We start from the raw sequence: 72,089 nt of genomic DNA, 5'->3' as shown, positions 1-72,089 counted from the left end.
AGGCAAAGGATTATCAACAGCAGTTTTTCTGCCTCCCCCCCACTTCTCTCCCCTCTCCTGTGGGACCTTTGAGATGCTGGAGGGAAACTGGAGGTAAGTCACACATCCAACACTAAGGGCAAAAATGCTTCCACAGAGGCTAGAACCAAAGCATGGGTTATCTAAATTAGTTGATTTTATTTTATTTATTGTTTTCAAAATGGACCCTGTTGTTACCGGAATGGATCAAAGTGGGCCTGCAGAGATGGCTTGTTGGTGAAGTATTGCCACACAACATGAGGACCTGACGTTGGATGCCCATGTGAAAGCCAGGAGAGTTAGCAGCTTAGTACTGGGGGCACAGAGGTGGGTTAGATCATAGGAGCTCACTGGCTTAGCCAGCTAATGAGGTGCAGGCTCAGTGAGACCTCATCTCAAAAAATAAGGTCGAAAGAGCCATATAGGAAGACAATATCAACCTCTGGCTGCCACATACATATGCACATACACACACACACCCATAAATGCGTACTCACACATAAACCATACTCTCTCCCCCACACATTTATATGCACACACATGCACACACCCGCAACCATGTACTCGCACATAAACTATACCCTCTCCCACACTCCTATATATGCACACACATGCACACACCCGTAACCATGTGCTCGCACATAAACTATACCCTCCCACACACAACATTTTTACATTTATCTCTCACATACATCACTTCTCATTATGCAACATGTTCTAGAAGGAAAAAGGAAGAAAGAGCTAACCATTTGTTAAATGGAGATGAAGCCTTTTGTCTGTGGTTTTATCCTGTACAAATTGCTGTAGGGTGAGAATTCATTATCTGAAATGCTTGTGATGAGATGTAGTTGGAATTTAAGATATTTTTCTGATGTGGCAATATTTTCATGAATATAATGAGATGTCTTTGGAATGGGCTCCAAGTGTAGATGTGAAGTTCATTTATGGTTCATTTGTAGTTTCTACACTTGGGCTGAAGGTAATTTTAGATAATATTTTAATAATTTTGTGCCTTTTACTAGTATGAAGTATTAATTGTGGAAGATAGTGGGTCTCCCCCTGACATCAAACATGCCTCTATGGTGCTTTGATCACTTCTGCTCCCCCGCTACCCTCACTTTATTCCACACTTCTCCTGGTCTTGCTCTACAAGAACCGTTCTTCTCTACAATTTTGTTTTTGGTCTATGTACAAGAAGTATGTCTATGTACACAAAGTATTTCTCTTTCTGAGTCAATATGACAGCCTCCAGCTCTGCTCATTTGTCTTGTCTCATGAGGGCAAGCGTGGATCTTTCCATTTGGGGCGTCATGTTCGTATTCAGAAAGTTCTGGAGTTTGAAACCTATCCAATCCAGATTTTCAATCAGGATATAGTCTTCAGCTCAGCCTGCAGTTTTCTGGAGCCGCCACAAGTACATACCTCAAAGCATGCGGCTAAAACAGCAGAAATGGATTTTCTCACGGCACTAGAGTCTTGACTTCTACGATCACTTCAGGTTTCCTTCCTAGGCTTGCAGGTGGCCATCTTCTGCTTCTTCCTGTGATCTTTTTTAAATTTTTTTAAACTATGGCATAGTCTCTTTATATAAGGACATCGTCAGTCCTGGACCAGGGATTACCCACATGCCCTTCCAAGGTTCTATCTACAAATGCAGAACATTCTGAAATATTAGGAGTTAAGGTGAACACACAAATGGGAGGTGTATGCAGTGGGTTTCAGTTCATGTCAGTGAGGCATGTATCATTATAATGTGGGAAGTTATTTTGCACATATTTACACACAGGTAAGCACACACACTCCACATCTGAAGAGATGTATATTTTATCTACTGCCCAGAAGACACATGTATCCTCATGAAGCTTGACACTGTTTTGCCGTGGATAGAGGCTGGGTGGCTATGACATGCTGTAAACTCTACTAAACACAGCATCAAGGGCCTTCCATGGATATTTTATCACGTATAGTCCTCTTAACAGTCACACAGGGGCTTCTCTCTCCACATCCATAAACTCTAAGTGGTATAATTTTAAGTAACACTCGCCATTCCTGTGAGACACAGACCTTAACTTTGTCTCCTACAGGGTTAAAGCCTTCTATGTTTGTCTCAGCTCTGACCCCACCTTTCCCTGGTGCATCTGTAAGTGGTGAGAAGCACTTATCCTAGGACCTACCAATGAAATGATCAAGTCCTTCGCATCTCCAGCCTAATCACTTGCTTTCTGAGAACTTATCAGCCTTGATCTTGCCTAAGAATATTCCACTGATGGTCATGGAATGAGTCTGATAGAGTTTGCTGAATTCTCTACTGGCACTTAGATTTCGATCACAGGCATGTTCTTGGGGACTGTGTATAAGCAATAGTGATAATTTCTATTTCACTCTAGTGGTTAATTTGAACACAAAATCTTAGAGACTTCCTGCTCAGAGGCTTCTGGGAAGGAAAAGTGCAAAGGATGTCATAGGTTATTTCATAGCTGGTTGTAGTTTGGTTGGCGTTTGATAGTTGGCATTGTTATACTTCTGACAAAGAGATATCTCACTGTACATCAAATGTCTGTGCCACATGGATGCTGAGAGGACAGACTAAGTGAATGCTCTGAAAATTTAGAATCGTTTGGAACATAGACATTTAATACGCTACTGCTATTAAATAAAGGGCAGGGTAATCTTGCATTGAATTGTGACTGCGAAGAATTGAAATGGAAGGCATCTGCCATGATGGTATAACCAAGATGCTGAACAGTAGCGACCTTCATATTGATGCTCTTAGCCCTGAGTGAGTTTTATGAAATAACACACACTCTTCTTATTGCTGCTGAAGCTTAAAGCTGGAACTTGTGTTTCTTGCGACAGCAGTCATCCCCGCTGATACGCAGCTGTAGACTCCTCTGACACTCAGCCCTCAGCAGCTTCTGCAGTCTCTGGTGAGAGTAACTGCCTCAAAGCTGTTTGTTTACTGGAGAATGGCAACCAGCAAGACAACAAACAACAAATGCGAACAAAAGGTAATAAGCCCGTACACTGCTGGTGGGAATGTAAACTGTTTCAGCCACTGCAGAAGTCAGTATGGGAGTTTCTAAAAGAACTGAAGTAGAGCTGCCACATACCATTTCAAAGAATTTACATGCATTACACAGTTTCAGGCAGCTTACCATAATACTTGCTTATCAGTGTTTGTTGAGCATCATCCACAACAGCTATGTTATGGAACCCACCTAGATGAACAACAAAGGAACAGATAAAGAAAAAGCCATGTGCATATAAAAGCAATTGTTTTCAGTCATTAAAAAGAACAACTTGGTCATTTACCAAAAAAGAAAAAAACCGGAAATACTCATATTAAGGAAATTAAGCCGGTCATTCTGAGACCTATTTCCAGTTCCTAGATTTTATATAGATCTCTGAAACCACGTAGACATATATGATAGGAAATTGGAAGTGGAATTTTCTCAGGGAAGCAAGGGATCTAATGGGAGGGGAGAGGGACAGCAAACAGGAAGGGAGGGCACAATGGGCGGAATATGCTCAGCATACAACAGACATATGTATGAAACTTAAAAAATAATGAAAAAGTAAGTTGTATAAAAAGAAGTCATTCATTTGTCAGAGAGATGCCAGTGCCCACAGCCTAGAGAAGCGTGGTCAGTCTTCCAAGTTATTCATGGCAGGGCCTCTGGGGTTTGGAAAGCAACTGACTTTGTATTTCTGGGAGGCTATAATATTGTAGCAAAAGGCAATGGAGTCTGCATTCTAAAATAGTTTGACTTAAGAATAGTCATAAAAAGAGTATGGTGGTAGCACACCGCTTTAATCCCAGCACTTAGGGGAAGAAGTAGGTCAATTCCTGAGTTGGAAGCCAACCTGGCCTACAGAGTGAGTTCCAGAACTGCCAGGGCTTCACAGAGAAGCCCTGTCTCAAAACAAAAACAAACAAAAAGCATCAATCATATGTGTCTGTGAAATTTTCTTTATATTCTGATTCTTTATCTGTGAAGCAGAAATAAACTTCATGCCCCAAAATTTCTTTGAGAATTAAGTAAAATTATGCATATAGTGCTAAGATGAAAAGTTTAGGAAGTAAAATATAAAAATCTCAAAGAAGAGCCTCAGCAATGAATTAGGCCTAGTGGAATAGAGAATATCAGGTCTGGAAGACAAAGTAGAGGAGTTGGATAAGTTAGTCAAAGAAAATGTCAAATAAAATAATAACAATAGTTACTACTACTAATAACAATAAAAGAAAAGCCATAAAGGGAATGTACAGAAACTGGTACACTATAAAGAGGCTAACTTGGGACTGGAAAGATATCTCAGTTAAATGAACAGGCTATCCTTCCAGAGGACCCAGACTTGATTCCCTGCACCCCTATAACTGCTCACAAACATCTGTAACTCCAGTTCCAGGAAATCCAACACTCTTTCTCTGGCCTCTGTGAGCACCAGGCACACATGTGATACAAACATACAGGCAAACATACACATAAGATGAAGTAAAATATTTTAATAAAAAAGAACAAACCTATAGTGTATTGTGGTGTAGAACAAAGGAAAGAGATTCAGGCCAATGACACCAAAAATATTTTTAACAAAAGCACAGAAGAAAATGTCCATAATCTTAGGAAGAAGATGCCTATCAAAGTGCAAGAGAGAGACACACAGGACACCAAGTAGACTGGACCAGAAAAAAAACTGCCCTACTTTGTGTAATGATTAAAATTCTAAATGTACAGAGAAAAAAGAAGGCCATTGAAAGCTGTAAGAGAGAAAGAGCAAATCACATATAAAGGCAGAATCATCAGAATAACAGTTTGTTTTTTAGTAGAGACTATGGAAACCAGAAGGGCTTGTATGAATGTTCTACAGGTTATGAGAGACCCGGACTACTATACCCAGCAAAACTATCAGTTCTATCAAAGGATAAAGGAAGGCTTTCTATAATTAAAAAAATTTAAGAAATTTATGACCACTAAATGTCTACAGAGGACATTAGAAGGAATACTTGCGTATAAAGAGAAGGTTAAATACACCCAAGAGGGGACAGAGAATAAATAAACATTCTCATAGCATTTAATCAAAAGGGTTCAAGAAAGCAGTAATGTGACATGAATTACTATATGCTCTTCAGTAGTAGCTCTTACTGTTAATTGTCTCAATTCTGAAGAAACAGAGACTAACAGATTTTGAGAAAACAGGATTCATCTTTATGCTGCCTCCAAGAAACCTAAATCACAGTTTATGATGGAGGGCACCTGAGAATACCAGGGCAGATAAAAGGTATGCCAAGCAAATGAACCAAGAAACTAGCAGGTGTAACTATTCTATTATCCAACAAAAGAGACTTGAAACTAAAACTAGTCAGAAATTATAAAGAGGGATATTTCCTACTGATGAAAGAAAAAAATCTCCTAAACATGTATGCATCAAACACAAGCCCCCAACTTCATGAACGAAATACCATCAGATCTAAAACCACAACACAGTGGTAATGGGTGGCTTCAACACCTCACTCTCACCCCTGGTCATCTGGAAAAAAACAAAACTAAACGGAGAAGCTCTGGTGTTAAGTAAAATCATAAATTCAATGCACCTGATTGATATCTATGGATCATTCCACGGAAACTCTGAAGACTCAGCATCCCAAAGAACTTCTTCTAAAATACATCACATATTAGGATATAATGAAAACCTCAGCAAATACAGGAAAATTGAAATAGCATCCTAGATTCTATCTGACCACAATAGAATAAAAATGGCTATTAACAATAGGAACTACGAAAATATACAAACTCATAGAAACTAAACAACACATTATTGAATAAATCTAGGTCAAGAAAGACATCACACAGGAAATCAAAGAATTCCTGGAACTGAATGAAAATGAAAACCCAACATACCTGAGTTTAATTGTGTTCAATGGTAGCGAGCAGCTTCGGGCAAGAGATTCTAGTCCAGAATATTATTCCTCACATGACATGGCTCTTGAGCAAAGGTACTTATTAAAATGATTAACACACATTATAATTATTCTTCTGAAAGTGGTTACCTCTGTTCACTGATGCTTCGACTCAACCACTCGACAAGCCTTAGATATTCACTAGAAATTGTGTTATTTGTACAGAAATTGAATGTAAATAAAATTCTCTTCCTCCGATTCTTTTGATTCTTTTCATTTCTAGTCATGTTACTTATTAAACAATTCTTTACTGAAATTACTAATAAATCTTTACTAATTTTTAATTAGTTAAAAGGAGAAGCAGATGTGAGATAGGAATTTGAAATTTTAAAAGAAAATCTACTTAGGGATCTAAAGAGACAGCTCAGTGGTTAAGAGCATGTACTTACTGCTCTTGCTGAGGACCCGAGTTCAGTTCTGAGCGCCCACGTCAGGCAGCTCACAACTTCCCATAACTCCAGATCAAGGGGATCCAACACCCTCTTCTGACCTCTGTGGCCATCTGGATTCGTGTGCACATGCCCCCAGAGACACAGCACACATAGACATAATTTAAACTCTTTTGGAAACCTACTTAGTTTCACTTATGCTTTTTTTTTTTTTTGTAAAACTTCTACCACTCAGGGATCTGAGTTACAGATAACAGCAAGCTCATGGATTGATACATCTAGACACAGATTCAAGCAGCTGCTTCGCACATAGAAAATTAAGTCTTCGCTATCATGTGCTTCTAAAAATTCATCCATATTTAATTTATGCCCATCATCAATAAATATCATCTTCAAAACCCCAAACCTATAATACACATGCTTAAAATTTTTACTTGGCGTACATCTTCTAACATCTGGGTTCTGTTACTGTTATCACATTTTTTCCTTTATCTGATGATAGAAGGTAATAAATGCTAAGTTCCCAGAGGAGACCTGCACGTCTCACTCCATCTCTTTGCAGCACACGGTGCACCTGGCTCGTGTTCCTGTTTCAGGTGGACACGTTGAGCATTTTATGCTGAGATAATTTTTTCTTGACGTATGGAGTTCTTCGAATAGCTAGCTAGAAGGGAGAATTCAAAGTCGGTAGTGGATGTTGACAGAGGCATGTGGGCCGTTGTCCAAGAATTTGAAAACGTAAAATCCCTAAGATGAAAGGGCTAACCAGAGCCTCATCCACAGCTGGGGAAACTGACTGGCTAGATACCGCCAGGAACCCACGCTCTCGGAGTACCGCTTACGTTACATAGCCCACTCCTGCAGTCTCCGGACTTGCCAACCCTTGCAGTCATTTTTAACTCAGCTGCTGACCTGACTAAAGAGAAGCCGTGGGTGGTGAAATGGGCTGGAGGGCAAGGTATTCAAGTACTATTGGGCCAAGATGAAAGTTGCATTTGCTCGCAATATTAAGTTCTTTGCTGGGGCAGTTCCTCGCTCCTTTTCTGTAACGGTATGCAATAGAGGGAGCGCAAGCAATGGGAATTGAAGGTGTGTAATAGGAAATGCATTTCTGGGGAGAGTTCAAGGAATCACTTTATTCATGTTTTGGTTTCATCTGGATACACACGGCTAGCGCACAATTTATGTGGAGAGAATAAAATCTGACATTGTTAGTTCTGAGGATGGATGTGCCCTCTAAATCCAAGACAGTGAACTGATTATTACTTTTCAAACAAAACCTATTTAGTCTGGCTGAGAAACCTGCTGTTTTCTCCCTACCCTTTGCAAAATTGCTGCTTAAATGGAACCTAATGGAAAATTTCATTGTTTTGCATCAAGAATTTCTGTGGCCTTTTGTGTAGCAGGGAATCAAGGTCACAAAATGCTTGCATCTTCCGACGCTTGCCCTGAAATAATTTAAGGTTCAGGGGTGCAATTGCTTCCCATAATGTCCTTCTAAGTAAGTGGCTTTGCTATTTCTTTCCGTTAAAAGGAGGAAAATGGGGCATTGTGAAATGAAATTTGCACCCGGAGGTTCGTTCTCAGAGACACTGAAAAACCATGGTTCCCGCTGCAGGCTGAACGCCCACGTACTCTAAGGGGCCCTGCAAAGGATACACATTCCCAGACATTCTGATTTAATTGGTCAGGAATGAGGTGGGGCCAGACTCATCATAATGAGCGCAGCTCTGTGAATCTTCTTGGCCTCCCTTGACCTCCTTTACCCTGCCGCATGCTCTGCATGGCTGCCTGACCATGACCTGGCCTTTGCTAGATCCTTGCTGACCCTCCCCATCTCCATTCCCTTCAACCTCACGCTTCCATGAGCTAGCTAGAGCTGGAGGCAAAACTGGAAGGGGCATAGTTGTCGTGGCCCACATTCTGATGAAGTGCCACGTCTCCAAGCATTAGATCTCTCTTCTGAGAGCCACATTGGTGTGGGTGGGGCAGGGAGGCAACTCGCCCTGAGAACAAGCTTGAGCGAGAAATAGAAAACAAGAAGAAACTGGCTGGATAGATATCTGCCCCCTGCCCCCCAACACACACCTTTTTTTCTTTTCTGTGGACTACTCCAGGATGTGGCTCCTACTTAGACTACAAATACCCTGTCAATCAATTACATTGTCTCTTCCATTTTGGTGTGATATTTTGGTCAGTGTCCATGTTACGGTTACTATTACTGCAATGAAACACCATGACCAAAAGCAAATTATGGAGGAAGGGTTTATTTGGCTTATAATTTCATAGCATAGTCTATCATTGAAGGAGGTCAGTTCAGGAACCTGGAGGCAGGAGATGATGCAGAGGTCATGGAAGGATGCTGTTTACTGATTTGCTCCTCATACTTGCTTTTTTGTTTGTTTGTTTTGAGAACCACAGACCACCAGCCCAGGGGTGGCCTCAGGCACAGTGGGTTAGGCCTTCTCCCATCAATCACTAATTAAGAAAATACCCTATAACTGTGGTTCTCCATCTTCCTAATGTGGCAACCCTTTAATACAGTTCCTCATGTTTTGGTGACCCCTCCCCAATCATAAAATCATTTTGTTGCTACTTCATAAGTATAATTTTGCTACTGCTGTGAATAAGAACCTAACTGTCTGATATGCAGGGTATCTGATATATGACCCCTATGAAGTGGTCCTTCGACCCCCAAAGGAGTCGCCACCCACAGGTTGAAAACCACCGTCCTACAGACTTCTCTGCAGCCTGATCTAGCAGGGGTGGGAGTTTTCTCATCTGTGGTTCCCATCTCTCAAATGACTCTAGCCCACATCAAGCTGACATGAAACTGGGGAGCAGAGTCATCAGAGTAGAGTACATCTTTCTTTATGTCCTTATCTTTGTTATCCTGGGCTTGTACCACCCCCGCCCCCAAATTGAGTCCCAGCTTTTTAATTCTTGCCTCGGGCTCCGCTTCTTATAGAAGCTGAGTTAAGTGTATTTTTTTTTTTAATCTCACAAGTGATTTTGTGATCAAGGTAGAATTGAAAGCATCGCTTCTCCAAAGACCCAAACTCCCATCCCTTCTCAAATATCAGAGAGGAGGGGAATTTTCCTGTTGTCATTTCCTTTCATTTATTTTTCAAAACAAATACAGAGAGAAATCCGAAATTCTCTTCCTAGTCGCTGTGTATTCACGTCTCGGCATTAAGCACCAAGCAGTGTGGTGTGCTGCCCGGCAGAAATACATTCCACACAGGCATGGGGCCTTGCGGTTTATTTTTTTTAATTAATTTATTTTTTATGACTTTGTAACAATGTCTTCCAAATATTGTCACAATACAAAGGACTTCTCCATTCTTTTGTATTTTCACTTAATATTTCATAAGGTTAGGGGTTTATTTTCTGTCACCCTAATAGGGATTTAGATTGCTTGTAACATTTTGACATCACAAACACTGCTGAACTGAGCGCCTTTGAGTGTGTGGCTTGGAGTATGGAAGTCTTGCGACAGACAGCTAGAACTGGGACTGTTAAGAGCACATTAGGTTTTGACAGACACTCTTTTTTGAAATTGTTTAAAACAATCTTTTCTCATTTTACAAAGCTATCCCCATTCCCACTCCCTCCCCTCCTCCCACTCCACCCTTCCCTCATTCCCTCCCCACACCAGCCATCCATCCATTCCTCAGAAAGGGTAAGGCTTCCCACAAGGAGTCAACCAAGTCTGACACATGACTTTCAGGCAAGACCACGACCCTCCCCTCTATATCTCGGCTGAGCAAGGTATCCCTCCAAAGAGAATGTGCTCCTAGAGACCGGTTCAAGCATTAGGGATAAATCCTGGCCTGACTGACAGTGCCCCCACAGAGTGTCCAAACCTCATAACTGTCCCCCACAATCAGTGAGCCTAGTTTGGTCCTATGCAGGTTCTCTGCTATCAGTCCAGAGTCAGTGAGCTCTCACTAGTTAAGGTCAGCTGTGTCTGTGGGCATCACCATCATGGTCTTGACCCCTTTGCTCGTATTATTGCTCCTCCCTCTCTTGGACTGGTCCCAGAGCTCAGCCCAGTGCTTTGCTGTAGATCTCTGTATCTGCTGCCATCAGTTGCTGGTTGAAGGTTCTCTGATGGCAATTAAGGCAGTCATCAATCTGATTACAGAGGAAGGCCAGTTTAGGTGTCCTCTCCACTGTTGCTTAGAGTCTTAGCTGGGATCATCCTTGTGGATTCCTGGGACTTTCCCTAGTGCCATGTTTCTCGCTAGCCCCTTAATGGCTCCCTCAATCCCGATATCGTTTTCCTTTCTCTCCCTCTCCATCCCTTCCCCTTCTTAAGCATCCCATTTTTTCATGTTCTCCTCCTCCCTTCCCTTCTTTCCTCCTCCTCTCCTTTTCACCTTCCCTTCTTCTGCCCCCCTCCCAGTTTTTTCTGGAGATCTTGTCTGTTTCCCCTTCCCAGGGGGAACCATGTATGTCTCTCTTAGGGTCCTCCTTGTTATCTAACTTCTCTGGGATCATGGACTATAGGCTGGTTATCCTTTGCTTTATGCTTAATACCCACCTATGAGTGAGTCCATACCATGTTTGTTTATCTGGGTCTGGGTTACCTCAATCAGGATGTTTTTTTTCCAGTTCCATCCATTTGCATGCAAATTTCAAGATGCATTGATTTTTTTCTGCTGAGTAGTACTACATTGTGTAAATGTACTGCATTTTCTTTACCCATTCTTTGGTTGAGGGGCTCCTAGGTTGTTTCTAGGTCCTGCCTATTATGAATAACGTTGCTATGAACATAATTAGGCTGATGTCCTTGTGGTGTGAGTCTGCATCCTTTGGGTATATGTCCAAGAGTGGTATTGTTGAGTCTTGAGGTAGATTGATTCCCAATTTCCCGAGAAACCACCAAACTGATTTCCAGAGTGGTTGTACAAGTTTCATTCCCACCAGCAATGGATGAGTGTTCTCCAGAATAAGCTATCATTGGTATCTTTGATCATAGCCATTCTGACAGGTGTAAGGAGCTATCTCAGAGTCATTTTGATTTGCAATTCCCTGATGCCTAAGGATGTTGAACAATTCTTTAAGTGTCTTTTGGCCATTTGCAGTTCTTCTGTTGAGAATTCTCTGTGTAGATCTGTACCCCACCTTTTGATAGGATTGTTTGATAATTTGATATATAGTTTCTTGAGTTCTTTATGTGTTTTGGAGATGGTGCTCTGTGCGATGTGGTTCGTGAAGATCTTTTTCCATTCTGTAGGCTCCCATTTTGTCTTAGTGACTGTGATGAGTGTGGTCCCACTCTGCATTCCTAGCAAGAGTCCATGAGAAGCACTGCTTCTCCACAGATTTTTGCCATTTCAGTTGTCAGTTTTAAACAATTGTCAGGGTGGGCAAATAAAATTATTCCATAGTTGTTTTAACTTATTAAACAGCATTGTTTTCAATTTTTATGTTTAGCCTCCTTTGGTCTTGTAACTCTAATTTAAAAAGCAATTTCAATAAACTATTAAAATAGAGTCTGAGGAAAGTGTAGTTGCTAGGAAATTGGCCTATAATTTATGTCTGATAATATTTTAAGCAAGTTCAGATGGGAAAAAAATGGACTTTCCACCCTTGTATCCCTCTCCCCTTTTCCTCCACTTGATCTTTCTGTTCTAACCCCATCCCATCCATCCATGACTATCTTTTCTATTTCCCTGTCCTAGGGAGCTCTATCCTTCCCCCCCTCACCCTCAGTCCCTTATGCTATACCTAACCTCTGTGGATCTACAGTTTGTAGCTTGGTTATCATTGACTTAATGGCCAACATCTATATATATGCAAACACATACCTTATTTGTCTTTCTGGATATGGGATACTTCACTTGGCATGATTTTTTTTCTAGTTCCATCCATTTACCTGAAAATTTGATTTTAACACAATTTTTTTAATTGATTCTTTGGGAATTTCACATCTTGTACCCCAATCCTACTTATTTCCCAGTCCTTCCATGTCTGCCCTCTCCCCTTGCAGCCTCCCCACCAAAAGTAAATAAAAAACTAACATTAAAGAAAGCTATCTCATCTTCAGTTCTGCCCTGTGCATACTACTTCGATCCTCCTTCTTTCCCACCTCTCTATCACATATTCGTTCACCATAGTGGCATTGGGAGCAACATTGTGTTATGCAGTATATCCTTTTGTCCAAACAGCTTTGCTTGCAATGAGTCATTGGTCTGGGTCAAGGCCTCTGGTTTCTGCTACAACACCCATCCTAAACCCTCACCAAGACCCCTCGAGAATATCCTGCTGTTGCTGGAGTCATGGAGACCCTGCAGTTATAGTTCTACCAGCTCTCCTACCACGGAAGGTACTGCCTTAATGGCCAGGGAGGGGCAGAACCAGCTTCCCTTCTCCCACACAACCCAGACCAGCTCTCCTGTGCCCATGCCATGGATGGTCATTGAGGTGGGGCCAACTCAGCACCACCCTTGGACAGCAACATGACTTTAGGTGGCAGCCCAGACCACAGACATCCTCATTGGTTTTGGTAGTAATGTGGGCCATTGATAATAATAATGTGGACCCCAGCTACTGTAGGTCTATGGACCAAGACATGGTCCTCAATGGCAGCACTGGTCCAGACGACACTATGGCCCCAGGTGGCAGCTCAGATCACTCAGATCAGTATGGCTCTAGTGACAGCATGGCCCTTGGACATCAGCATGGCCTCTGGCAGTGACCCATACCACAGAAATCTACATGATCCTTGGTCGTAACATGGACCATAGACATCCACACAGATCTCAGCTGCAAAAGGGCCCCAAACCCACTCATGGTCCTTTGTGGCTGCCCAGGCAGTAGGTGGGTGGGCTCTATCCATGGCCTTAGGTGGCTGATTAGGTCACTCAATCAGCCCCTGTTCCTCACCATGTTGTATCTCCAGTTATACCCCTCTGCATAGCACCTGAAACACCCCACTTTTCTCACTCTTCCATCCCCCCACCGCACACTTGCTCACATAGTGGAACTCACCCATCCCTTCCCAGTGGCAGGCTGGGGTCCTGACTGTCTTTTCTCCAGGCCCACTTGTGTGGTGGAGGGCCAGGGCTCTAAAAATTTCATTTTTTTTAAATATCCGAGTAATACTCCATTGTGTAAATATACCAAGGGACATCTAGGCTGTTTCCAATTTCTGGCTATTATGAATAGAGCAGCAATGAACAAGGGTGAGCAAAATCTCTATGGCAGGATGAAGTGTCCTTTGGGCATACGCCTGTGATGGTTAGTCTTATGTCAACTTGACACAAGCTAAACTCATTTGTCAGGACCGAATTTTAATTAAGAAGATGCATCCATGAAATCAGGCAAGCATGTACAGCTTTTTCTTAATTAGTGACTGGTGGGAGAGGGCCCAGTCCATTATGGGTGGTGACATCCCTAGGCTAGTTATCCTGGCAGCTATAAGAAAGCAGACCAAACAAACCATAGGGAGCAAACCAGTAAGCAGCATCCCTCCGTGGTCTCTGCATCATCTCCTGCCTCCGGGTTCCCGACCTGTTTGAGTTGCTGTCCTGACTTACTTCGATGATGAACAGTGCTGTGGACATGCAAGCCAGTTAAACTCTTTATTCCCTGAGTTGCTTTGACCATGGTGCTTCATCACAGCAATAGAAACACTGACCAAGATAATACCAACTGTGGTATAGCTGGATCTTGAAATAGACCCATCCCCATCTTCCGCAGGAGCCCCCACACTGATCTCCATAGAGGCTTTTCAAGGTGCACTCCCTCCATCAATGGATAAGTGTTCCCCTTACTCCACATCCTCACCAACATGAGCTGTCACTTGAACATATGGACTCTTCAGGCCAATAGAAAGTCTCTATAGCTGGCCACCACCTGCATGGGAAACTCACCCAAATCATGCAGCCCAACCCTCACTGTTCTTGACTTTTTAAGCACAAAAAGACATAACCTTGACAAACAGACTTGACACACGTCAGTTAACAAGAACAGTTGACAAGAAACAGAACTACTGGAGAAAAAAAATGAAGTTAGTGCATTTATAGACTTTCCCAACCACATCCTGGGACTGCTGACTTACCCTTTGTCCCTGTTTTAGCAGGTAGACTAGGTCTTTGTTCCTATTTTGACAGACATTGCTGCCTACATGCTGGGTTCCATGACCCAAATGGACTTCTAACATGACTAAGATCTGGAGCCTGTTACAAAATGACTTCACACTATCTAACACACAAGGAAGTCTAGGACATCCCAGCCTTTCTTTGAGAGGAGTCAGACCTGGGCATCAAACAAGATGGTTTACTAGTGCTTAGGTAGCTGGCAAAATCCTGCACACCTGCCTAGCATGCTCTCCAATTCCTCTGAGGACACTAATTCCACCTCGTTCCTTTGAACAGAAGCAGAGCATGCTGAGAACTCTTCCCAAAAACAGACACACATGGTTTGCCAGGGAGCTTACATCCAGAGGAGCTGGGCCAAGATTTCCACGGGAAACAGCTTTAGGCAAGCTGAAGTCGGCCTGGCAACATGAACCAGCACAGTTCCCCTGCCTAATGGAAGCAGAGTGTCTGTGTGGGTAGGAAAGTGTGGCACACATGTGTCTCATAATCAGATGAGACAGATCCCAAAGCCTGTCCCATGTTCTGATTCTTCTTCCAGGTACATTACCTTTGCACACCGCCTTTAGGGAAGTCTCACAATTACTGTCTTGGGGACACACTTGCACACAAAAGAGTTCTCGCTCCTGATCTCCCAAACCATGGTTAAAATAGGCATGGTAAGCCTGACTAGAATTCCTAACGTGATTGACAAGAAGGCCAGCTTTGCTTAAGATGACTTGGAGACACTTCAGATAGCTGTGCATTTGGTATGAACGCACATTTGACACAGAAGGGAGTCACAGAAGTGCTTAGCTGAGACACCATACTAAGAGGCAAGTGTTCGGTACTAGGAGCCTAGAAAACCACTCCCTTCTATTATGTCCACTTCATTTTCTCTCCTTGTCTATCCTCAGGTATGTCCTTCACAGTCACCAGAGAGAAAACCAGCTCTCCTCATCCATGTACATCCCATTGACCTTTGCAGGAACACAGCAAGTCCGGTGCAGTGAGAATGACTTTGAGCATAGCCTGCTCCTCTCCCTCTCTCAGATTCTTGTCTTAAATCTGGCACCAATGTAATCTGCTGTATTAATTGAAACCCTCTTTGTGTCCCAGCCTGTGCTAGGTGGTGGTGAAAAAGAACAAAACCACAGTCTCTGCAAGCATCCTGAAGAGGAAAGGAAGCCCAAACAGCTAGCTGTGATTTATTGATGAATTGAGACTGCAGTTGGACCAGGAAAGTGTAGGTGGCCTGTTCATTTTCTACATGTCGAGTTCAAGAACATTATGGGTCATCTAGAAAAATGAGATAGTAAGTCATTGGGTAAATAGTCTGGGAATTAGAACAATAGACTGGAATAATGAGAGGAATTTGAGATTCAGCATATGGGTTCGCTTGACATTTTTGAATGAGATCTTGTAGAGGGAGAGGGGGAAGTGAGGAATGGCTGTATGGCAAACTGTCTAAAAGTGAATTGAAAGAACACCAGGGATCTGGGCGTGTCGGTCAATGGCACCGCACTTGGTTAGCATGCATGAGAACTTGGATTCAATCCCCAGGATCAGAAAACAGGAAAAGCAGAAGATAATGGAGGAAGGAGAAGAAAGAAGAAGAGGAGAAGCAGGAATTGAAAAGAGGAAGGCAGGAGAAAAGTAAGGGGAGGGAGAGAGGCAAGGGAAGGAGCAGAGCCTTATTAACGTTTTATCATCAGGGCCTTTAATACTCAGAGTGGAAGGTACCAGCCTGTGTCCTCCATTTGAGATGACAGCATTAACAACAACACAACTACAACAGAAAACAAAAGGAAAAGAACCGCTTTCAGGATACTGGCTATCCAGCGACAAAAGACAGTGATCCATGCATGATAAACAAATGTGGAAGGCAGCTATGTTCAGTACTATACCGTCAACACTGGGGGCAGGTAGGGATGGAAACAGGAGGGATCAGGTAAGGGGTGTGGAGGAAGAGAGTAATGGGAGAGACGACTGGAATTGGAAGGCATTTCTGGGGTCGAGGTAGAAACCAAGAGCAATGGAAACTTCCTGGAATCTATGAGACACTATCCTCAAAGCAAAGCAAAGCAAAGACTACTAGTGGGGGGTGGGAGGGGGTGATCCAGAGCCTAAACCGGCCATCTTCTGTAACTCGGCAAGTCTTTCAATGGAGGGACTGAGACCCCAACCCAGTCACTAAACCTTCAACATACAAGATGTGCCTGGATAAAGATGGTTCAGAAGTTGTGGGAGTAGCCAACCAATGAGTGGTCCAACTTGAGACCCTTGTCATGAGAGGGAGCCCAAGCTTGACACTGCCCAGAGGGCCAGAAACCAGAGACTGGATAGTCCAGAGACCTAAGATAGAGCCAAACACAACTGGAAAAAAGTCACTGAAATGATTCCTAATGATATTTTGCTATACTCAGGGCCTAGACCAGGGCCTAGCACAATCATTTTCAGAGAGATTTCATCCAGCAACAGAGAGGAGCAAATGCAGAGACCCACAGCCAAATTTTAGGCAGAACTTAGGAAATCCAGCAGAAGACTGGGAAGGAAGGATTGTATGAGCCAGATTGGTTAAGGACACCACAAGAAAAAGGCCCCCAGAGTCAACTAAATAGGGATCATAGCTCACAAAGACTGTACTGACAATCAGGGAGACTGTATAGGTCTGACCTAGGTCCTCTGCATATAGGTGATGGCTGTGTAGCTTGGTGTTCTTGTGGGACTCCTAAGAGTGGGAGCAGGGACTGTCTCTGACTCTTAGGCTGCTTTTGGGACATTTATCCTCCTACAGGATTGCCTGATCCAGCCTTGATTTGAGGATTTGTACTTAGTCCTATTGTAACTTGATATGCCATGTTTTCTTGATTTACCTAGGATGCCTCTTTTCTGAAGGGAAATAAAAATGGATCTGGGAGAGAGGGGAGGTGAGGATAGGGACTGGGAGGTGTGGAGGGAGGGGAAACTGTGGTCAGGATGTAATATATGGAAGAAGAATAAGTTAAAAAGGCAAAAAAGAGAAACAAATATGGTAAGTTTCTAAACTGTTTTATGCTTCTGCCTTGAGAAAATTGCTAGACTTCATCCCTGAGGAGAGAACCATAGCAGTGAGGGAGCAGGACGTCCTGAGGACAGTGGCTGGGCCTCTAAGAGAACTCGAGGAGTGGGGAGAACAGCACCAGAGACCACAGGAGCTGAAGAGGCTTCAGAGTCCTCAGATGAGGTCAGTGCACTCAGGTAAGGAAAATACCGAAACCCAGTAGTCATCTGAAATTAATGGAAAACAAGCAAACAAACAAACAAAATAAAAACACTCTCTGAGACAAAATTATTCAGCCAGGACTGTTGTCAGGATGACCAGCCAGAGTAAAACACTTCCTAACCATTCAGATATCAGGCAGAATACTCACCAGGGGTTGGCCTTCTATGGCAAATTAACCCGAGAACGAACGCTGATCTGGCTTTGCCTGAATAATGAGCATGTAAAATCGGTACCTTTTTTATAGACCAATAATGAGATTGCTGGGAAAGAAATCATGAAAGCAATCCCACTCACAACACCTCCAACTATCCTAAGAATAAATTCAGTGAGGAAAGTAAAAGACCTTTACATTAAAAGTTGCAAAACACTAATGAAAAAAATTTGAAGAGTTTCCCTAGTGGAGTTTTTGCATAAGAGGAAAGAAATCATGTAGCTAAGGACTTGAATATTCATAACAGCTTCCTCGGCTGTGTCTCCAAACCAGAAATAACAGGGTCCAGAAGCAAGTGGGTAAATTATCTGTTATATGCACGCAGTGGGAATAATCTATTGATATAGGGAATAATACCTATGGGTTTCAGAATAATTATATCGAGTGAAAAAAACCACCCTACCCCCTTCCAAGTATACTGCCTGGGACCTCGGGTTTACTCTCTGGATCTGTAAAAAAGAAAACACACAAGAAGGAATAAAGGTGAGGTGTTTCTTGGGGCAAGGAAGATTAGAACATAAATAATAGTAGAGTATGAAAAAATATTTTGGCTTTATACATAGGTTTTACTACATTAATTATGGAGATAGTTTAGTAATTGTATATAAATTTGTAAGTATAAACATCATTAATAATTTAATTTATATCAAACCCTAAGCATTCTATACTCACACTCCTGGGTTTCCATGGTTGAGCTAACACCAGACATGGGATGTTGAATGAAGAGATCTTTATGGTGCATTGCAATTCCACACGCCCAATATTCACTCAGACAAGTATGCAGAAATTATTTGTACTTCCCCATAGATCTGCCATATGGGGCAAATTTCCTTTTTGTGTGTATTGAACACAGCTTGAGGTAACACAAAATAATGAATAAGGAACTGGAAAGAGATTATTATATTTGCTATTAATAACCGATGTGACTTCAGGCAAGTCATTTCCCCTGAGGCAGGCAAGCATAGAGAATAGCCTGGGACTCTACTTGCTTTGGGTTATACAGATACATCATCCCTCTTCTCATAATATAATTGGCAGCCTACCTCTTTTACCAGCTCATGTTATGCACCTAGCAGTCTTGGAAGGCATCAGGCTATATGCACAGTCCTCTCTGAACAATGGAATAAGTCTCTCTCCTCCTTTACTATCATTAAGCTTGGAAAATGTACATATAAGCATGTTCCCCACACATCCTGGTACAGGGTAGGGGAAGCTGATGCAGCCTGAACTGGTTATGGGGAATGTACAAAAAGGCAAAACTTGTAGGGTGACTCCCTTATTTACCATCCAATGCCTATGTGTAATTGACTTGCATATGAAAATTAGATACATTATGAGAAGGGATGTGCACAGTAAAAAATACTTATATGACCTCATCTGTCACTCAAAACATAGAACCACTCTTATCACACCCAACTCTTCTCTTGAATCTCATAAAAAGAGTTTGCAAACAATAACTGGGGCCCTTGAGTACCAGTATTCATTCTGGTATCCACTGCTTTCTTGCAGTGTATTCTGTCATCCTTTATAGCTTTGCTTGGAATAAAACTTCCTCGCTATTTTTGCAACCAGGTGAGCCTTTATTTCGGTTATTTGAATAAAAGCTGAGATCCTAAAAGTACCCAGTCCAGACCATAACTCATTGATAGCACTTCCACCCCTGGATTAAAGGAGTTGAATAAGATGGTCAGGAAAACTCCTCTGGAGTTGGAAGATTTAAGCTCTTAACTTTCCCCGCATCACACAGGGGAGTCTTTAACACTCTTTCTGGCAAGCAGAACAGTCATTTCACCAGTAACCCTTTAATATTGTGGTCCCACCATTAGGCAAGTTTACTGCTTACTATAGCCACTGCCTGTAGTATTACAGTGCACATGAGCATGTCAATGGTCCTGGGTGTCCCGGGGAGAAATAATGGATTTAATTTTGTTAGCTTGGCCTTCCCAAGTTTTGACCACAGAATCCTATAGTTTCACCAAACACCTAATAAATATCTCATAGTTTGGAAGAAACTGATAATATATATTGTTTTCTAAAAGACAATAATGAATGAGAGTGGGAAAGGGATATGTCTGGGGGCCTGGTGTGACGAGGCAGGGGGACCAAGAAATGGCGGAGTTGCCAGAGTTATGGGAAGGGGCAGCAGGAGGGTGATGGTATAGGAGCAGGCTGTGGGAGGCAGCAGGGAGAAAGGTCGGTAGCTTCCTCTGGGAAGTACCATCTCAGATCCTAAGTATGGCTTTCATTCTCTACTTCCCGCAGCTCCTCGGAGCCACTGGAAGGCAGGTTGTACATCCATCAGCCTAAGTGTTCCACTTGGCTTTGAATCTCTCTAATTGGATTATTAGCAGATGGGAGTTTTTCTAGCACCTTGGCTCCAGGTCTTCCATTGTGTACAGAATGATGCTTGCTGGGAGAGAGTCCAGTTGCACTGTCTCTCTGCTCCTGTTCTCACATCTTTTATGAGCTTTAGGACATTCGGGAACTAGCTCTTTAGATACCAGAAATTGCTCTGTTCACACACCCCTAATACTAATACTTTTGATCAATGCAACTAGCTCTGTTGCTCGCTTCTGACAAGATAGACTGGTATTTGAAAAGATAACACATTATTTTAAAAACTGAGATTAAAAAAAAAAACTGCCTTCTACCGCCTAGGATGACCACTGGCATCTTGTTCATAGGCCTTGTACTTTGAGTTGCTGTTTTCTGAAACAATGTATTAGCATTTGTGCCAGTGGACTTGTAATGTATGGGGGACAGGATAACGGCTTCTCAGAAATGTCTTCTCTCTAATGTCCAGAACCTAGAATGTGCTTCCTTACATGGCAAAGGGGGCAGGTAGAATTAAAGTTGCTAATCAACTAACGTGGAAGAAGGGAGATTATGCTGGGCTATCCAGATGGACCCTGTGTACTTGCGAGTGACCTTAAATGCAGAAGAGAAAGGCAAAGGTTAGGGCAGTGCAGTATAATGTGAAATGTCAGCTGGCCATTGCTGACTTTGAAGATGGACAGGGACCATTAGCCCAGGAATTCAAGCAGTCTCTAAAAGCTCGAGAAGCCTCATAAAGCAAATATATAGAAATACTGTTATTAGTAAGAATGCCCCTAGTCTTTTATTCTATTTTCCTTGGCTCCATTTCTCATCTTATGCCAACAGTTTAAGGGACCTGCTACGTATTCCTTCACAACTTTTCAGCTATACACAACGATGTGTAGGTGCACACACCACCCCAACCCACCTCTATACACACACACACACACACACACACACACACACAGAGAAAGAGAGAGAGATGATTTTGAAAATATTAAATGGAAATGGAAGCACGGATCTCATTTTGGTCACAGTTAAAATTTTTAGATAGCTTTCCCAACTGAGTAAGCCTGCAGGTGGCATAATTGGAGTGGGCGTCTGCCAGTCTTATAATGAGCTGCTCGGCTGTGTAAATGGAGCACAGCATAAAGCCATCACCATTTGAGGCAGGAAGGATCACTCACTGCACATGGTCAGACTGGGTGACAGTATTTGAGAATTTGAATGTCTGTACATGAGCGGCACTCGGGGACTTCCCAGTTGCACAGGTCCAAACACCCCCTTTCATTTTGACCATTTTCAGTCGTATGTTTGGGCACCTCATGCATTGTCCCTCCTGGATGTAAATTCTAAAATGGTGTTTCTACTACTGTACCACCCCAAGGTTTGCCGCACACACCGTGGTTTAATAGTTCCCTCCTCTGCACCCCAGTTCGATCACTTTCCATTTTTTTTGTCAAAGGATGGAAACAAATTCAAGAAAGAGAAAAAGTTATTAGCTCACAGGATGAGGTTGGGGTCAGGGAGCCATAGAAGCGGCTCTTTGTATAGCTTCCCTTCTGTGCGGCCAGCTTTCTCCAGCAGGCTGCAGGTGTGGCTGGAGGCAGTGTCTGCTCCTGCTGCAATAATAAGGAACCCTGGTCAGTTCCACATTTGGCTTCATAAATCCAGTAAAGGAGTCTGACTGCCCAGCTTGGGTCATGTGGTTACTTTTAGATTAAACTCTGTGGCTCTTGAACACAGGCCCAGCCTAGGTTGTGTGTGGACTCAAATTTGTTCTTAGTGCAAGGAGCCAACACATGTATTTCCACAGAAGATTGTCATGATATGGGGAGCGGACAATTAAAAACAAAACCAAAGAATGGGCAAACTAGAGAACTCTAAGATTACTGAAGCCTATTCCTTTGATAGTCTGAAGTTTCTTGCTAACTATGAATGAAATTTAGGGCAAAATCAGGTGCAGTCCGTTCACAGGTTCATCTGTGACGTCAACACACTTGGATTGAAGACATTGAAAGCAAACTCTCCTTACTATTGGACAGGAGCACATTTTCCTTTTCATCACTGTTCCCTAACCATGGCAATATGTGACCATTTGCATAACATCTACACTGTACTAGGTATCATCAATCTTCTAAAGACGATCTTAAATGGAAGGGACTTGAGCATCTGTGAATTTTGAAGTGTGTGGGAGTGGGTTCTAAAACCCTGGGGAAATGGACCACTGTGCTTCTAAGCTGCAGACAGGTAACTTAAAATGCATGGTTTGACTCACACACTTCACTCCTGGAAAGGTAAATCAGGTCACGGGATCCTGCTGAAGACCCTTCTGTGCCATGGAACGTTCCCCAATGAGCTGGCAGTTTTCACTAACCACGCCCACCTCTCCACAGAATGGACTCACAGAGCTTGCCTGGCATGGTGGCTCTGGCTGTTGTGTTTTCTGTCCCCCCCTACTGGACAAATCGCTGTGCCCACTCTGGCAGTGGGATTGGATGGCATTTTGAGGCAAGCTGTCTCTTGGAAACCGAAACCGTTGAGAGAGGCTGGGTTGGGCTGGTGGGACAACTGGTATTCGGCTGAGTGGGAGGAGGAGGAGAAACAGCTTACCAGCTGCTGGGGAAAGTGTTTGTAGCGAGAGAGGGGCTGGGGGAATGGGGGAAGAGGGAAAGGGGAAGGGGAAAAAGTGGGAGGGGGAGCATGTGCATGTACAGATGCTCTTGTCTGTGAGTGCATGTGTGGAGGTCAGAGGTCAATGCCAGCATCTTCTTTTGATCCCCATCTTGTTTATATCTTTTTGAGATAAGGTCTTCTCTAAACCCCAAGCATATAGTTTGGTTAGACTGTGTGGCCTGAAAGGCCCAGAGTTCTGCCCATATCCCCATTCCCACCCCTACAACACAGGACTTGTGGCAGATACCTGCCACCACACCCGGCTTTTTACATGAGTGCCAGGGACCTAAATGGAGGTCCTCATATGTCAGGGACCGAAGGCCCCGACATAGAAAACTATTTTCCCTAACTGGACCTGTATGGAGGCGTGAGAAATAACCAGACACAGCTAACATCATCATCACGGAAGGGCATCTCAGACTTCTCCTCCATCCTGAAGTTCTACACGTGTCCCATGTTTATTAGTCTCTTTCCAGGGGATGCGGGGCTAGGGAAACACTTGCAATTTAGTCATCAGCTTCAGCAAACACCTCTCCCCAGGCGATCTACATTTATAACAAAAGAGAAAGGTGCAGCACATCCTGGCTATTGTTGGGGCAGTGACAGGCTGTCTGCAGGCCTGCATGACCACCTCAGGTGGGCCTATGACTTCAGAGCCTGGCTGCCGTACCATATCGAAATATGGGCCTACACTCATACACCAAGTATTTTATCCGCTGCGATAGCCCCTAGCCCCCTAGAGCCTTAAGAAGGAGTTCTACTTCCATATGCATCTGAGGACTAGTTAAGTGAGCCGCAGAAGCCAAAGTAGTAACTGATTTGGGCACAGTATAAAACCTAAGGACCAGAACCAGAACGCATCCTCACCTTGTCCCGTGAGACAGAAACACAGCACGGCAAAGAGGGCGCATGGCAGAAAGACAGACCGTTAAAGCGGACTCCTTACCAAGCTCCAGGGAAGCCGGAGGGTGCATCGCTAGCTGCGAGGCGTTGAGAGATGCATGCGACACTTTGGACCCTGTTTTCTTATTTATGCCGAGCGGCTGACACTGCTCTTAGCTAAGAGTAGGCCTGATGCATAAAGGGTATAATGGAGTTAGTGGAAGTGGTAACAATTCGTTCCTTTACAGAAGCCCCTTTCTTTGTTATTCGAAACAGAGCAGGCTATGATGGAAGAGGCTGGTGCCTTGCCGGAGAACGAATTCTCAAATGACAAATAAATCAGTGGTTTACTGGATATTGCGCATCATCAGCATCCCGCTCTCCGTATGAGTACAGAGAGTCAGCAGCTGACAGCGCAGCATTTTCTGCCCTCAAAAGCTTCTCTTCCCTCCAGAAGGACAGCCAACATATGTAGAGCCGTAGGTGATGCGGGCCAGTGATGAGTGCTGGACAGGGAAGCAGCCCACCCTAGCTCCCGCCTGTCCCTGCCATCAGCCATGGCATGTGTTACCTTGTCCACTACTGGCAGTCATTAGATCCCACTTACTCAGTGGAAAACGTAGTAACGATGTGCTGCCTTCTGTTCTCGTATGGTCACTGCGAGAGTCATTTAAATAGGAGGCTAAAAATCAAATAAAATGAGAAACGTGTTACACAAACCCGGAAATGTTGATTAGTGTCAGGCCAAGTTTCTCCCTCTTCTTGGAACTCCAGGCAACCCCAACTTTCCTCCTCGTGTCTCCCAGTCAAACTTGGCACCTAGCGGATGAGGACCTTGAAAGCCAGACCATTTGGAGGTCTACCATGGCTTAGGCCAGACACGTGGCAGCCCCTGTCTATGATTCCAGAGTTAAGTACACAGAGGGAGTCTGAGCTGTTCTGTAATATGGAAGCGGCCTCGATGGCTCCGGCTTGGGGGTGCCGTTCACAGCCACCAGCAAAATGACTCAGGTGAGTGAAAAAGACAGAACTCTGTAACAAGCACTCTTTGCCTTGCAGGCACTGTGAGGGGCTAAACTTTGCATCTGGAGTTGGTGGCTCTAAGATCTAGGTCCTAAACAAGTCACTTCCCTTATCTTAACTTACATCTCCCGCAATATCGGTAATGCTCCTTTGGTTGCAGCCGCGATGTGGAGAGCTTACTTACAGGAGAGGGACCAAGCACTTAGAGTGGTGGTGAGGTGTTATGAGCTGCCAATGACAGATAGTGACCAACGATTCTGCAAGCTTTATGGTATCCTCGGTTCACGCAGATTTCAGGCTTGCAGCGGAGCATTGGACTTGCTTGTTCCCTAAGCCTAGCAAACATGACCCTCATCTTCAAAGAGGCAGGCCTTGGACCTGGAGCTGTCCACTCCTCCTATTCACTTAGCTCCTCCTTCATTACCCCCTTCCCCTCCTCTTCATCTTACCTACTGAAAGCATTTTTTAAAAAATCAGAAGGTTGGGGATATGACTCAGGGGATACAATGTTCATCTTAGAAGCATGAGGACTATCGTCTGGATCCCTGGAATCCACAGAAAAGCCTGGTAGGTGTAGTGGTCATCCCTAGACCCAGCATTCAGGTGGCAGAGATGAGGGGTTCCCACGGCAAGCCGGCTAGCTAGACTGGTGGGAATTGGTGAGTTCCAGGTTCAGGGAGAGATGCTACCTCAATAGACAAAGTGATCAGGTATCATGAAAGAAGTCCATCAGCCCCAGACCTCCACGTGAACATGCCTGAACATACGGTATACACCTATAAACACAAGGCAGCTAAGCAACAGAGAAGTGGGGGTTTTCATGTACACCAAGAGCCATAATAGACTTGACCCTCTCCCTTCTAAACCACTGTGCAGAACTAACGTAATTCTCTTCTATGCCTTAAAAACAAAACAAAGAAAGCCTGATTATCATGCAGCCACCGGGTTAAATAAACAATGGGCTCCAGCGGGAATAGGCCCCTCCTTTTCTCCCCCAGTCTTCCTCGTAGGGCAAGGCTGGAAGGGTTTCTTTCTGGGAAAGGATTCGCTGCTGCCACAGAGAATAATAAGGGACCCAAAGAGATGATTAATTAGGTCCTGTGCCCAGGCCAGGATTCAATAACAAACATTCATGGAAAAGACTCAAATCCATTTGCATGAAAAAAGATGAACGCAAGAGTTTTTGTAACATAAGTGATGCTGTGTGTATGTGTGTTTGTGTGTGTGTGTGTGTGTGTGTGTGTGTGTGTGTGTTTCCAGCAAGATAAAGAAAGCTGATCTGAAGTCTAAGTGGCTGTGTGTGCAGAAATTCCAGGGCACGGGATACTGGAGCCAGCTCATCGGAATCCTTTGCTTGAGTTCTGACAGGTTGTGTGAACTTGGGCGAATAAACGAATATCCCTATTGCTTGGTTTTCCCATCTATAAAGTAGAGGAGGAACACTGGAGCAAAAACTAAAGGCACCCTCAGGACGGAGTTATCAGAACACACTTGATGTGCAGAGACTGCTTGAGGCCGCTTCTGTACTTGTGTGATCTGATCCCTCACTGTAGTGGGAGGCAATACTGCAAAATGCTTTTTGACCATGTTTTTTTTTCATCTGGGACACACTGCCAGACTTGGACATCAAGCCCTCCTGACAGTTTAACCCAGACATATATGACTGAGTTCAGCCAATAAAATATGATCAGAAGTGCCGTGTTGCCTATAGGTCAAGGTTAGTGACCGGTGCTATTTGTCCATGCCTCTTGCAGTGTCCTGAACCTTAATGAACTGTGAGGAAGAGAGACTGGGTCCCTGAAAAGCTGCTCCCACTAATCTTTGGGTCCTTTGTTATGCTCAGTGGCAGCAGAATACCAAATCTTTACCAGAAAGAAACCTTTAAAGCCTTGCCTTTCACTGTCTTCTGCTTCTGAATGGAGGTTGTTGTAGAAACTGATGATGTACCCTCATGGGTGCGACAAGGGTCTCCACTCACCTGTATGCATGAAGTGATTGGGACTTTGCTCTTCCTTCTTGCTTCCTAAGAGGTGGTCACATCAATAAGAGAATATATGGACTCATCTAATAAGCACTGGCTGTGATTCAGCCCTGGCTCTTCCTAGGCGACATGACATATTAGCAAACACATGGGACTTGGAATCAGATGACTTGAATTTGAATCTTGGCTCCACCGGTCTCCAGTTGTGTAACCTTGGACTAATTCTGTAGTCCTCAATACGGTTTGTCATCTTCAAAGTTAGTATAATAAAAGTTGAAATTCACAGGCCGTGGTGGCTTGAACAAGAATGGACCCCACAGAATACTTGAATACATGGGTACCAGTTAGTGGGCCTGTTTGAAAGGATTGGGAGGTGTGGCCTTGTTAGATGAGCTTTGTCACTGAAGATGGGCTTTGGGGTTTTAAAAGACTTACATCATTCCCTGTGTTCCTCTGCCTACAACTTAAGAATCAAGATGAAAGTTCTCAGCTGCTCCTGCCACCATGCTTTTGCTCCACCCTCATGGACTCTAGCCTTCTAAAACCATAAACCCCAAACAAATTTTTTATAAGTTGTCTTGGTCATAGAAATTCATCCCAGGAGTAGAAAAGTAACAGACACATACATACTCTTACCCAGAAATCATAATTTTAGATTTTTTTTCCTGTTTAAAAAAAATACCTCCACAAACATCCTACCTATATATGTGGGCAGACACCTATTAAAGAATTGTGTGTAATTGTCTAAAGATGAATCCAATAGTAATGAGAAAACTAAGCCATTCATGATGTATCCATACTTTAGAATATGTTAAACTGCTATTAATGGGATTAAAAGTATTATGCATGCTGATACAACTGTCCACATTATTTTGTTAAACACAGAGGCAAAATGCAAGACAAAAATAGAGTAACTGAGCTTAGGTTACTTAAGCAGTTGTGTACCTGTACACACACCAGGCACACACAGAGGTCCACCAATGGTACATTGCTAAACTTGGTTTCAGATGCTAAAGTAAGGACTTTTAAGGTGGGGAGAACAATCGGGAGTAGGAAAGGTAAACGAGGATCATTTCTGCTCTAACACTTTCATTTCACACAATGTCATTCTTCTGTAACAAAAGAGAGAAAATGGTGATAAATAATGCCACTCACTTCACAGAGCTATTGCAAAGCTAATTTGAGAGAAGAAAAACTTTGATACATTTTGCAGTCCTTCTAAAAAGCAAGTCTTTTTTTCCTAATTGTATTCTTGGGCATGTATTTACCGTGGCTAGACTTTTAAAAAATCTATCCAGGGACTGCAGAGCCTTTTGGGAGGCTGTCTAATTCTCTCTTGTTCATTTCTTGTTCCATTGGTATATGTTTTTCTCAGGTTTTTCCCTGAACGTGACAAGTGATCCCACCACTGAAGTCTGACTGTCTCACACTATCCTTCTTAGTACTTCCTTTGTATACAGAATCTTATCCACTAAAACATCTTAAATAGTATTCTTCTTAGTATCTGGGTTAACACCTCTTGGTGACTATCCAGATGTTGCTGAGGTGGACATGATTCTGAAAGGAAGTCAATTCAATGGTACCAAAGTCCTAGAGCCCAGGTTCTTGATGCTCGTGAGATTTGGAGGTTCAGTTTTTATGCAAATTTTGCTGTCTTAAATAATCTTAAATTTGGTCAATATACAAAAATCCATTATCACTGTAAAATACTTAAAGCTAGTAGTTTCTTTTTTAGTTCAAGAGTAGATTCAATAATTTATCATTTATCCTAGTTTTATATTACCCTTTCTTTCCAGAGTAGACTCAGTAATCTACCTGTATATCTCATCATATCTATATCCTCATTTTTCTTTTCAAACATTTTTCTTTTCAAAACAAGAACCCCAGATCTAAACTCCTTTGTTCAACTTTTTCCTTTGGTGTGGGAGAATTGTCTGTATTCTGTCAATCATGTTTTAAATAAACACTGATTGGCCAGGCAGGAGGTATAGGCGGGGAAACCAGACAGGAAGTGGAAATGATACAAGGAGAGCAGGAGAATTCTGGGGAGGAAGAAGTTGATTCCTCCCACTCCTGCCCAGATCACTGAAGCAGCAGGATGTGAGCTGCACCACTGAAAAAGGTACTGAGCCACATGGCTAACATAGATCAGAAAAATGGGTTAATCAAGATGTGAGAGTTGGCAAGTAAGAAGTCTGACCTAACGGGCCAATCAGCATTATAACTTATAGAGATCTCTTGTGTGATTTTACTTTGGGACTAAACAGCTGGGGGAACAGGGCAGGACAGAAAAACACAAACAAGCTGGCCCCCATCATGTTACATTCCTTGACTATTATCAATAAGAACTCATAACCAATCGCCCTAATCAATGATAAATATCCATAACCCATTGAACTACCAAAACCCATTCACCACATGTCTTGGGAATGTGGGCATTGTGTTCTTAAATTTACTTCCTACTGTCTGGGGGCGATAGCATCTTTAGGGGACCCTGAAAAGAAATATTTGGATTAATTGTCAAGTCCTGGGAGGGATAACTATACCATTTGTTATCCGGTCTTCATGTAATGGGAAAGTGCAGAGCTTGTCTCAGGTCCTGCTTAGGGTAATCTGTGAGCCCGGATCATCTCAGCTAGCCACCTCAAAATGATCTTGAGCAGTTTGTAGCTAGCTGATCTTTAGATGCTGTGTTTTAGCTTAGTGGTGCTATCATATTCCTGGTGAAATAGACATTGTGGGGCCCCATCCTCCTTTCAGAGACTACAAAGGTGTGGTCATGGTTTGCTACAGAAAATTTAAACACTTTAAATATCATATACAACAGATCTCAAAGAGATTAAAGGACCATATTTTGTTATATATATATATATATATATATATATATATATATATATATATATCCAGAGTACAAAAACTTAATTCCTAGTTGCCTCATAGAGACTCAAACCTGAAATCATGTAGAGGAAGCTAGATGAAGTCTTTTTCCAGAATTAGTTAGTACTCTATATGACCATTAATATCATGACAGAAAGTTTAAAGCATATATATATATGTTAATCTTTAAAATTTTGAAATAATATTTATACCTTAAGAAAAGCTGTTAAAGAGTCAAATTAAAGCCAAAGGATTATGAGATTAGTGGCAATAGAATAGTTTCTAAATTTTTGTTTGTCGTCTGTCCTATATTGTGTGGGTCTTCTGAAATAAGATAGAGATTTTGAGTTTTACTTTGATAAGCGTGATTGGATTTAGAGAAGCAGATGGCCACACTCCGACTCCAAAACCAACTTTAATTTATAATTGGACAGGAACTACATAAAGACCATTTGCATTATGTGTCTATAGAGAATAGCAAAAACAAACATTTTATCCTGCTGCAAGTATGATATACCAATAGACCAATTTACTCTTTTTCTTGGAACATTATTTTGTGGGTGATTTGTCCCTTTTTGCACATGTTTTATTTGTCCAGTATTTCTCCAATTCCTTAGCTGGATGCCTTTATTCTCCCAAAAAGACGGAAACAAAACCTTACCCAACCCTCATTGGGAGGTTCTCTTATGCCAAGTTAATCCTAATCAAATGAAAAGCATTTGTTAGTTTTATAGGTTAGTCTCTATTGAACAGCCTTGCTGTTTGATGAACTACCATTTCTTCTAATTAAGAGGTCTTTCTTGTTCAAATCAAACCTTTTGTCAATTTTTATGGTATCCATATCTTTTCTTCTCCTGTGGAAACAAAAGCAAAACCTCTTCTCCAATGTAATACATATCCTGGTTTCCATTCAGAAGTCAACACATTTTTAAAGTATACAAGCTGATCTAAGTCTTTAGTTTTTTTTCTATCATCCAATGTCTCTCCACAACTATTCCTTTCTCATTAGCATTTAGAAAATTCAAAGTTAATAAAACATTATACAATCTATTTCTGGAAGTTTTTATTACTTCTTTCTGTTTATTTAGCATATCCTTTAGAGTTCAACTTGACCTTTCTCTAACTACTTGCCCTATAGGATTATATGGTATACCTACAATAAGCTTTATATTTTAATAAGCAAAAAATATTTATTTTACTAGAGATGTATGCTTGAACACTTTCAGTTTTAATTTGTACAGATATACCCATGATGGTCATAATGTATAACAAATGTGTGATTATCAAATCAGCCTTTTCAGAATTCAAAGCAGTTTCCCATTTAAGTACTGAATAGGTAGCAATAGGTGTGGTGTACATATTTTAATTTTCTAAATTCTATAAAATAGAAAACATCCACCTCCCAGATTTTATTCCTTTAAATATCCTTTGGGTTAGTTGCTGCAGGTAGTGAAGTCTGGCTACATAAAGAACAAGTTGGACATTTCCCTATAATTTCCATTGCTTTTTGCCAAGTAATGGAAAAAATTTTTCTTTAAAACTTCGCTATTGACATGATGCTTTTTAATGAAATTCCTATCAATAGTTGATCAATTTCTTTATTACTTTTTGTTAGAGGGCCTGGCAGATCCGTATGGGATTAGACATGTGTTATATATACGGTATTGTTCCTTTCCTGATAATTTCTTATAACTGAATAAATAATGAAGTCAATTCTGTATCATCTGGTATAAACCCAGCAGTTTCAATATGCAAAACAACTCTTTCTGCATACTGAGAATCAGTAACTATGTTGAGGGATTCCATAAAATCAATTAATACCATGAGAATAATATATAATTCTGACTTTTGGAGAGAGTCATAAGGGCTTTGAGCCACTTACTTCAGTTTTCTTATTTGTAACCTTTCTTTTCTGATTTATTTGCATCAGTAATAGAATGGAGGGCTCCAAATACTGGTGTGTCCCATACAACGAGAGGAAGGATCCAGTTAGCTCTCTTTATAAATTGGATTCTGTTGCTTTGGGGATATTTGTTGTTAATCTCTCCCAAAAAAATTAATGCAAGCTCTTTACCAAGGTTTGTTTTCTGCCTAATGCTTGTCAATTTCATCATTAGTACTGCTGGGTCTAGTACTTCTAATTCATGAAACCTCAAAACTTTAGAATCAACTCAGAGAGCTTTTCCACATAAGTTTATTTTTTGCTCTGTTTATGTGATAAAAGATCCATTTTAAGCAATACCTTCCCTCTGCATTAATATTCCTGTAGGAGAATGCTTAGAGCATAAAATAACCAGAATGCAATCAAGCTCTGGATCCAAGCAATCCATTTGTGCATCCTGTAATTTCTTTCCATCAAAGTCAATTCTCTCAGCTTCGGTTGATAATTCTCTTGTCTATTTAAGTCCTTGTCATCATTTAATGTTTTGAATGAGTTACTCAGTTCATCATTTTTTATCCCAATAGTGAGGTGAAGATTGGAAATGTCTGGTAGCAATCTTTGCAAATCATTAAAAGCTGACCATTGAATTCTTCTAATTTGCGCTTTTGGGGTCTAATTTTTGTAGAACTATTTTATATCCTAAATAATTAATAGAATCTTCTTTTTGTATTTTTTTTCAGAAGCAATTTTTAATCCCCAACTAGGAAAAATTTTCCTTACCTCTTCAAACATTCTTTTTAAAGTATCTACATTTGAAATAGTTAATATGTCACCCATATAATGGTAAACTATAGATTGAGGAAATTGCATTTATAACTATTTTAATGGCTGAGTTACAAAATATGGTCACATGGTGGGACTATTTAACGTTCCCTGTGGGAAAACCTTCCATTGATATCTCTTAGCAGACTGAGAGTTATTACATGTAGACACTGTCCTTTTCTTGTAAAGGTATAGTGAAGAAACAACATTTTACATCAATTACTATAAGAGGCTATTTTTAGGTAATAGAAAAGACAAAGGAATTCCAGACTGTAGAGAGTCCATTGGCTAAATCACCTTATTCTCAGCTCTTAGATCTGTTATCATTCTTCATTTACTAGGTTTCATTTTAATAACAAATACAGAAGAATTCCAAGGACTGGCTGATTCTTCAAGAAGCTGAGCATTTAGCTGCTACTGTACCAGCTGGTCTAAGGCCTGTAGTTTCTCTGTTGTTAAAGGTCATTGATCAAACCATACAGGATTGTCTGTCAACCATTTTAAAGGTAGAGCTGTTGGTGCCTTTGAAAGAACAGCAGCTGTTGTGCCCTGTTCTTGTACAATGTGAATGGCCAGTGACTGTTCTTTATAAAACCTTCTAGTATTTTTCCCAGAAACACACATTAATTTATGGTTTGTTTCTAAGATTGAGGGAATGTTAGTTAATCTGAGTATTCCACTGCTGTAATAAATCATGTCCCCATAAATTTGTTGCTGTGTTACCTACATATGTTTTTAAATTTCTTCTCTGTCCTTCTGGCCCTATATTTTCGACCCATCTTGCACTCTGTTTTACTTGAGATAACATTCTAATCCCTAAAAGCTGAGCATTTGCCTCCTGAAGAAGCCAATTTGTATTCCAAGATTCTGGTGCAATTATTGTTACATCCACACCTGTGCCTATCAGACCTCCATCGACAATATAATTATTCATATTTTTAATTTTAGCCTTTGTTCATTTATAGAAATTAGCCAATATATTTGATTTATGGTTTCACCTGAATTTTTTTGTTCCCTCATTTATAGGTTTCCTTTATCCAGAGCAGTATGGTTTCTTACAATAAGCACTAGGTTCTTTAATTATTCTGGGAAGAAGTTTCTTCATTGATGAAAATTACTAAACCGAATTTCATATGGGGGCCTTTGAGAGGTCCCTCAAGGTGATTCCTGATGGCAAAGCATTATCTTGACTGTCTCTTGTTGATCGGCATTCATTTGTCTAATGTCTTCCCTTGTCACACCTTCTGCATAATCCAAAGGACAGGGGCATTCTGTTTGAATTATGCTTAGAAAAAACATTGTTATTAGAAATGCTGTGTTTACAATCCCTTTTTAGGTAACCTTGTTTACAAAAATTCAAACATTTGACATTTTGATTTTTCTTCAAACCACTGGAAATCACCTCTCCTATCTAAATATCATCATGGTTTTAAGATTCAATATTGATTGTATCTTGGATACATTTCTCCAAGGGAACTGATATTGCTTTTAAAGGCCTAATTACCCTTTTGTATTGTGAACTGACATTTTCAAAAGCCAGAGATTCAATTATTATTTGTCTAGCTTTTGAATTTGGTATCTTTCTATTTACTACTGAAGTCAATTTTTGTAAGAAATCAGTAAAGTTTTATTTGGGGCCCTGTATGACTTTAGTAAATGAATCAATTTTATTTCCTACTTCTTCAATTCTGTCCCAAGCATTCAAAGCTGCTGCATGGCACAAAGCCAGGGTGAGGTCATCAGATAGAGATTGCCTAATTAGCATAATCTCCCTCTGCAAGAAGTTAGTCTTGGAATACTTCCATACCTCTAGCCCTACTTCATTGTTCAATGGTCTTAGCTTCACCTTTCCACCAGGTCTTTCATTGTAATTGAGGACCAGGCTTCAAGACTTCTGTAACCAAGTCTCTCCAGTCTTGAGGGATAACTCTATTACAAGATGACCACGAGTTTAACATCTGCTTCACAAAAGGTGAATACATGCCATATGAGACTATTGCTTCCTTGAATCTCCTTAAATCTAACATTTCCACAGGATTCCAGTGAGCACTTAAACAGTGTTGGGGATATCTGTCATTTGGCAGTTCCTGTAAGGTGACTGAATAAATTAAGGTTGTACCTCTTAGGTTGTTCCTCTCTAACCTTATACTATAATGCTGAAATTGGTTCTCCTTTAAATTCCTCTGATTGGATTTGAATATCTCTATGATCTGTTTGAATAAACTTTTCTAAGGCATGTATCTTGGCATTCATATTAACCAACTTTTTTAGAGATAAATCAAGAATTATCAAACCAACAATAAAGATTATCAAAATGTCAATCCCAGTTAAGTTGATTATCTCTTCATTTAGTTGATTTAATTGTTTAAATTTTAAATCATGCATCGCATAATCATACAGAGACCTACTCTCTCCATTGAATTAGTTTTCCCATTTTTTAACTTGGGAAAACACTCTCTTTAAACTAATTCCTCCATTTAAGAATTTCCAATTGTCTCAAAGTCTCCTGCTGCTGCTGATAAACATATGAAGTTGACTGCTGGTGTGTAGGACAGTAGAAGCCTGAGCGGGTTTCAAGGCAGCTACCTAGTTTGGCAGCAGCCCAAGAAGGGGGTCCAGGGAAAGCCCACCAGGAGAGATGAAAGGAAAACTTAGCCCATGGGGCAGTGACTCTGGCCACATGTTGCTCTGGCCTATGTTGGTGACTGCAAAGCCACAGGAAAGAGGCTTTCTCATGAATTCATGCCCCAAAAGTAGGACATCATTTGTTGAACAATTTCTAATTGGTCTTAATAACAAAAACCCAGAGTCAGATATCAGGGTAAATGCTGAAAGATCAGAGAAGTAAAGGAGCCAGCCACTAGAGAGACCTTTTATCTCTACCAAATCTTCAGACCAAAGTGGGCCAGATCTTGTCTCCACGAATACTCAGAATGAATGCACATGGTCTCCTGTCTCCTTTTGCCTTATATTTCTCTCTGCTCAGCCATATCCCTTCCTGTCTCCAACTTCCTAGTGTTGGGATTAAAGGCATGAGACTCCCAAGTACCGGGATCAAAGGTGTGAACCATTACTACCTGGCTCTGTTTCTCTTCTAGACTGGATAGATTTCATGTAGCCCAGGGTAGTCTTAAACTCACAGAGATCCATCTGCGTCAGTCTCCTGAGTGCTGGGATTAAAGGTGTGTGCCACCAGTGCTTGGCCTCTATGGCTAACTCAAGTGACTAGCTCTTCACTGTGATCTTCAGGCAAGCTTTATTTGTTACAGCACAAACAAAATATCACCACAAACCTCAGAAGTCATACAGTACCTCTTGGCTTATGTTCATCTCATTCATCAAGATGTTTAGCCCAGTTTCAAGGGAAGAAACAGATTCAATTTATTGATGGAAAACAACAATGTTCTGGAAGACCACAAGGAGCAGAAACATTGCTATAGTAAATTTTGGAAGGTGTAGTCACAATTTATAAGCTCTGGTGGTCCTGGATTGTTAGGTCATCACACCCTGACAATTTGGTCGCTACTTGAGGTCACTTGGTGTCTTCTTGGGCCTCAACGTTTATGAGCTGTACTGAAGGATAAAAGTAGCCCTAAGTTTTGGGAGTTCTCCTGTTTGTCTTTGTCTTGTAGGAAAGTGAAGAGCCATAGCAGAGAATCATTTTCCATTGCCATGCCTCATTCCATATTGCAAACATTTCAAAATCTGTTCTGTCCTTAACAGCTAAAAGATATGTTCAGTGGAGCCTATCTTCTGATGAGCTTGAGTTGGATCCCCTTTCTCTCATCTCAGCATGCAAATCCCTAAGTCCTATCAAGTGGATGAATTGAACCCACATGCTTCCTCCATGCTTTCTGCAAGAAATGAGCTCAGACTAGAGGTGGACTAATGCCTTCCAGTAATCAAAGGAGTCTTCTTTCCTGAAAACTTGATGTTTGTATGTAATGTCCACCTCTGCCCCCTTGCACGTCAGAATATAACAGTGCCTGGAACAAGCTGCCTAAAGGTTTCAGGCAGCTTGCAGTGAGAGTCAACACTCTTTTCTCTGCCGTGTGGATAGTGAATTCTCCATCAAGGAGCCATTTACTGTAGTTTACTCTCTTTGATTCTCAAGGCACTTAAGACTACAGACTAAAATCATTTACCGTGGTACCGAACAAGATACTTTGCTCTGTCCTTTCTGTTCTAAAATCAGCTGCCTCTAGTCTGTCTCACTTCAGGTCCAGAGAAATCAGGAGATTTTTATTTATGCTTGACTCTTGAGAGCAGCACGTGAACTGAAGATGTCAGAAACTTGGAAACATACACACATGTACACACACACCACATATACTACACACATACACACACACACACACACACACACACACACACACACACAAGTACAGGCATCACACTTCTCACACAGCCCTACACTCAAATATCTAAGTTTAGATCCCCATACTCCTGAGCCAGTGAGTGTTAAAGATGGAATCCAGAGCCTCTTGCATGGTAGACAAGTACTCCAGAGTAGTCAGTCTCTAGATTTAATGTTGACTCTTCCAAAATTTTGCTGCTAATAGTTTTCTGTTGACTACAAGCCCTATGAAGACATAAACAGTTTCTTAGAACCTATTTCACTATATTTAAAGAATGCGAGAGAACTGTGGATCCCTTTTTCACAGCAATACTCAATTTACTAAACAGTTGAACTGCTCACCTGGAGGTGATTAGCATCTCACGGGGCTTTGACAGCACATTTGCAACACTTGAGATGCCCTCAATAGCAACAGGAGTAGCCATAAAATTAGTGTTGAGGCGTAGTGTGTTCTATAGCTAGTTGTATGGAGTTATGATCTAATGCTGTATCTATACTTGTTAAAAATTCTCTCCATCACACATGACACCATGCATGCTGGGCTTAGGTGCATACGTTTTAATAAGTCTTCACTTTCAGTAATATTTTTGTGTTTATTTATGAAAGCAAGTCATGATACAACAGGCAATTGTCGACATATTTTTAAATTTGTATCTTCTTTGGCATTTCTAAGCTGTACAATGTATGCACGATTTACCTCAAATTGTCACCTATCTCCAAAGTAGAATGTATGTATTGTGGACCCAGAAAATCCAAACCTTTATTGGTCAAAGGTCAGCTGCAGTTGTTGTTGTTGCTGTTGTTGGGCAGGTCTGGGAATGTGTGTGCTAGAGCTCGCACAAGCCAGTCTACTGCTCTGTCGCTGAGCTGCATTCCCAGTCCTGAACCATGGTCTTGATTGCCGAGGAGCAAGTGGTGAGCTGCCTCTCTCCCTTTATTGAAGTTCTATATTTTCTTAGTTAGTGTAGGATGCTGAAGCAGAATAGCACATAGTGGAGGAGTGACACAAACAACATACATTTATTTCTATTTCTTTTCTCCTTACCTTTCTTTCTTCCTTTCTTTCTTTCTTTCTTTCTTTCTTTCTTTCTTTCTTTCTTTCTTCCTTTCTTCCTTTCTTCCTTTCTTTCTTCCATTCTTTCTTTCCTTATTGTTTGAAAATGAAACCTTATGTATACCTGGCTGACCTCAAATTTGCCATGTTGCTGAGGATAACATTGAACTGATTCTCATGACTCCCCCTGCCCCCACCCCAGTGCTGGGTTACCACTCCTAGCTTATGTGGTCTTGGGAATCAAACCCAAGGTTTTGTGAACTCTACCAACGGAGTTACACTACTAGTCCCAACCAACGTCTATTTTCACAGTTCTGGAGACTGGTAAATCTAAGAATAAGGTAACTTTCTTTGTAGTTTATAGACAGCAATCTTCTCATTGTATTCTCTAATGATCAAAAATAGAGGGAAGCAATAGTCCTCTCCTACCTTTCTCTAGTAATGCCATATAGAGAGGCTCTACTTTTATGAACTATGTAACTTCTGAAGGGCCCAGCTGCCTAACACTATCACACTAGGCTTGCAATTCCAGCACATGGCTGGAACAATGGCTCAGAGGTTAAAAGCACTAGCTACTCTCTACTTGGGTTCAATTCCCAGCACCCACACAGTGGTTCACAACCCCCTGGAACTCCAGTTACATGGACTCCAACACTTTTTTCTGGTCTTTGTATTGACCAGGCACGCCTGTGGTGCACAGACATCCATGCAAGCAAAGCATCCAAGCACAGAAAGCAAACAAACAAAAAAAAACTCAACAAATGTTGGGAGGTATTGTTTAGAAATTTCCTCCAAGATAAACCTCCACCTTGGAGGGAACCTCACTAAAACACAGCATCTTTTAAAGGGTAAAATATTTCATCCTGTAGGGGAGCACTATAATCTCAGGAAGTAAACAAATCATAGGCTTCAGGAAGTCCCTAAAACTGAACAGATAACCTAGGCCTCTCTCTCCACAGCTTATATAAGCAATGGGGACCGGATAGAGATACCCTAAGACCAGCAAAGCCACTTGAAAGAGACAGAGACCAGCTGAGCTACCTGAGTTGCCTGAAAAGCCACCAGACATGAGTCAAGCATCCTGGAAAAAGTTCAGACCAACTGAGATACCTGGACAGGACAGTTCTAGTTCCCGAGCTGCCTGCAAGTTGATACTCATTGTTTCCAGCTTTTGTGAGCTGTCACCTATACACATCACTTATACGTTCTGTAAGTAACCCCTTTCCCATGTTGCTGTAAGTAACCAAAACAAACAATCAAATTTCATTGATTCTCTAAGTTGGATTTTGGTGATATCCTTATTTCGGTCTATTGTCAGTTTCTCATCTGAGTAAATATTTGTTTTCATCTTTCCAGAAGAGGAATCAGACAAAATAGGAAGAGACATTCAGCTGAAAACATGTTGCCCACTTTTAGGCTGGGTCATTTTACATCAATTAAGACAATCAAGGCAACGTCCTCCATTAACATGCCTACAAGTCAGCATGATCCAGACAACACTTTACTGAGGCATCCCATTTGATTGCCAACTGTGTCAAATTAACAAAACTAACCATGACAGGAGCTAACTGGGGAAATATATTTTTCTAGAAACTGGTAAAGAAAAGAATCAAGCATTTAATCTGATTTCCTGTAGGAGCTGCCCCTCAAGTAGCAAACAGATGATGGAGGTGTGTTTTCCTTCAAAGGGAGTTTTCAGCAGTAAATGAAGAAAATAAACCATTTTGCAAATCTCTATCTCTGTGATGGACATTGGCAATTGTAGTGAGGAGCTGCGGGCAGGCCTGCTTTTCGCCTCACCGGGCTCCTGCACAGCTAGCTTAGCCCCAGAAATAATAACACATAAGCTGTATTCATTTAAATACTGCCTGGCCCATTATCTCTAGAGAGTTAGTTACTGGCTAACTCTCACATCTTGATTAACCCATTTCTAATAATCTGTATAGCACCACAAGGTGGTGGCTTACCGGAAAAGATTCAGCATGTCTGACCTGGTGGCTGGCTCCATGGCATCTGCCCCATTGCCCTCTTCCCAGCATTCTGTTTTGTTTTCTCCGCCTACCTAATTTTCTGTCCTATCAAAGGGCCAAGGCAGTTCTTTATTGACCGATGAAAATAACACAATAAACAGATAACCCTCCTCCATCAGGCAATGCCCAGTGGTGGTGCTAACAGCAGTAGAAGGGAGACAGTGGGACACTGTGTGTCACCTGATGAAAGGCATCACTGTCTCCAAATATCCTATAGAGAACCCACAGCCTGTAGCTGGAGTTACAGATTCCCAGAGAAAAGAGAATTATGAGATGATAGTAAGGTAATGTCATCTGAAGAAATCCACATTCGTAATTCTACAAACAGCTGAGTTTCATCAACAAATAAATTACAAAGAGACGAGAGAGAGAGAGAGAGAGAGAGAGAGAGAGAGAGAGAGAGAGAGAATGGGAACTGTGGTCAACTGAGTTTCGGGTCTCCATTCCTCCTCCATTTCCACATCTGTGTGACCTTTGACTTGGGGCCTAGCAATGGGTCTTGTTTGAGCGGTAGAACAGCTTAGGAGTGAGCTGAGTGCAGCCATGCATGCATCCATCTTGTCTCTGCTTTAGTCCGTGGATGGGATGGGACGAGCCGCTTTGATTTCTTATAGTAATGGACTGAAATTGAAACCGGGAATTAGACGCCAGAACTTTTCTCTCCCGAGTTGCTTTCTGTCCTGGTATCATATCACAGCAACAGAGGTGAAACTAGGGCGTCTTAGAAGATGCCAGTGAATATGGACTCTAGTGTCTTTATTAACTCATGGGTGTTCAACATACCGGGCGTGCTTTAACTCATTGGTTTTGTAAGGGTTTTGCAGAGACTGGAGGGCCAAGGAATACTGCAAAAATCACACCACACAACAGACCGCATGCAAGAGATTTCTTTTGGAAAAGGCTGCCTCTGAGCGAGGGAGGGAGGAGAGAGGGAGAGAGGAAAGGAGAAAGGGAGGGACAGGGAGGGAGAGAGGGAGGAAGAGGAAGAGTGCAGGCAGTGATGATGCAGACTTTATAGGGGTGTGGAGCAAATGCACACTCAATGGTGGAAACGCGTCACATCAGCCCTTAGGAATGGCGTGTCCCATTGGCCTCTAGTGATGGCAATGACTGAAGGCAGGGTCAGTGAGCACCTGGTCCTGGAATGTGGGCAGTTCTGACAGGTTTTATATTATTTGTACCACTATTCAGATTGCCCCATGGTAGGCAGTGGAAACTTCTTTTGAATTGTGTTTTGACTTTGAGACATTGAGAGAGTCTTTGCTAGTGTCATGACTGTCAGGTTGAGAAGATTTCCTAAGATTAATCTCATACTTTTTATTTTTTTATTATTTTATTTATTTAATTTTTTTGCCCATGTTATTAGAGTTGGTGTCCCTCAGGTTCCCAGATAACTCAAAAAAGCAACTGCAATGAAGTGTGACATTGAAGAGACTGGGAGAGAGCTTGGAACAGAACTTGTGTTGTCCTGCTGAGGAACAGGCAAGGGCTTCAGTGGGGAAATGGGCACTGGCAAAAGACAAGGCCATGTTTTTAAACCAGGCTCTAAAGAAGCAGGAGATATACACCAGGCGTGATCCTGGGGTTCTGAGGTTCTGACAATCTTATATCGCCCTTTATTGTTCTGACTCCCCAAAGCCCCTTGACCCAATGTTCTCTAGGAGTTTTTTGGCCAAGATAAGAAACTTGTGCAACAGCAATTATTGAGTGGGATGGATTCACCCCAGGGCAAGGCTGTCTCTGGACAATAAAACGCAGCCTTGAGGCCTTGGAGCCAGCTTCATTTTAGAGTCTTTCACAGATCAGCCTCTCACTCCCGGGTTTTGAACAGCTGGTAGCAATTTTCTTGTAATAAATGACTGCTAATTATCCTATACACAACACTTAATTCATCCCTTGTTGTCGGAATTGAAACTTCACCTATTCATTTTAATTATTCCGTTCCCTGATGACCCCGACCCTCTTTCCTAGGAGCCCTACTTTCTTATCCCACCTCACATCTTTAATGCCACATTCCAGAGAGCTGGAACCAAAGGAGCAGAGGCTTCTGGCGATAGTAATTCTCCCTGGATCAGAACATGACCCTCTGGTTCTTCCAAATGATCCACCTAATGAGAAAATGCAGCCTCCGGAGAGAAATTATCATCACAGCATTAGAGGGAGCTAAAACATGACCCTACACTGCGGTGTCCCTGAGACCCAGTCCTAATAATTTTATTGCCATGCTGTATGCCTTTGATCGTGCTGTTTGACTTAATTTCTCCATTGTTCTTACTTCTAACTAGGAACAGGAGCCTCCTTGAAAACTGTAGACAGATAGTGCACACTCCGTGTCACCCAAGGACAAGCAAACCTTCTGGTTAGGCAGATTTGTCACTGTGGGAGTTACCTTCTAATGGTCAAGGTTACTCGCTTGGCTTGGTCTATAGATGCAGTGAAGACATACTGTACACATAAGGTGTATGAGGATGTTGTTTGTATACTTTTAGTACTGTTTTATAATAAACCATTTAGGAGGTAAGCATCATAAAATAACAATAAAAACTATAAATGCCTAAGTCAGCTGCAGTCGTTTATCAGAATATATTATTTTTTACATGCTGTTTCGATGTGATTGCAACAAAGGAGATTTGTTTATAGTGGTATCACCCAGAGTGCACCACGCTACAACATTCAAAAGACTATGATGTAACTAGCCAATAGGAAACTTTTAGTTCATTTTAATCTTGTGGGACCGCCATCCTATAGGCAATCCATCTTGGGCCATCACATCATTATGTAGTGCATGACCATACATTAATGGAATTAATAAGCTATGAATTCCTTTAAGTATTCAAGTTGACAATTGAAGTTTTGTGAAATATTGCTATATCTTCACAGTAAATGGCAAAGAGAAGAAAGTCTTCCAAGCATGTGAATAATAATCTGTCATTTCTAAATAGTTTTTCATTTATTACTCCGCTGGGTCCCAGCCACAAAGTTAAACTAGATCAGACAACTAGAATAATCCCTTCTATGGATAGACTTATACTCCCTAGGCCCCAGAAGGATAGGCTGAAGTTCTTAGTTCTGGTGCCTCAGGATGAGACCTAATTTAGAAATAAGGCTGTTGCAGGTATAATTGCCAAACGTGAGGATGAGGTCATGCTCAAATAGGGAACACCTTTAATTTAATGACTAGTGTCCTTTAAAGAACAGAGACAGGGAGCAGAAGATGACTGGGTAGGGACTAGCAACACTCTCCTACCTCCCTGTGAATCTAAAGGAAATGATCTGTTCTGTGACTTCACAGGTGAAAAGAATGGACAGAGTATGGAGGATCCCAGGCAACAGCGAACTAGAACTCCAAACCATCACAGGAGACCATCGTTAGCTTTATAAAAGGGGCCACGGGCTTTAACGGAGAGCACTGAACAGGCCGACCGCAGAGGGAGAGAGTCTCGCCTTCCACTCTGGATCCACAAATGAATGGAAAAAAAGAAAAAGCTCCGGAGGCAAACCCCCAATATGTGTACAACAGAGACCCAAGCTGAGTGCAGCAAATGCTGGAAGCCACTCCAGGCCCTAGTTGCACATCACTTCCTGTCTGTACCGGAACAAGCAAGCAGAAAGTTCAGTGCAATCACATCTCTAAACTCCAAAGTCGTTGTCATCGTCGTCCATCCGTCCTTCCTCCTCCCTGTGCCCTCCACCACGCCTCATCACAAAGAGCGGGAAACCTAGGGAACAACAGAGCCACATGAACGACCCATAGGAAATGACCTGGACTGAAACTCAGTGACGCAAACATACTTACACTAGGACTGCGGACACTAAGAGAAAGGTATCCTGAGCCCAGGCAAACTACAATATTCAGTTGTTTTAAAGGTGAATACAGGCACGGGAGCAGTCACGTCTAAGCTGCAGACATTTGGACATTATAATACATATGGAGAAATGTAATCATTTAGCACACCTGCAGAAAGCCATAGATGACCAGGCAAGAACTAGTCTGAGGTGGTGCCTCCATGCTAAGATCTGGGAGAACGCCTCAGGGAAAGCTAATCCCAATGATACCTGGACAGAAATTGAAACTAAAATGTGACCATTTGAGCTCCACTAAAACACTACATACCAAACGATCTGAGTTGAGGAGTTTGAACTGTAGACATGAAAAGTGGTCATGCCATGTTAGACAAGTGTTAGGGGATGAAGGCAGCACCCATTCCAGAAAGGAAGAAAACTTAGATTATGCTATAATATCTTTTATTTTACATCACCTTTTGTTATTTTTAAATTTTCATTTTTGAGTAAATATTTGATTATTTTCTTTAGTTTTCCTATGCCTTGAGTTGATCATTGTCCTGTGTGCCTATGCCTGCTCTACTGCATGGTCTGTACTATTTTCCTTACCTACAGCGTTCCCTTTCCATCCTCATTTTCTCCTTTCTCTTTCCCATTCCCTTCTTTTAGTTCTTAATTACAAATGTGTATGACTTTAATAACCTTTGAGCTTTACTTGTCCCAACCATATCTCAACTCCCCCCTTACTTATCACTTCTCTATTTTCTCTTGCTCTTAGAATAATTCTTTAACTTATTCGGCTTCTTTTCTTTTTCATTTCTACCCTCAGTAACTAACATTTTGTACTGTGTTATCTACACTTTTCACTCTTCTAAAGTGATTAGAATTGAGGGGAAATATTTTGATTGACTGCTACAATACCTCCATAAGTGCCTTATCCATCAATCATGGTTGCTTCTGATTTTAGTGTTACAGAATATCACTGGAGGGTATGCCAGGGACTCTTTGAGGATACAGGTTGTGGGTTTAGCTATTAAGCTACACCCTCAGGTTAGAGGGGAGGAATGACACTCAACCCTGCTACAACTGAGTCCACTTGAATAAATATCTCAACTGAAAGAATACAGGTGATTTTTTAAGATCCAACATATGATGTAATTCTCTGTGTCCAATTAACCAAGGCAGAAACATGAAAAATCAATGCAATATGGCTTCAAAAGTTACCAATTCTACAGCTGTGGGGTTTAATAAAAGTTAATTAAGTGAAGTCTCAGGCAAAGAATTCAAAATGATAATTGTAAGAATGATTGATGAAAGCCATGAAAATGTAATAACTAAGCTCTTTAATTCAAAAAGAATATGAATAAATGCCTTAATGAAATATGGAAGTCAATACAAGTTTTGGAGTAAGAATTCACTAAAGATATATAAATACTGAGAAAAAGAAAACTGAAATTTCAGAAATGAAAATCTTCGTCAAATAAAAATCTCAGTAGAAATCTCATTCAAGAGAATTGAGTTGATGACACAATATCAGGGTTTAAAGACAAGGTAGATGAACAATAAAGATATGAAGAATGAAATTAAATATAAAGTAAAAGTATGAACAGAATATGTAAATTCTGTGGGACACTGTTGAAAGACCAAATTTATAAACCATGGTTAGAAAGAAGAGCATTACAAACTAAAAGCATGGAAAACACATTCAATAAGATCCTACCAGAATAAATGCTCAATCAAGGGAAAGAGATGACAAGACACGTAGCCTTTAGAAGACTAGGCAGGTAGATAGGCCCAGGAAAGTACTCCCTGTATTATGTCACAGTTAAGACACTGAGAGTACTGGGCAAAGAACATTGAAAGCCACAAGGAAGAAGTTTCTCATTACACATAAGACAAATCCACTACAATCCCAGTGGCTCTCTCAACAGAAACTCTAAAAGACAGGGTGGTATGGAATGATGTGTTTTAAGATCTGAAATCGGTAACTGTTAACCCAGATCACTAGATCCAGAAGAATTACCCTTCATTATTGAAAGAACATGAAAACCTTTCCAGGATAAGTATAAACTAACCCCTCATGACCACAGAAATTATAGTCCACAACCAGTATGGCTTCATTCCATACTGTACCCAATCTCAAGTTATACTATGCATTCTTTAGTATAGAGCCATAGTAATATTAATAGAAATCACATGTTTCTGGCACCCAAACAAACACATGAATAAATGGAACATAACAAAATACCTGAACTTAAATACACCAATTTTTGACAAAGATACCAAAAATACATACTGGAGACAGCATATTCAACAAATGGTGTGAGTAAAACTAGACGAGAGCTAGGCAAAGGTGGCTCATGCCTTTAATCTCAACGCTGCTGAGGCAGAAGCAGGTAGATCTCTGTGAGTTTGAGGCCATACTGGTCTACATGGTAAGATCTAGAACTAAGCCAGAACTATCCAATAAAAACCTTTCTTTAAAAATCAAAAAATGAACAAACAAAAACCTGAATGGGTACATGCAGAATAGTGAAACTCGACTCTTATCTTTCACCCTGCACAAAAATAAGAACCAAATGAACCGAAGACCTCATTGTAAACCCCGAAGCTACAAAGCTGCTAGAAGAGAAACTTCAGCCTGCAGGGGATGGGCACAGTGAAGGACTTCTTAAACAGGACCTCGGTGGTTCAGGAAATAAGGCCAACAATGACCAATGGGACGTTATGAAGCTAAAACCTCCTGGATAGCAAAGGAAGAGTGATGAGTGAAAGGTCAGCCTACAGGTTGGGAGGGAAACTTTGCCATCTGCTGACAGGGAATCTATACCTAGGATATACAAAAACTCAAAAGCAAGAAAATAATCTCATTTAAAAAATACAGGCTGAAGACCGAGCAGAAATGTCTCAGAAAAAAAAAAACTACCACAAATGTCTAATAAACACTTCAAGAAGTGTTAAACAACAAAGCCTCATATGGAGATATTTATGCAAAAATAACAATGACCTAGACTGAAGGCCTGAAGGCATATGATCTTACAAAGCCTTTCTTCTTCTATCTGGGCTTTGCCTGAATATCTCAAACAGAGCTGTTTACAGTAATGATACCCACTTTCCCATGCCCTGTGAGAGAGTCTTTTACCTTAGCCACTGTAATTCTATCAGGAACCCTCCAGTGATGAGATAGTAACTTCACACCCCACCCAAACCCCATATATGACTACTATAAAAACAGTGAGATATCTCTCCCTGAGGAGCCCTTACACACCTGGACACATTCTGATTTGTTTTGAGCACTGCACTTTTCCCTCTCCTAATTTTCATTTTTAAGCCCATTTTAAAATTTATTTAATAAAACTTCCAATTCTGCTTCATAAACTGTCTGGCCCTAAAATTAATTCCAGCACCAAAGCCTGATTTGAGCTGAATCAAGGTACCTAAGACTAGGAAAATTCCTCAGGCTCCTAGGATCAGAGTGGGCACCTTTGTTTCCTTGATTTGTGCCCACCAAACACTGATCTTTCTACTAAAGTCAGGAATGAGGCACGAGTACTCACCTTTTCCATTCTTGCCCTTTATAGTGTCTGAAGTCTTAGCTAAAGTAATTAGACGAGAAATGAAAGGGATACTGTAGAGAGCTGCGTGGAGCCGCCTTTAAGATGGCGCAGACTGCTGCCAGCCGCAAGCCCGAAAGCAAGCGCTCTCTGTGATAAACAACTCCTTTTATGGTGATGGCCTGTGACCTGCTATGATCCTGTGTCGCTTGCGTATGCTTGAGCCTATGGACAATGTCCACGTGGCACTCCGGGATAGGCGACCATAGCCTATATAAGGGCTGGGAGAGGTCTGACCCAGGACAGACAGAAACGGGAGAGAAGCGATAGAGAAACAACTGTTCAAGCTCCTGAATAAACTGCATGCAAGAAGAGCTCTGTTGTCGCGTCGTCATTGCTGGTTCGAGGCGGTCACATCAGGATACAAAGAGGAAGACGCCAAATTATCCCTACTTGCAGATGATAGGCTCCTATATATGAGACTCCCTAAAGATTCCACCAGAAAACTCTCTGAACAAGTGAACACACTCACAAAGTAGCAGGGTATAAAATCATCCAGAAATCAGCAGCCTTCCTACATACCAATAATGAGCATGCAGAGAGAGAAATCAGGAAAGCAACACTGTCACCATAGCTTAAAAGTAGGCCTAACACTGACCTCAACATTGAGAATTTTTGAGCATTGAAGAAAGAATACTGAAGACAGAACAATATGAAAAGAATGCCAGTGCCCGTGGATTGGCAGAATCGATTTTTTTTAATGCTGTGTTTCCAAAAAGTGGTTTACAGATTCAATACAATCTCCATCAATTCCTCAATGATAATCCTCACAGAAAAGGAAAAAAACAACCGCAAAATGTGTATGGAAACTCAGAATCCTTGCAGAAAGAACAATGCAGGATGTGTCGTACTTCCTCATCTCAAATGATCTTACAGAGCAATAGTAACAATAACAGTGTGGTTCTGACACAAAAACAGGCGTGTAAACCAAAAGACAACCCAGAAATAAAGCCAGGCAACCACAGCAGCTACCTGATGTTCTGTAAAGACAGTGATGAACATGTGTAAAGGTCAGAGGACAGCCTGTGCAAGTAGATCCTCTCTTCTATCAAGAGGGTATGTGGATCCCAAGGGAATCCAACTCAGGCCACCAGGCTTTGCAGAAGGAACTTTTACCTGCTGAGCCATCTTGCCAGCCATAGGACAGCCTCTTCAGCAAGGCTACGGAGAAAACAGGATGTCCACATTTAAAGGAATAAAAGTTCATCCAAATAGCTTACTCTGCACATAAAAACAAATCAGTTCAAAATGGATCAAGACCTTAATATAAGATCTTAAAATTTGAAAGTGCTAGAAGAGAACATAAATAAAACATTTCAAGGCTCAGGCACAGGTAAGGGTTTCTCTGAAAACGCATTAGCTGAGTAATTCCAAGAGCTGACAATGGGACCGCAAGCAATGAACAACATTGTGCTCAGCAAAGTAAACAGTAACATGAAGATAGAGCCTCCAAAATGAGAGAAAGCCAACACTCAGTATCTAGAATGCACAAAGAGCTCAGACCTACACACCAAAACACACAATCTAATCAGTAAGAGGGTTGATAAAACAGACAGTTCTCAAAAATATAAAGTATGGGTGATTGTTCAATATCCTACCACCCTGAAGGAATACATGTTAAACCTCCATGCAGACCCCAACTCACAGCGGTCAGAATGGCTAGCATTAATGGAAGGTGCTAACAAGTTCTGGGAGGATGTCGGGTGGGGGAAAGGGAGCCCTTACCTGCTAGTGGGAAAGTAAGCTAGTTGAGTCACTTCAAAAATTGACAGGAAGACGACTCAGAAAGCTAAAAACGGGAGCTGGATAGATAGGTCAGTGCTTAATAGCACTAGCTGCTCTCCAGAGGACCCAGGCATTGATTCCTAGCATCTACATGGTTGCTCGCAGCTGTCACTCCAGTTCCAGGGGACCCAACATCCTCATCTGACCTCCACAGGCACCAGGCATGTGTGGGGCACACAGATGCACATGCAGGCAAAATGTTCATATGGCAACCAAGGGCCAGAAAGTGGAAGTCCAGGTTTCTATAAGCTTTCCAGTTATGGAAATGGGCATTTGAAGCCCTAATCAGAGTTCAGAGTTGCCGGTTAAAGAACTTGTGAAATAAATAAACAAATATATAAATTCCGATCGAACACCTAAACTCACACTTTTGGTATGGCAAAGGGGAGAAAAGTACAGAGTGGCTGTAGAGATGATTCAGGGATTAAGAGCTGACTGCTCTTTCAGAGGACGAGGGTTCAAATCCCAGCACCTAGGTAGGGGGTCACAACATCTGCAAATTCAACTCCAGAGGGTCTGTTGCCCTCTTCTGGTTTCTGTGGGCATCAGGCACACCAGAGGCAGTGCTCAGACTACCATGTAGGCAAAACAGCCACACACATAAAAATATAAAAAGAAGAAGAAGAATAGAAGGAGGAGGAGGAAGAGGAGGAGGATGAGGAGAAGGAGGAGGAGGAGGGGTAGAAAGGGCCCTAACAGCTTGATCCTGCCACTTATAGAAAACAAGGATTCGTTCCTCGACTCCCTTGTTGATGGGAGCTTCATGTTTTCAACACTTAGGGGAAAGAGAAAGGAAATAAATGTGTACAGGACCCCCATTCTAAAAATTAAACTGACCATAGAAGCAACCTTGAAAGATGGCTTCAAGAGCGTCTCCCTCCCCACCTTGACGTCTTAACAGGGTCGGCAGTTTGAGCTTCCTTCTAATGGGAACAAGAAGAAATCTAAAGGGAAAAGGCCACAACAGCAGGCCCAGCTGCCTTCGTGTCTAACTGTATCAGCTCTGTCCTCAGCAAATAGCCAAGTTGCCCGACAGGCAATTATTGCTGTTCATAATTGCTTCTATCAAACCCGGCTGTTAGAAGTACCTAGTGCCCCATAGTCAGCCATGTCTCAGCCAACCCGATTTTTTTGGCTTTGATTAAGGCTCTATTTTTGGCACACTGGTTGCTGTCTGGCAATTGAGTCCATTCAGACGTGTTAAACTTTCCAAAGGCCCTCTTTGATCAATGCCAGAAGATGATCTAATTAGGTTCTGTCTTAAGGAGTGAAATGGCAAAGCGTAATGTCTCCTGTGTGGTTTGTCAGTACCCTGGGAGATGATGGAAGCTCATTTCGAGCTCTGCCCATAGATATCCACGGTAGAGCTATCTGCAAGCAGCATCTTTTTGAATAAATGCAGAAATGGGTATTTGCGTGGGAAACTATGAACACCCATAGAAAGGGGCGAGTTTAGAATTTAAAGTATGTAAGCTCTGATATATTGCTAAATGTAGGAAACACAATTTGGCAATAATTTATTAGTTCTTTGAAAACTTTTACTCAATGTGCTTTGAACACATATATCAAATATCCCTATCACACACACACACACACACACACACACACACACACACACACACACACACCATCCTCTCACCTCTTCTGATCCAACTTTGAGATGTTTCCTTTTTTTCTATTTTCTTTCCCTTCCAAGTCCAGTTTATGTTACCCAGCTAGCCTTGACAGTAAAGTCTGTCCCGGTAGGCGGTCAGCTACCAATGGGTCACATCACTGAAGGAAACTGACTCCCTGTCTCCCAGCGGCTTTCAAATGCCAGCAGTTACTCAGTTGGTGGGAGATTTCCTGTCCACCTTGACCTCTCTGTGCTGGATTTTGTCTGGATCTTGCACAGAACTTGGGCATGCTAACATAATCACTGCATGTTTATATATGCATCTGGCCCATTATGTGTGGAAAACACTCGTTCCTTGATGTTGCTGACAGCCTCTGGCTCACACAATCTTTCTGCACCCTCTTCAGGCATTTTTTTCTCATTTAAAGAGTTTCCAATGTGATTAAATTGCAGCTCTTATTTCCTTCTTCCCCATTGTAAACTGTCCACTGATACCAGTAAACTCCGTTCTCACTAGGATGAACATGAGTGAGGTTTTCTAGTGAATCTTTTCGATTCATTCTCCATTAACCGGCATTCACTATGCATCCAGTGCAGGGATGATCCAGGTGCTACAGGAAGGGCAAATCTAGAAGAAAGCAGTGTTTTCTAGGACCAGATGTTATAGAATTACATACAAGAAAGTCACTATAAAAAATGGATAGGAACATGACAAACTGTGGAAAGGAAGTAGGATGTGACATCAGAGTTATTCTGGTACTGAAAATGCCATTTTCAATAAAAATAATAATAAATGCAGAGAAACTGGAAAGTGTAGCTGATGCACAGAATGAATATAAGCTGTCCCTGAGGAGTCTGACATTGTAATTATTAAAGATTTTAAACCAGTTGTTTTATAAATAGCTTCCAATAATAAAAACCATGTAAAAATGAAGAAAATATGAAAACAATAAATCTCAAGTGGAGAACAGCAACAAATAAATATTCCTAAGTCTTCTGGAAATTCTGGAGTTGAATCATAAAACTACTGAAACGAATTCAGCTGTAACTACCTGCACAAGCCCACGTGGTCCAAAATCCCAGCACAGATGAGGGTGGAGCACATGAAGTTGCACCCCTGGCTGAGGAGCTCTGGACATGTAGTGACTGCTAGGAAAAGATAAGTCAGATTTCTTACAGGATGACATCACTGTGAGGTTACCCAGGCTCTCCTAGATGGTCCTTACAGGATGACATCACTGTGAGGTTACCCATGCTCTCCTAGATGGTCCTTACAGGATGGCATCACGGTGAGGTTACCCATGCTCTCCTAGATCTTAATCCATGTATATATAGACAGCAGTAAATAGACTCTGTAACTTAAAAAGGAACAACAAAAAGACAACATGATATTAAGAAATAAAAGTAGGGGGGATAGATAAGGAAATAAAAGGGAAGGGTAAGTGGGTTTAACCAAAATATAGTATATACGCTTACAAAATTCTCAAATAATAAAAAATAGAAAAAAATGAAAATTTCACCAGAAGAGCACAGAAGCATATCTAATGTATCAGAAGAAAAATTCAGTTAGCTTGAAAGTAAATTCATTGATGTCAACTTTTGGGGGAAAGAAAGGAGAAAGAAGTTTTCCAAATGAACGGATTCTTAGACACCTGTAGGAGTCATGAAGCCTAGTAATAGTCACAAAATAGAAACCATGGCTGTGTGTGAGGGATCCGAAAAATAAAGGTGAAGAAGTAAGAGCCCAAACTGTTCAAATGTGATTTTAAAAAGACCCACTCGTCTACATATAGGAAACTGACCAATACATCCAAGTAAGAGGAAAAAAAAAGATTATGTTATTTGAAGTGTAAAAGACAACGAGAAAATAAAAACTTGACTTTAAAAACATAAACTTGATTTTACTCCAGAAATCGTGGGGATCAGAAAACAGTAACAAAACTTATTCAAAGTGTTGAAAGAAAATAGCTCACTTTAGATTCAAGCACACACATAGGCTAAAGTGAACATTACCGAAAATAAATCATGTAAATAATAGCAAGAAATAACTGGGAGAGGGAAAATATGGAGAACTACACAAAAATCAGAGAAAGTAGACTTTAAAGGAAAAATTTTAGAAAAATAATTGCATTATGACAAAAGTGACAATCTATAACAAAGATTATAATAATTATAAACATATGTCCTCTTAACACAGAGTCCAAAAATACATTTTCTAAAAATCTGCCAGAATCAAAGGAGAAACAAATGACAATGGTGATATTTGGAGACTTGAATACTCTAAACTCACTAATTGCAGGGTAGCTACACAGAAAACCAAAAGAAAAAATATATATCTTGGGCAATGCTATAAGCTAGATGGATATATATATACATATATATTACATCATATATATATATTAATATATAAAGAGAGAAAGAGAGAGATAGAGTATTCCTCTAAACAGTAACAAAATACATATTCTTTTTATGTACTCATGGAACATTTTCTGAAGTACTTTGGTCCCAAAATAAGCCCAAAATGTTTCAAGGTGAAGTTATACAGAACTTGTTTCCTAAACATAATGGAAACAACTTGGAAATCAATAATAGAAAGAGAGTTGGGGAATTTGCAAATGTGTGGGAATTAAAAGACACATTTCTACATAAGCTCATTGGGCCAAACAGAAATTTCAAAGAGCGTTGGGAAACCGAGCTAGAGGAATGAGAGTATGCCGTACCAAAGTGTGCATGTTTAGACAGTGAGTTTACCTTCCAATGCGTATGTAGATCACTCAACACAGTAAACTGTCACCTGAAGAAACTAGAGGAAGATCAGACCAAATTCAATGGCAGCAGAAAGAGAATAATAAAGCTGAGTAATTAATTTTTATAAAAAATAGAATTAGAAGGACGATATGGAAAAATCAAAGAACCAATGTTGCTTCTTTGAAAAGACTGGTAGTAGAACTGATAAATATTTAGCATGTTTGAACTGAGCACAGGAAGAGAGCAGACTCAAACTTGAAAACCCTGGAAAGGAATGAACGAGAACAAAGGGAAAGAAATAAGAGCATCATAAAGTGAACTGTGGGGGCTTGAACGAGCTTATCTCCCGTAGACTTAGATACTTGAACACTTACTCCCAAGTTGGTGATGCTGTCTGATGAGGTTGTCTAATCTTTGGGAGCGATGCTGGAAGGAGAGCATCCCTGGGCGTTTACGATCTCACCCAACAGCCAGTGCCATCCTCTGTTATGTTCTTGTCTATGAAGATGTGAGCTCTCTGCCTTCTGCTCCCGCTTTCATACCTGCCTCTTGCTGCCACGCCTCCATACCATCATGGACTCTTACCCCTCTGGAGCCATAAGCCCAAAGAAACTTTTCCTTCTGTAAGTTGAATTGGCAACGTTTTGATGCCACAAGAGAAAAATACGAAGCTCAGAACTTGGTCCTGGGGGGTGGGCTGCTGCTGGGAAGAAACTGGCCACGTTGTGTTTTGGAATTATGTGGGAACCCTTGCAACTTTGACTAGAAAATAGCTGATGGCTGTCTGTAAGCAGAGTTTTAAGGGGCATCCTAATAGATGCCTATGAGATAGCAGTCCTGAGAGCTGCGTGGACTGTGGGTACCCGACTCCAGGGATTCCAGATGGCAATAATATTAACAACTGGACCAGAGGCTATTTCAGCATATTTTGGCAAACAAAACTTTAGCTGCTGACTGGCCTGTCCTAAGAACCTGCCTGAGGCAAACTTTTAAACTAATGGACTAATTTTTTGGCAGAAGGGACTTCAAGACAGCGTAATATTGAATCTGTAGTGCCGTTACTGGTAATGCTGATGACGGTCTGCAATGGAAAAGAGCAAGTGGGGGCAGAAACAAATAAAAATGTACAGTTTGGAGAGAAAAGGAGCCTTAAAAAGCTTAATGCTATAGCCAAGGATTGTGCTGGAAGAAAGGTTGTAATTGCCAAGGAAATTAGCACCCTCACGGAGAGACGGATCTTCACTAGAACATAGGGTAGAGTGCCCTTGGGCCAAGACTCCACCCAACTAGGCTTCCAATTGATGAAAGGAAAATGCCGAAGAAATATCCTGATCCTAGAGGACAACAGCAAACAAAAGCCGTAGCTCACGTGGTCAGAGGGCGAGGGTCCAACCTAACCTGGCAGCTGAACTTGGCAGTGTTGCCCATGCGGTGCGTTAGGGGAATGAACGATGCAAAAGTGAACAGGTACTGGATTCTTCCTCTATGTGTTCAGAGAGCTACTGGGTCCAGGCAACACGTGGCCAGGGAGCCCCTTCCATGAAGGTCCTGAGAGAATCGGAGTCTGTGAGAGGCCACTGCACGAAGCTGTGAAAGTAACTCCAAGATGTCGGAGATGCCAGAGTGTTGGGATATCTGCCAAGGAGAGCTGCATCCAGGGAGCGGAAGTAGCTCAAGACAAGAGAGAGATCTATGTTGCAGGCAGCAAAGCTAAAGGGGCTATGCCCTCTGAGACCTCTTCGACACTAGATAGGGAACTAAACAGTTGGGTGCTTGCCATGCTTGATTTCAGTCTTGCTTTGGTCCAGTATTTACGCACTATATTCCCTTTTCCCCTCATTTGAAATAGTAATGTATGTTCTGGGCGATTATGTTGAAAGCATTCAACTTTCTTCTTATTTCGCAGACGTTTACAATTAAGAGATTGCCGTGAGTCTCCGAAGACGGTTTCAACTTTGGACGTTTAAACAGTGTTGAAATTGTGAAAGACTGTGGCAACTTCTGTAGTTGGACTGAATATATCTTGCCTGGTGATATGGCCACCAGCCTTGAGGGGCCAGGGAGTGTAATGTGGGAGGTCTGAATGAGAGCGGCCCCCATAGGCTAAGCTGTTGGAACACTTGGTCTCCAGTTGGCGGTGCTGCTTAAGGAGGATTAGGAGGTACAGCGCTGCTGGGGGGGTTTGTTCCTGGAGGCAGGCAGGCTTTGAGGGTTAATGTCATATACCGCTTCTAGTTTCTCTCCCCGCTTTGTGCTCGGTTCCACGTGTGAGCCCTCTGCTTCCTGCTCCGAAAATCCTCAGTAAATTCTAGCAAACCAAATCCAACAACATATTTGAAGAATTATAAACCATGACCAAGTAGGCTTTTTCCCAAGAATGCAAAGCTGGCTTAATATGTGAAAATCAATCAAGGTAATATACCACGTTCAAAAAATAAGTAGTCCATGTCCCCACTTGACTTAAAAGGGATATTGACAAGATGCTGTTTCTTTTCATGATCAAGCCACAACAAACTAGGAATTAAAGAGAATTTGTTCATTATAATGAAGTACATATCTAATGCAGACTTATGACATTGTAGTCAATAATGAAAGAAAAGCTGATTTTTAATATGCACAAGATAATTCCACTCATGCCACTTCTACTCATCACTATTATAGGCATTGTATTGGGATAAATAGAAAGACATAATAGACATTTACATCATAGTTCATAGTAGTGATAGAGTAGGGGGAAGAAGGGGAGGAGAAGGAAAGAGGGAAGGGGAGGAAGAGATGGAAGAAAATGGGGAAGAAGAGGCAGAGGAAGTATAGAAAGGGAGGGTGGAGGAGAATAAGAACACGCAGGAGGTGGAAGAGGAAGACGAGGAGGAGGACAAGTTGATGGCAAGAGTAAATACTAATTTATTCGTTAAGTCAGATTTCAGTTACGCAGTCAACATACAAACCGCAATCATATTTTACTATGCTCTTAAAGAGCATCCGAAATTTAATATTCCACTTTCAATAGCATCAGAAAGAATAATAGATTTAAGAACAATATTAACGAAGTGCAAGATGTATGTACCCCATGGGAAGTACAAAAGCATTGTTGAACGTGAATAAAGTAGGCGTGAGATAGTGGGGACCTGTGTATTCCCCACGGGTTGGAAGATTTAAGATGTCAAAATCATAAAGCAAAGGATGAAGTTGGGCTCCTTTCTTGTGCCATCAAAGAAACTAATTCAAATAAATCATGGATCCAAACATAAAGTCTGAAACTATAAAATTCTTAGAAGAAAATAGAGGAGTAAATCTCTGTGACTTTGGCTTAGCCAAAGCCTTATTCGGTTTGACACCAAAAATCACAAAAGAAAAAAAGTAACCTGGGCTTTATCTAAATCTTACAAAAAGCCATGCCTCTAATAACATAATGAAAAAGCCAAATGCAATCTGCAGAATAGGAGAAAATATTGGCAAGTGAGGTATCTGTTAGAAGACATACCTAGAAAAAGTGTTTTAGCTCTTCTAACTCAAAAATATCATGACAAAGGACCTAATGGAAAATGGGCAAATAAAATTGAATGGATGCTATTTTAAGAAACTGTGAAAATCACCAAGATCCATGTTCAACATGATTGGTCATTGTAGAGATGCAAACAAGAGTTATAAGACAGCAGACAGCTCCCCGGACTCCCTAGAAAGGCTTTCACTAAAAAGACAGGTGACAATAGGGTTGACATAGATTGGAGCGAGCTGAGCCACCATGTATTTCTGGTAGTCATAAACTGTACAGATGTTTTATGAAATGGGTTGACAAATTCTTAAAAAATAACTCTGTGGTTGCCAAAATAATGAATTTCACTTCTAGGAATAGGCCCCAAAGAAAGGAGAACATGTCCACATAAAAATTTTTCCAAAACATAAAAAGTAGAAACAAAGGTTTTTCGATGGATAAAGTGAAGTGTGCCCATGTACTGCCCAATTACTTACCCATAAAAATATGAAGTTATACATGTTGTAATACGGATAAACCATGGAAACCTTACTTTAAGTGAAAGAAGCTAAACACAAAAGGTCACCTGATATTTAATTCCATTTATATGAGATGTTCAAATAGGTAGACTCATATAGGAAGGAAATAGAATGGGCTATGTTAGAGTTAAGTGTCAGAGTGAACAGGGAGACTGCCTGTCGATCTGGGGAAGTTTCTGAGACAATAAAAATGTTCTAAATTAAACAGCTTGGTTGCACAAGTCTGAACATTCTATGACCCACTGAATCGTCCACTTTAGAAGAAAGAATTTTGTGGTAGATGGGTTATATCTCAATAAAACTGCTATTTACAAAATATAAATCATGCATCTGTGTTTTAAGCTATTCGATAGCTTTCCCTGCTCTTAAATTCCAAAGCTTAGCCATGGACACAGTGTGCTCTATCCCTTCACACCCCCTCCTCTGTGTGCTCAGTCACCCTGACCCATGACCTTCGCTTTGAACATAACTCGTTATTTTCTTCTGTAGAGTCCTGCTTGGTTTTTGTTTTGGGAAGAGTGGGGAATGCCCATTCGATACTTTGCCAACAGTTTTTCTAGCTCATTCCTTCCGTTGGTCTAGAGTAGAAATTTCCCCCTCTCTGTCCTTGGATAACTATACTGCTTATTTTCCTTAAGTATTTATAGCTCGAGCTGAGATTACTTTGTGTATTTATGTGTGCATTTGTAGATCTGTCTTTTGACCTCCCAGTCCAGTTCCCTCTTGCAGTAAGCTATCACCATCTGAGGAAGAACTTTCTCTGGTTTTTATTCATTATACTTGAATCTTGAGAAGTGTTTGTCCAGTCATTGTTACCCTGTACCTGTTTTTTGAATAAATTCTCATGTCTAATGACAGAGCCACCAAATTTCTTCTCTCACACTGCCCATTCTAAAGAAGGCCAGCATAATGTGAGTGCAGCAATGGCTACTGAGCACCCCCACTGACAGTCATGCTTTTCCATGATGATATCAGAGTTCTCTTAAAGATTTCTTGCCCTCACTTGGAAGACCACCTTTGTGTCCTGTCAAAATACACTAAGTGCTGCAGAGAAGAGAAACATGAAAGCTGTCCTTGAGGAATTCACATTCTGCTGAGTGAAATAGATCTGAACAATGGGAAATAATAAAAAAATAATAATAAATGCTGGTCATAGCAAAGTGCTTGGGCATTACAAGACTGAAAGTCATTGATGTTTGATGGATGATATCACAGAACCGGTTAAATGTACTTCACGACTTACAGAGAAAGTGGCTGCAGATTACTGATTCTCAAATCAGGGATGAAGAGATGCCGGTAATTTTGCTCTACAACACACCATTGGCCATGTCTAACAATACTAGATGTCGTGGAAGGGGCTGTTGACATCTGGTAGGAGGACGAGGGAGACTGCTGAGCATCCTCCAATGCACAGGGTCATCCCTGCCGAACAGACATGTCCCCAGCCAATCAGTGTTGAGACTGAGGAACCCGGGTCAGACAATGGTACTTGGTGCTGAAATGGTAATGGGAGAGACTGGGAGGTGTGGTCTGGAACGGATGAATCAGGCCGACAACACCAGAACCCATGTTCCATCTCGATGTCACACGTGCAGGAAACGTTCATCACCCACGCTGTGTCCTCTGTTGTAGTACAGGAAGGAGGGTTATGCATAAAGGGTTTTCAGTGATGAAACAAATGTAAACCTGATCAAGACCATAGGGCATCACTGGATGATTATAAATATGTGTGAATCATGTGTTATTTTAAATAACCTCACAACTGCAATGCTGAAACTTTAAAGCCTTAATCTTGTAACCTTAATCTTAGTTTTGCATGTGAAATTAAAGATAATCTAGCCAGACATCAAAGTCACTAAAATTTTATCAACTGAGGCATGTCAATAACTTTAAAATTAAAATTATTAAGTAAAAACTGGCACAGGTGGGCTGCGGAGTCAAGAAACGCTCTGAAGGTGAACCACAGATCAGCCAAGCTGGGGAGCTGCTCCAGGGAGGGATTTCCTTCCCTTGTGAGTCTGGAACGTTAAGGGTGGGAAAGCACACAGAGAAGCAAACCCATAAAACAACCAGCCAGAGAGATTATTTCAATCTAGAGTGATTGTCATTATGAAAAGAGCATATATTCCTGGATTAATTTCTCTGTGTTGTGCCAGGACATACTTTCCAATATCCCGAGCCTCCTAGAGCATCAATTTGGTGGGAAAACAGGAGAGAAGGAAGACAGCTTTTGATTCAGGGTCAACCCTGTTGCCTGGAAATCCCTGCCTAGGAGAAGTCCCCTTCATTCTTGCTTCCATGTGGATTAGACAGAAATCCCTCACTGGAGCTCCCTGGCCCCATGTGATCTGATCTCTGCTCTTCTTCAACTCCACCGTGTGAGCTTCAGCTTCATGCCAACCTTCTGGTTTTGCAGCCTTGACTGCTATGTCAGCTGCACTGACTGTTTTCTGTCTATCTCCTTGGGGGAATCTCTGCTTGGTGAGTCGCCCATAATTTGTTCTCAGTTCAAATACTGCCTCCTCTTGGGGTTTTTCTTTCTAAAACAGCACTTCGCCAATCACCCATTCCTTCATTACCTCCTTGGTCATCTTCAATAAAGTAAACACTCCCCAAAATCACGGTATTTGTTTACTTGCTCCATGAAGGAAAGGCCTTGTCTGTTCCATTCCCAGTATTCCCCTATCGTGTTGAATGGTGCCTGGCATGTGGAAGGAGTTTGGCAAATATTTGTTGAATGAATACATGAATTAGATAAGCTGGGGCTTGGACTGGATCATCTAGGAGGATCTCCTTCCAGCAACGAAGCACTATGATTTTCAAAATCCATCACAAAAAGCATTCATCTTTCCAGCTGAGAGCTTCTCCCTGTATATTGGCCAAGATAGGATTTCTCGGGGCTTAACTGCAATGGCGGGTAAGCAAGGAGAGCGAAACAGATGCCTTTGGGGCAGGATACATCGTCCTCTGAATTTAGCAGCGGAGCAAAGAGCAACCCCTGTAATCAACACAGAGGTGGCTGGGAGAGCAGCTGGGTCCTCTGCCAAATGGCCTTTGTGGATGTCAGAGTCAGCTTCTCCAAAAACAGCCCTTTATTTAGAACAGTACTCCAAGCAGAGCTTGCCCTCCACCCCCTGCCTGCTCTCCTCTCAGTTGGGCTCTCCAGCTTGTCACATATGTGTTCAATTGCTTTCTTAACATCAGCTTGGGTAACCCTGATGTGAGGGAGACGAGAGAGTCAGCCATGAGGTCTGTGAAGGTCTGATGAAAGCAACTTTAACACATAACCATTTGCCTTGGCAGGAGCTCGGGCCAAGAGCAAAAGTCCTCTTGATGTGTCAAATTATAGATAAACACAAGTTTCAAAAACATTTGTGATACAACTGCAAATAAATGCTGGTAACTGGCAGGGCGCTCCGTTTACAAATAGTTCCTGTCATCCAAACAGTAAGGGGATAAACTTAAATACGACTGACTTCCCAAACATTTGAAAGCACTTTAATAGGCAGGCTCTGAGGCTGTATAAGCATAAGAGAATCTGAATTAAGGAGTAAGGTCGAACCAGCCAACAGCAATGTTGCACAGGGCTACGGTCATGGGAGCTGGAGTTTATCGAGATGACGCAACCGAGGATCCCTGTGAGATTTCTTCTCCCATTCCTCCCATCTTTTAAAGACCTTCTGGGCTGTCCACAGCCCTGACTCAGGCTTGGATTGGCTTGTCATTTGGGAAGTGTGTCCTTAGAAACCGGATGAAGAGCCTTGGGCCCCTGATTAGATAATTACGCCTGACAGAGTCTCAAGAAAAAAATCAACGAGAACACCTGGCCCTCTGCAAAGGTCTGTGGTGATGTCAAAGAGATCAAGAGATGGGGGCCACCACCTCTGCTCCCTGGCCGCTCTGCCCTTCCATGTGTCCATAAATCTACCCATGAGCCAAGATATATTTCTTATATTCTTCTTGTATACTAAGCACCATGCTAAGTATCGAACTTCCTCATTAAGAAAAACTCTGAGATATATGTTCATAACTGAAGACAGAAGACTCAGACTTGGTTGTTATCTGAGTTGGCAGTAACCATTGAGATACCAAAGATCACAGAGTGCATGTGTTTTGGGGAAACCCCTATTTCCTACATCCAATGCAATGTTGGGGGTACAATAAGCATTTCCTTCTGGTCTCTCTTTTGCGTTTGCTTCTAACATAAACATTTATGTCAAGTCTGATTGTTATTGCTATTTCAAGTTTAGAATGCAGCAAGTCGCCAGAGTGTCTTCCTCCATCCCTCCTTCTCTCTCTCTTTCTCCACCCTCCTCCTTCATATGCATTGACAAGTAATGATTGCATAGACACACGCAAGGGTTGTGTGGATCCTCCTTGCACTCCTAAAATGCAATTTCAATTTCCTAAAACCTACCAATCCCAGAGGTCAAGACGCCAAGATTTTAAGAGTTCTTAGAACTTGGAGCGATTATGATCGCAACTTCTTCTGGCTCTTGGGCCTCTGTAGCACCATTCCCACCCACTGTAGTTGGACCATGGCCAAACACAGAACTCAGGCCTTTCTTTGAGCTCCATAAGAAACGGACTGAATCACCAAAAGTATTTGTAAACTTAACAGAAGACATTTTGAGGGCGGGAGAAGGGAGAAAGCAAAAGAATAAAAAAAAAATGTATTTGGTAGTGAGATAAATTGACTTCAACAGATACAATTTCACTTGCTCCATGCCTGCCAGTTAAGAGCTCTGTCAAGAAACTTGCCTTTCTGGGCATCATAACGCTTGCTCACGGGGTTGCTATGTATCTGAAACGCGTCTTGTTTCATTTTTTTGAAAGTAAAAGGATTAGGGCTGGAGAGATGGCTCAGAAGTTAAGAGCAAGTACTCAAGCCCTGCTCTGGCAGGGGACCCACGTTTGGTTCCCCCCAGCCATGTCTGGTGGGTGCCTCGGAACCATCAGGTCTAGAGAGAGCTGACATCGCTGGCCTTCACCCACGCTGCAGCCACCTGCATGGGCCACCCCCCACAGATGTACATATAATTAAAAATGGTAAAAATAATTTTAAAAAGAAAAGTCCCGAGCTCCATACAAGCTCATGTACTGGGAGAGATGAGAGGCAGGCAGATAAATTATACACAGAGCTAAATGTCTATTTATGCATATACATAGACCATCATCATTTCTTTAATTCCCGCTTCCCTTCGCGCTGCCCCTTTTTCCTCATTTTCCTCTCCCCTCGGCCCTCCTCTCCCTCTGTTCTTTCTGCTCTGAGGTCTCGGCTCCCACTGACGTCATATCCCAAGCATGTTTACCAAGGTATTTTCCAGACAATGAAGGCTTCCTCCTTGTGAGGGATTAAGGTGTCAAGTGTCAGGATAATATTTTTCCAACTTGTTACATTTGTGTATACACAAAAGGTTCCATGGCTTTAAATCAATATTAAAAACATTGGCTGTGTCTTTGGGGTGTTTTCACTCTCAAAAAATTCTCTGGTTCAGAGGAAGTTGAGTTTCCTGGTGGTGAGAGAGGCCTCAGAGCATGCCTCCTAGATGGTCGGTACAGCATGGTCCATCCAGGCCTGCTCGCACCCTCCTCCCAGACACAGAAGATGCCATTGGCCCTTCTCTAAAGAGTCAAGGGGGCTGCAATGCCAGGTGGCTAGAACCTGGCGCAAAAGTCAGATAATACGCTGTTCCCCTCCAGAAGTAGTTTATCATGTTAGTCTCAGAATATTTCTCCCTTCTTTCATTCGTTCCGCCTACAAAGCAGTCAGTCACACAGATGTCACAGATGGAAAGACTTCTCTCAGGAAGGAGAATGCATGATAACAGAGTTCTGCAGTCTTATTTTATGTATTAGAGTTGGCTGGCAGGGGCAATGAGCAAACATGGACTCCCAGAGATCCACTCGTTTCTCCTATAACGCTGACATTGCATTCACTCATGTGTGTGTGTGTGTGTGTGTGTGTGTGTGTGTGTGGTTGTGTGTGCTCGCATGTGTGTGTGTGCATGCGTGAGTTTTATATTACTTTCTGGAGCATATTTACCTCTGTTTGATTCTTGGTAGAAAATCACATTAAATACTGAGACCTCCCATCGCTATCTCGGTTTCACATCGCCTGTGTGACTCTTTCCCTCCTTGTTACCATGGCCCACACGAGAAGAGAGGAGTTTGCTTGCAGTCTTTGGCCTCTGTCAGAGGAAGAAGTTGACTTTGGAAGCATTTTGGTGTAATTATCGTCTATTGTAGGTTTGGGTTACAGATAGAAGCAGACAAGGAGGAACGTGAAAGGCCTGTTCCGTCACCCACCTCACACAGGTGTGTCATGGAAAAAGCCCAACAGACTTGGCTGGAGTCCCCGCTCCATGGTAATGAGCTTTGTGTTTTGGATAAAACAGATTGAGTGTAGTGTTCCTGTGTCACCGAGGAACAATAACACCTGCTTCACAGGGTCCTGACGGTTTGGGAATGGCAACTGTTTCTCTTGGATTTTCAACACTGCCTTCTCTCGAATGTTGTTCCTACCTATTTGTACCTTTGTCTCCAATTCCAGAAGACAGCAGACACAGACCTGGGAACTATTCTTTTCCCCTTGACTCTCTTTCCCTGCATGATTCCGCCCATAATATCGCCATTGTTCCTCTATAAGAAAGGTATGAAGATGGCCTTCCCACAGTTCCCTTAACCCAACCAAATGAAGGGAGTGTGTAGTAATCAGGGAGTGATCAGATCAGGGGGTTTTCAGGTTGGCATTTTCCCAGAAGTCATCACTGTTGGTAGATCAGAGCCGACGAGAAGAGGAAAGGGGCAGGTTCCAAGGGGAAAGTGTTCAAATGACAAAGCCAACAGTCTGTGCTCAATGCCTGCAGTGTCCCAAGACTGTAAATAATAGATCTAAGGGTCCCTGATACTCTACCATTTTGCAGGGTCTGGTTACAGAGCTGAAGGTGTAACTAAATACAAACATGGCCTCATTGGCGCTCAGCGGCTAAAGAGCTCTAAGAACACTAGGGTTACATTACATGGAGATTAGGAGATAGTAGGCTCTTAATGCATTTTAAACTATACAAAACTTGGGGGCTAGGATGACGGCACAGCAGCTAAAGCACTTGTTGCCCTTCCCCAGGACCTGGGTTCAGTTCTCAGCATTCACACGGCAGTTCACAACCACGTGCAACTCCAGGTCCAGGAAGTCTGACATCTCCTAGCTCTCATGAGCACCAGGCATGTACATGTTACATATACAGCGTACATTCATGCAGACAAAGTGCCACCACATAAAATGACAATTGAGCTTTATTGAAAATTTCATAGAATTTGAGTTTAAAGGTGACTTAGAATGTCAGGTGACCAAACCCTTCCCTGGAGATGAAAAAAAAAAACTTTCAGATCCAAACAATGTAAAATAAACTGTTATAAACTGTTTAAGGCCAAAAGAAAACCAGGAATGTCTGAAGGAAAAAAAAAAGGAGTGAATGGCTTTAGGCACCTGATGGGGGATAATTATAACACTTGGCTAATACATTTTTGGCGCAAGCTTCTTGGCAGAGAAGGCAAAATGGAAACATGCTGGGTTACTTAGTTTTGGTTCTCTGACAATGGAAAACATAGAATTTTTTCTAAAGAGACAAATTTTTTCCTGGAACTGAACATGGGCATTTATCATGTGAGTCATTGCTAAAGGATGCTGAGGACAAAATGGCCCCATCTCCCTCTGTGGTTTCTTACCATGCAGCTTCCCATCTGGGTGTTCTCATTTCCACCCTTTATGGGTATTTTGTAGTGATCAGGAATCTTTTTAAAGCACTGGGTGGGCCTGGAACAAGACAGGAACGGAATGACTTCTGCTTCCCACTTCACCACGCCCTAGCCCGAGGCCGCTGAGAGAGATGGTGCAGGTAATTTCACCTCGGCATCAGCACAAGGCAATAATGATAATCCGAGAACTTTTAATTGTATCTCTTCTCAACGGCGAGTACATTTTCTAAGTACAAGCATGCTGCTGACCGTGGTGGTTTGAATGGGAATGGCCCCACAAGCTCATATATTTGAGTGCTTGCTCACCAGGGAATGGAACTGTTTGAAAGAGTTACAAGGATTAGGAAGTGTGGCCTTGCTGGAGGAAGCGTGTCACTAGCGGGAGGACTTTTAGGTTTCAAAAGCCCATGCCAAGCCTCAGTCCCCACCCCTCTCTCAGCCTGTGGACTTGGATGTAGCTGTCAGCCGCTGCGCCAGGGCCCCGTGTGTCACCATGCTCCGTGCCGTGATAAAAATGGACTACATCTCTAAAACTGTGAGCAAGGCCCCCAATTAAATGAATTCTTTTCATAAGAGTTGTCATGGTCATGGTGTCTGTTCATGACAACAGAACAGGGACTAAGACACTGACTAAGTCAGTGGTTCTCAACCTTCCTAACGCTGTGACCCTTTAACACAGTCCCTCATGTTGCGGTGACCCAATCCTAAAACTATTCTAAGTGCTACTTCATAGCTGTGATTTTGCTACTGTCATGAGTTGGAATGTAGGCATCTGTGTGTTTCCCTGTGGTCTTCGGTGACCCCGGTGGAAGAATCATTCAACCAACCCCCTGCAGCAGCCAACGCAGCCTGGATGCCAAGACTGACTGGGGGTGCCAGGATTGAGACACGGAGGCTTCTTTTCAGGTGGAAGAATAGCAACCTTTACTTTGCCCGGCCAAAGCCTCTTATACCTCTACTGCCTCTGTGGAAATACACCGGCCAGAAAGAACACAAACATCCTTGTCAATTACAGACCACAAGGAAGTTCCACTGTCGGTCAGGGGGAGGGAGGGCAGCTAGATCACAACACACGGGAAGGGTTGTAGCCCACAGATGGAGAATCACCTGACTACGGCTTTATCAGGTCGCATAGCTCTTCCAAGCCCTCCACACTCATCCCAGTCTCTAGTTCCTTCCGTTGCTGGTGGATACCCGGATGACTATGTTAAAGAGTGTTCTGATGTCGCTTTTGGCAATGGCAGCGGCACGGTCACCTCACATGTTTGCGTGTTAGAAGAGAGTGGCACACACCTGCAGTGACTGCAGCCACGGTTGCGCGATTACATTTTCCTTCTGCTAGCAAGGCAAATTTCGTATGATAGCAACCAACAGATAAAATGTGTTTCCTGTAGTTCCTCTACATTTGTTAGTGGAAATATCCTAAGATGTAAGCACATTTTATCACATTCCACTTGGATCTTTGGGGTTCCCAAGAGTTAAGGTATACACATAGGGAGCAAACCAAGCAGAAACCCACCTCCCCCCGTCAAAAAATATCAAGCCCACAGTGCAAGTTGTAATTATTATAAAGCATTTGTTTATATAGTCAATTTGTGAATTATTCATTTAAAATCTTACTCTACAGCTAATGACTGCCCTTTGTTCTTCTTGTATTTACTTAAGCAGTTGAACCCATTTCGAGTTGTAAATTACAAAACATCCCAGTGAGGCGCTTTGACCGTTCTGAAAATTCCAGACTGTGTACAAAGGTTGACTTTTGTGGGCGTGCATCCTAAAGGACCTGGGTCCCTCTAGAATAAACTGTAGTTCCAAGGTTGCACCAGGCAGTTGACAGGTCCCGAGGGGACCGCGCTGTTTTTGACTGCCCAACCGCCTTTCATCCCATTACATTGCCCATGCCAAATCAATGCCTGTGCTCCACACAACAATACACACTTAATAAAAACTTAGTAAATAAATGAATGTGTATTGAATTATGAGTACATGTTTGAATGAGTAAATCAGACACCCACCCTGCTGACACCAGGACAAACCCAGAAACGCCCATCTACACGCACGGTGAAGGAAGCTGATCTAGCAAACTGGCTCTCAAACTTCTTGCCCATGTTGGAAGGAAAAAGAAATAAATATTTGCTTAGCAAGGGAGTGTGTGGTATCACAAGCAGATGTGTAGAGTTCGCAAATGAGAAGTGAAGGGAGAGACTCAGTAAGCGAAGTTAAAATAAACTATGTATTGCACTAACGAAGCCACAATGTGGTCGCACCCAACAGATCACAACTGCGGTAGCCCCGCTCCCTTAAACGTTGTCAGCCCCTGCAGGATGTACTCACAGTAACAAGGAAAGGAAGGCTTCTAACTGACGTGGGGCATCCTGGACCGTTTACAGCCTTGGTCCATGAGTGTTAGGTCTGATGGTTTTCCGTCTGTCTCTGCGCCAGACAGAAAGAGCATGGGGTGGAAGAGAAGTCAGATGTGTGCCTCGTTGCTAGGGAGGCAGCTTGCAGAGTGGGGTGCACACATTCCCTGCTTGGGTAACTTCTAGACTCTGGGGCTTGGCAAAGCTGTAGCTAAAAGCATGGAACAAAATAAACTACAAAATATAGAAGGAATGCGGAGAAAGTCATGAAAAGCAAATCGGTGATTCATAGAGATTACAGGGTAATGGCTGCAAGATTTTCCAGGCTTTGATTTAAACATTTTCAAGAAAGCAGTTGCAGCAGAGACTCTCTTGGTGGCTAGACATGAAGGGGGATTATTATTTTTTTTTAGAAATAACAAACTTTTGTTTAGGATGCTTATTTTATTTTTAATAAAGCAGACATCACTTTTATTCCCCTGCTCCTCTCTTGAAGAAATAAAACTCCCCAAGTAATCCCTGCTTCTGGATGTAGGACCCATAGAGAAGACACACGAAGATCATTTCAAAATTGAGGGTCATTTTTTCATCACCCAGAAGCTCTTGAACAATTGCATGAAGAATTAGAAATACCAGTTGTGCCAGTAGCCAGTGCATGTATGTTGGCATGTACACATGAATGTATGTATGTATAGTTCTTGTCTGGGCCCAGCAAATCTACAATTCCTTGATGAAGATATCAATTTAACACGGTTCACCGGGTCATAACTAAATTTTAAAAAGACCCCCAGATTCAGATGAATCATGGCTAGTGTGTCAATTTAGGAACACAAACCTCAAGATTGATGGTACAACGGTCAGAGCTCCAGCCTAGCTCAACTGAGTGCAAGGAGCACTCATGCCTAGCTCAGCCTAGTGCAAGGATGCAGGCATGTCTCACTGGCTGGTTTTTGTTACCTTTACACAATCAAGAGTCACCTATGAAGGGAATCTCAATTGAGGAATTGACTTCATCAGATTGCCCTTTGAGCATGTCTGTGGGGCATTTTATTGATTTATGATTAAAGTGAGTGGGTCTGCCCTCTTGGGTGGTGCCGCTCTTGGGCAAGTGGTCTAAGGTTATATAGGAAAACAGGTTGAGCAAGCCATGGAGAGCAAGTCAGTGAGTACTGTCCCTCCATGTTGAGAGTGCCTCTGTTCCTGCTTGGAGTCCTTTGATGGCTTCCCTCAAAGATGGCCTGTGACATTGAATAAACCCCTTTCTCCCCCATGCTTGCTTTGTGCAAAGAACAAGAGAACTTTGGTGTTGGTCAACCTCTGCTCCTGCCTCCTGGTCAAGTAGCCCCTCCTTTTTCTTTCTATAACTCTTGCTGTTATATTAACCATCTAGTCTTCATTCCTCCTAGATAATTTGATGCCTTTTTAATACTTGCAATAACAAATATTACCCAAAATACTTGTTAAAAAATATAGACCCATAGGTAGGACCCCAGGAGGCAGACCCTCCAAGAGTCAGTGTTTTCTTACCTCAGAATTTGGGAGTGATGGGGCTACTGATGATTTTTCGGTGTCCGTTTTATGCTAAAAAGCACAGTCATAAACCATCCCACAAATACCTCAAATATGTTCACTGTTTTATGTTCCAGAACTAGAGGCCCCTTGGAGCTAAATGTTGACTTTGGACCAGAAATGGCTTCTTGTCTAGGGCCTCACCATCAGGACCCACTGGTTTCCAGAAGCTTCTGGTAATGATGGAAATAGTGCTCTCAAGAGTCTCTTGCAAGCGAAGAGGAGAGAGAAAGATACGGTCAAATCTCTGAGAGCACACGAAAAGTTATGAAACAAGAAGAAGCCTGTGGTTGCTGCAGATGAAGAAAGGGGGAGATGAATGAAGTCCTGTTCATGTGAGCACTCGTGTATTTTGCTAAGCAAAAAACATTCAAAATAGCTGCAACAGAGACAGTGATCCCTCTGCAGAACCCCAGTTCTGATAAATAGCCCATGAGAAACAGGTTCTGGCCTCAAATGAATTTGGAAAATACGGTGAACTTTACCCCAGTAAACAGACTCATAAAGTGTATCTATTTGCCCTAAAAGGCTCTGAGAAGTCCTGTTGCAAACAAACGTAGTTAAAATGTGAAAATAGAAATACCTCAGACTTGGAACATTGTCTCCCATTGTCCCATAAAACAGGCATAAACATCTGCCTGAATGTACTTGGGTAATGTTGATTTAGAGCATACAGTGAAAGAAGAAAATGCATTCACAAAGGTGCTTAATACTATGTGTAGTACTGTAACTATATCCAACAGAAAGTTTACTACAGGGGCCAACCTCCTGATTCTTTCCCCCCATGTAAAACTTTAAAGTGTGTGCATGTATATGCATGCACACACACACGCACACACACACACATGCACACACACACACATGCACACACGCACACACACACAGAGAAGCAGCAATATGAAGCAAGTCTGTTGCTCATGTCTTCGCTTATTTTAAAGAGAAGGGTGGGAACATAGGCAACAGACTTGCCCCACACTTCAGCTTGTGATCCTCCCTTGGTTCTTGCTAACGAAAAGCAAGTGTATGGCGTGAGAACCGGGTGGGGGCTAGCTGAGCTTGGGAATGTGGAAAGGGGGTATGTCTGGAGCCTCTGGCTCTTTCCTGGCATCTGGATTGGAGTTCCAGCTTGTCTTCCTTTCTGCCTTTGCCAGTCTGCCTCTCTGGGGTCCTGGCGGCCTAAAGATGTCACCTCGTTGACATGCTTCTGCCCTTCCTGTGTTTAATGCCGTTACTTCAGAGGGAGCCTTGCTTCCAGGGACCTCTGGGACCCGAGGCTACCCCTAGCACAATCCTTGTGGCCTCTGGGTCAGAAAGGAGCAGGAAGAGCAGTCTTGGCTGGCTTTGCCAACTGCGTCATTGTTCAAAGATGTAACACTACTCTGGCCAGAATGGGGACAGTCTAGGCTTCGATTATGAGTCCCATGTGTCAGAGCTTAATGGCACTTTGTGACGCCTCTCAGATCTGGTGATGTGGGAGTGGATGTGTGTCCCTTAGATGATTGGGTTAGAAATCACTGAGACAGTGGGCCAGGGATTAGGAGGAATGTTGTTCCTCCTTTAGTCATTAAACTTGGTCTTAAAGCAGGGAGAGAAATAATTTCAGTTGTGTGTGCTTCCATGCTTGGTTGATTGCTCCATAGGGCGAACTCTGTCATTCACTGAGGCCCTCACTTGGTCTGGCCTTGGTTTGACAGAGACAAATCATAGCTGGAAGTAGTAGGGTATAGAAGTTTTGTTGGAAAGGATAGTGTCTTTAAAAGCAATTTTATACGCATTCCTTAAGAACGGTTCACCTCTTTTAGCATTCAGTGGTTGCTAATAAATAGTTGACAACTGCCTCCCCCCAAATTAACAATGTGTGTGCACGTTAATTAATCACAGTTACTGATATAAGGGATATACAGCATAAACTTATAATAAAACATTATATAATATGAAAAACATATGTGCTATAAACACTATATAATACATTTCTGTCTGCATGTTACCATGTCCCGCCATGATGATAATGGACTAGACATCTGAAACTGTAAGCCACCCCAATTAAATGTTTCCCTTTTAAAGAGCTGCTGTGACCATGGTGTCTCTTCACAGCAATAGAAATCCTACTTGAAACAATAATTGATTCTTACAGGATATTTCATTGTTTTGTGGAATCAAATTCATGTATCCTCAGCCAACCTTGTTGACAACTGACAAGTGTATTCCCAGTGTGACTTGATATCTGTTTGCTAGCAAATAAGATGAAAGGAAAAACTGGAGTTTTGTCATGCTCAAGATCTTTATTTCATAGTCATCTCCTCTTCTTTGAGGGGGCTATGTTCTAAGATTTGACAATTCCCCTCTTCCAGGCAACTGAAACCTACACATTACATCCCTGAAGGAGGAATTTAAGAGATGCATGTACAGAATTACGTAGTATTATACAATGTGTCCACCATATAAATACAAGAGAGCCAAACCCTCCAAGAGCGTCATAAGAGCAGCATTTGTAAGAAGAATTTGGTTATTGTTGCTGTTGATGTTTGTTTGTTTATTTGGTGTTTTTTTGGGGGGGTTATTTGTTTGTTTGTTTTTGAGGCAGACTCTCTCACACAGCTCTGACCGTCCTGGACCTCTCTAGGTAGACCCTCTGGCAGTTGAACTCACGGAGAGCTGCCTGTCTCTGCCTCCTGAGCACTGGGATTAAAGATGTGCACCAAAAGGCCCAGTTGCAAGAAGAATTATTGAACAGTAACTTGGCTTACTTAATGACAAATTACTTTAAACTGACTCACAAAACTTTAACAATATAACCACCTCTGTGAGCTGTGGACATCTGCTCCGGTGTACGGCTGAGCCTATCCTATACTGTCTAAAACCCATAGTCTGCCTTATTGTTTGCAAATATTGCTTTCTTCTCAGGGAAGTTGGAGCTAGTGATATTTAGAGAATGGTTGGGAAGATTTTGAACTAAAACTGCACCCTTCTCCACGGGGTTTTCAGCTCCTTGGGGGCGTTGTGCACATTCACTCAGG

At 42.0% G+C, this 72,089-nt stretch overlaps 2 long non-coding RNA genes across 2 annotated transcripts; one reads left to right on the top strand and one right to left on the bottom strand.

Annotated features, from left to right (window-relative positions):
* Nucleotides 1-15,573: 15,573 nt before the first annotated feature.
* On the top strand, nucleotides 15,574-44,997 carry LOC146892876 (uncharacterized). Its single transcript, XR_015003539.2, has 4 exons — nucleotides 15,574-15,765; nucleotides 17,521-17,690; nucleotides 38,756-39,005; nucleotides 43,119-44,997. It is a non-coding gene; the product is annotated as an uncharacterized LOC146892876 (long non-coding RNA).
* Nucleotides 43,180-47,510, bottom strand: LOC125401676 (uncharacterized). Its single transcript, XR_007232430.3, has 2 exons — nucleotides 47,167-47,510; nucleotides 43,180-43,545 (listed from the first exon to the last, which is right to left on the bottom strand). It is a non-coding gene; the product is annotated as an uncharacterized LOC125401676 (long non-coding RNA).
* Between the last annotated feature and the right edge of the window lie 24,579 nt (nucleotides 47,511-72,089).

This window comes from Myodes glareolus, chromosome 9 (genome assembly GCF_982192425.1).
Source record: "Myodes glareolus chromosome 9, mMyoGla1.1, whole genome shotgun sequence".
Taxonomy (NCBI): domain Eukaryota; kingdom Metazoa; phylum Chordata; class Mammalia; order Rodentia; family Cricetidae; genus Myodes; species Myodes glareolus.
This window is presented reverse-complemented; position numbering and strand designations above follow the sequence as displayed.